This window comes from Anomaloglossus baeobatrachus, chromosome 12 (assembly GCF_048569485.1).
Source record: "Anomaloglossus baeobatrachus isolate aAnoBae1 chromosome 12, aAnoBae1.hap1, whole genome shotgun sequence".
Classification (NCBI taxonomy): domain Eukaryota; kingdom Metazoa; phylum Chordata; class Amphibia; order Anura; family Aromobatidae; genus Anomaloglossus; species Anomaloglossus baeobatrachus.
Window position 1 is genome coordinate 106,975,308 of NC_134364.1, and position 72,089 is coordinate 107,047,396.

General features: G+C 43.8%; 2 protein-coding genes across 2 annotated transcripts; both read left to right on the forward strand.

Annotated features, from left to right (window-relative positions):
- The first annotated feature begins 2,496 nt into the window (after positions 1 to 2,496).
- LOC142257649 (olfactory receptor 10C1-like) lies at positions 2,497 to 15,036 on the forward strand. Its single transcript, XM_075329785.1, has 3 exons — positions 2,497 to 2,646; positions 13,920 to 14,816; positions 14,971 to 15,036. Exons 1-3 carry the CDS (start codon positions 2,497 to 2,499, stop codon positions 15,034 to 15,036), a joined length of 1,113 nt encoding a protein of 370 aa, XP_075185900.1.
- Positions 15,037 to 31,173: 16,137 nt separating this feature from the next.
- LOC142257650 (olfactory receptor 10A4-like) lies at positions 31,174 to 32,118 on the forward strand. The gene has a single exon (XM_075329786.1). The coding sequence runs from the start codon at positions 31,174 to 31,176 to the stop codon at positions 32,116 to 32,118; it is 945 nt and encodes a 314-aa protein (XP_075185901.1).
- The last annotated feature ends 39,971 nt before the right edge of the window (positions 32,119 to 72,089 follow it).

The window sequence follows — 72,089 nt, forward strand, 5'->3', positions numbered from 1 at the left end:
GGAGAACTTGCACAATTGGTGGCTAACTAAATACTTTTTTCCCCACTGTATATATATATATATATATATATATATATATATATATATATGTGTGGTATGGGTATATAGAGAGATAGACAAATATTTCTCAATAAATTAGAATATCATGAAAAAGTTCATTTATTTAAGTTATTCAATATAAAAAGTGAAACATATATATTATGTGGTCATTACAAACAGAGTGATCTATTTGCAGTGTTTATTTCTTTTAATGTTGATGATTACGGCTGACAGCCAATGAAAACTGAAAGTCAATACCTCAGAAAATTAAAATAATTAACAGAAAACACCTGCAAAAGCTTCCTAAGTGTTTAGTAGGCTACACAATCATAAGGACGACTGCTGATTTGACAAATGTCCAGAAGGCAGTCACTGACACTCCACAAGAAGGGTAAGCGACAAAAGGTCTGTTATGAGTCAGCGCAGCCATAGCCGCAAGCGGCCAGCTGCGGTTCCAGTTGCGTCCAAGCGCCAGCTGCCGTTTTTGGCCATGCCTCGGGTCGTCCAGCTGGCTGCTTCCCCCTCCACGTTTAAGTGTGGAGATGCGGCTAGTACGCATGTGCGTGCCGATTTACCCCAGCCAGAGCCAAAGTCTAGTGTTTTGCCTAGTGAGCATGCTCAGCCTGACTGTGCCTTTCCTGTGGCTGAGTCCTCAGTTTAGGCTATGGAGCATGCTCCTACACTTAGTGTGAAAAGTCTCTTTGCACAGGTACTTGGACATCATGCCGTGTCTAAGTCCTGTGTTGTGCCTACTGAGCATGCTCAGGCAGATAGTCTGATTTCTGAGACTGTTGTTCAGGCTACTGAGCATTCTCAGGCATTTAGTGCATCAGAGGCTAGGTCCAGTAAGGACCTCATTGGGCATGTCTGTGAGGTGGCAGGCTCTGATTGGCCAACACACATCAGGTGTCCTGATGATGTGGCCACTCCGCACTGGCTCGCGGAGGCCCTCCCCTATGACATGGCACCTCACCATTGGTTGTCAGACGATGACTGGTGAGGTGTTTGGGGTGTGGCAGCCATGAAGTCATCAGTGGCATGGCGGTTCCGGATAGGCCGCTGGTGATGTCGCTGATGAAGTTGCACTCCACTATTGGACCCTGGAGGTGCCATTGTGGTCCACCCTAGGTTTGGGGCTGACCAAGGTTATAAAAGGGGCTGGAGACAACATGAAGGTGTGCAGGCTTCTCATATGCTTGTTGCAAGCACAGCTCATGTATAGAGCCCATTGCGACTACAGCCTATTAGATTGGAAGCAGTAAGGTAGGGATAGGCGTCTGGTGCCAGCAACATCAAGACACCCGTGGCTGGGCATGATAAGGTCAGGCGCTGCACTTCCCTCTTACTGTACAGTCCTGCTAGTGCAGACCAGTGGAGTTAACTTGACTGTGGCTGCTGCGCCACCTGTCTGATTGTGCCCCCTACACGTACGGACAACGTACCCCAGGACCTCTGTGGCATTAACAGAGTGATCCTGAGCTTGGTGTGTGGATCCTGTTCTCTTCATATCGGCTTCCCAGTCAACGCTACCGGTGTAACCACCTGGCCTAACGTGTCCTGTACACACGTGGACAGTTGAGAGCCCCGGTGGCCAGAAACGCTAATCGGGGGACCACTCTGTCTGATGTGTGGTACACACATGGCCGACAGGGCACTTTTGTGGCGGTCTTCCGGTCAACACTACCTTGTCACCACTCAGCCTGACGTGTTCCCTGCCCACGTGGTCAGTGTAGCGCTAAAGGTACACCGAAACGCTAACTGGGTTGCCGTCCAGTCTGACGTGTCCTTACAAACGTGACCAATTCCCAGGTCTCCAGTGTTATTTCAGAGCCACCTAGCTCTGTATTCGCCACCTAACCTTTGGGTTGCCAGCAGCTCCTTTTCCATCTGGGAGCACGATGGACCCCAACTGGCAATTGGGAATACACCACCTTAACCTAATCTGCCAGTCCCCCTGTAACAAGGTCATTTATAAAGAAGCTGGCTGTTCACAGAGTGCTGTATCCAAGCAAATGAATGGAAGGTTGAGTAGAAGGAAAAAATATGGTAGAAAAAGATGCACAAGCAACCGTCATAACTGTAGCCTTGATAGGATTTTTAAGAAAAAGCCATTCAAAATTTTGGGGGAAATTTGCAAAGAGTGGACTGCTGCTGGAGTCAGTGCTTCAAGAGCCACCACACAAAGACGTAACCAGGACATGGGCTACAACTGTTGCATTCCTTGTGTCAAGCCACTCATGACCACTAGACAACGCCAGAAGTGTCTTACCTGGGCCAAAGAGAAAAAGAACTGGACTGTTGCTCTATGGTCCAAGGTGTTGTTTTCTAATGAAAGTAAATTTTGCATTTCATTTGGTAATCAAGGTCCAAGAGTCTGGAGGAAGAGTGGAGAGACCACAATCCAAGCTGCTGAGGTCTGGTGTGAAGTTTCCACAATCAGTGATGGTTTGGGGAACCATGTCATCTGCTGGTGTAGGTGCACTGTGTTTTATCGAGATCAAAGTCCACACAGCCGTCTACCAGCTTCCTGCTTGCCTCTGCCGACAAGCTTTTGGAGATGGAAATTTCATTTCTAGCTGGACTTGGGACCTGTCCACTCTGCCAAAAGTAAAAATACCTGGTTTAATAGCCACAGTATTACTGTGCTTGATTGGCCAGCAAACTCACTTGACCTAAACCCCATAGAGAATCTATGGAATATTGTCAAGAGTAAGATGAGAGACGCCAAACCCAATAATGCAGACCAGCTGAAGACAGCTCGTCAGCTATCAAAACTACCTTGGCTTCCATAACACCTCAGCAGTGCCACAGGCTGATCGCCTCCATGCCACGCCGCATTAATGCAGTAATTCATATAAAAGGAGCACCAAACAAGAATTGAGGCATTTAGTGTACATGCTTTTCAGTATGCGCTAACATTTCAGAATAAAAAATATTTTTTTCAGTTGGTTTTATATAATATTCCAATTTTCTGAGATAATGACGTTTGGGTTTTCATTGGCTGTAAGGCATAATGTGATGGTGGGATATTGTGGGTCATATACAATTTGTGTGGGTTCATGTTTAGGCGTGGTTCACTATCCATTATTTGTACTGCTTATGTGTACATTCTATTGTCTGTAGATAATCACCCCCTACAGTGTTTCTGTCCCTAGGTCTGGGGGAGGGGTCCAGGGATTCAAATAAACTCTCTGTTTTACTTGGAGATTGGCAGTCTGTTGGAGAACTTCAAGAATGAAGCAGAAAGATTGATCCTCTGGTAGAAGCTGAGACCTCTCAGAGAGAGACCTGGACATTTATTGCTTACCGGACTATATTTGTGTTACTGGATTAATTTTACCCTCTGTTTTGTGGATTATCTTATGGACCGTTTTGATTTGCTTGGAATACATGCTCTTTGGATTGTACCGCCATTTCTCGCTCTGTTGATTGTGTGATATGGGAGAAGGACCCCATGACACATAATCATCAACATTAACAGAAATAAACACATGAAATAGATCCCTCTGTGTGTAATGACTCTATATAATATATAGGAATAGATCATTCTGTGTGTAATGACTCTATATAATATGTAGAAATAGATCCCTCTGCGTGTAATGACTCTATGTAATATATAGAAATAGATCCCTCTGTGTGTAATGACCCTATATAATATTTAGGAATAGATCATTCTGTGTGTAATGACTCTATATAATATGTAGAAATAGATCCCGCTCTGTGTAATGACTCTATGTAATATATAGAAATAGATCCCTCTGTGTGTAATGACCCTATATAATATTTAGGAATAGATCACTCTTTGTGTAATGGTAATGACTCTATATAATATATTGAAATAGATCCCTCTGTATGCAATGACTCTATATAATATATAGGAATAGATCCCTCTGTGTGTAATGACACTATATAATATATAGGAATAGATCCATGTGTATGCAATGACTCTATATAATATATAGGAATAGATCCCTCTGCGTGTAATGACTCTATATAATATATAGAAATAGATCCCTCTGTGTGTAATGACTCTATATAATATATAGGAATAGATCACTCTGTGTGTAATGACTCTATATGATATATAGGAATAAATCAGTATGTGTGTAATGACTATATATAATAGGAATTACTACTTACCGGTAATGATGTTTCCAGGAGCCAACATGACAGCACGGTAGGAGTTGCTCCTTTGACCTTTACAGGGACAGGAAATGCAAGAGTTTAAAAGCCCCTCCCCATCCCCCTCTCCTCAGTGATTTTTCAAGTACCACACCAGGATGGGAGATAACACCATTTCATTAATGCAGAACGTACAACACACGGTACATAATCAGATGGGAGGGAAATAAGCGTGCTGTCATGTTGGCTCCTGGAAACATCATTACCGGTAAGTAGTAATTCCTATTTTCCAGGACGCCACATGACAGCACGGTAGGAGAATGCCAAAGTAATCCCTATGAGGGGGGGACCACAGCCTGCAAAGCCCTTCTATTGAACAACATGTGCTGATCGTTGAGAAGGCCCAGTTTATAATGCTTACAAAACGTGTGGGGACCCGACCACGTTGCCGAACGACAAATCAGTTCCAAGGAACCCCCCGCCCTCTCCGCCCAAGAAGTGGACAAAGCCCTGGCGGAGTGGGCCCTAATGCGAGTTGGGAGGTCCCGATCCGCGGACTGGTAAGTAGCTGAAATAGTGGACCTAACCCACCGAGACAGAGTTGTCTTAGACACCGTCTTCCCTTGGTTCTTTCCCGCAAATTGCTCCAAGAGGGCAGAATCTACGCGCCAGCTCGGGTAGCCTCCAATATGCCAGAACTGCTCGTCAGACGTCCAAAGAGTGAAGGAGCTCTTCATGGTGGGAATGAGAATAAATGAGGCAGACAGCTTATACTACAGAGACCAGATATAGTGAGATACACCTGAAAATGGATTAAATGAACATTCTTAACACCGCAACTATAGAATAGAAGTAAAAAGTCCTTAACAGCGTATCCAGGAATGAATAAACCACAACCCGATAGAATGACCACCGGCTAGATCAAGAAGAAACTTGTCAGAGCGTAATAAACCAGGTCAGTACTGACATCAGCTCTCCTAGGTACAAACGACTACCCCTGGTCACAGACCAGCCCACCGTACCGCCAGAGGTCACATGCTGGCTCCAGAAGCCCAAGATGTCAATGCATAAACTACTGGACCTCGAGTAATGAGAAGGACCATCAGGAAAACTAAAGACATGAAGAGTTGGAGGCCGGAGGCACGTCTTCCGATATTAGCAAGCCAAGTACATCATCCGACCACTTGAAGGAAGCCTTGTTCCCAAGATGCAGATGCCAAAGACAGCGGGGTATGGAATCTGGATGTGAGGAAAGCGTCCCAGAATGTAGGTGGCCAAACCTCATAGATACACTGTATACAGTATATGTATTGGAAATTTAAAGAAGTGGTTTGCCCTATCCGCGGCTGCAATACAGGAGACTAGTGTTGCCCTGAGCTGGTGTAAAGAAAACCACTATCACCCGGGCAGACTACCCAACCAGAAATGCACTATACTCCATTAGCATGTAATTACCACCATATCGGACACTAGCGTAAACATAACACACAGTCTTCCATAGTGACCAGGGAACATCTTCCAGAGGAGTGAGGGCCTCTAATAATCACAGAGTGATAGTTCATGTGACAGTGGTGAGACCCTGGATTTAACTCTTGAGAGCAGTGAGCCTATGAGGGAGACTATGGAGCTCCCTGCCACAAGAAGCTGGAAAACCTCACAGGTTATTTACGAGATTCCGGATGTTGAACGATGGTCCAGAAAACCAGTCCAATTGCCATCAAAGGACCCGTCACAGTAAAACGGGGCTAATACCATGATCGGCTACATTCAGTTCTTTCCACCATAGGATGAACTCAATAAACATTTCTCATTAGTCATAAGTTATAAATGAGAGACCAGAGCTAAGCAACTAAACACCGCTGAATACTACTGATTAGAAAGGAAGGACCGTAGCTGAACTCAGATTCCAGTTCTGAGCCATAATAAGGAGAAATACTAGGCCAACTCAAATATGGCTGCCTATGATGGCTAAGCCAAGTGCAGTTCCAGAAGCGGCAGGCCCTTCTAACCAAAGCCGATGCTAAAGATCCAAGATGCGAAGTATGCAGCCCGAGGCGCAAGGGACGAGGCCACTGCAAGGCCAAAGGCGCAGAGGCGCAAGGCCAAAGGCGCAGAGGCATAAGGCCCAAGGTGCAGAAGCGCAAGGCCCAAGGCGCAGAGGCGCAAGGTCCAATGTGCAGAGGCACAGAAGCGCAAGGCGCACAGGCGCAAGGCCCAATGCCAGACTCGCAAGGCCAGAACATGAAGCGCAAGGCGCAAGTCCGGAAGCGCAAGGACAGAGGCGCAAGGCACAAGGCCAGAGGCGCAAGGCGAGAGGCGCAAGGCCGGAGGCCAGAGGCGCAAGGCCCGAGGCGCAAGGCACAATGCCAGAGGCACAAGGCGCAATGCCAGACACGCAAGGCCGGAACATGAAGCGCAAGGCGCAAGCCTCGAAGCGCAAGGCGCAATGCCAGAGGCGCAAGGCCAGAGGCGCAAGGCCAGAGGCACAAGGCGCAATGCCAGAGGTGCAAGGCCAGAGGCACAAGGCGCAATGCCAGAGGCACAAGGCGCAATGCCAGAGGTGCAAGGCCAGAGGCACAAGGCGCAATGCCAGTGGTGCAAGGCCAGAGGCACAAGGTGCAATGCCATAGGCGCAAGGCCAGAGGCACAAGGCGCAATGCCATAGGCGCAAGGCCAGAGGTACAAGGCGCAATGCCAGACGCACAAGGCCAGAAGCATGAAGCGTAATGCGCAAGCCCGGAGGCACAAGCCCGGAGGCACAAGGCACAATCCCAGAGGCACAAGCCCCAAGTCCAGAGGCACAAGCCCAAAGCCCAGAGGCACAAGCCCAAAGTCCAGAGGCACAAGGCACAAGCCCAGAGGCACAAGCCTAGAGGCACAAGGCACAAGCCCAGAGGCACAAGCCCAGATGCACAAGCTTAGAGACACAAGGCACAAGCCCAGAGGCACAAGCTTAGAGACACAAGGCACAAGCCAGACACACAAGGCACAAACCCAGAGGCACAAGCCTAGAGACACAAGGAACAAGCCCAGAGGCACAAGCCTAGACACAAGGCACAAGCCCAGAGGCACAAGCCTAGAGACACAAGGCACAAGCCCAGAGGCACAAGTCTAGACACAAGGCACAAGCCCAAAGGCACAAGCCTAGAGACACAAGACACAAGCCCCGAGGCACAAGCCTAGAGACACAAGGCACAAGCCCAGAGGCACAAGCCTAGAGACACAAGGCACAAGCCCAGAAGCACAAGCCCAGACACACAAGGCACAAGCCCAGAAGCACAAGCCTAGAGGCACAAGGCACAAGGCCAGAAGCACAAGCCTAGAGACACAAGGCACAAGGCCAGAGGCACAAGCCTAGAGGCACAAGCCACAAGCCCAGAGGCACAAGACTAGAGGCACAAGGCACAAGTACAGAGGCACAAGCCACAAGCCCAGAGGCACAAGCCTAGAGGCCCAAGCACAAGCCCAGAGGCCAAGAGCCATTGAAGCCAAGCCATGAAGGGCAAGGCTGAGAAACAGTAAGACCAGAGACGTCAAGCAGTGAGGCCTTGACAGACCCAAGGTGCCAAGCCAACGTGTGGTCAGAGCTGTGTGGCGTGTGGGCTGAGGTCAAAAGCCGTGAGGCGCGACGCCGGAGCCCCCAGTTGTGAGGTACGAGCCAGGAGGCTCGAGGCCGGAGCCTGGAGTCATGAGGCGCAAGGCTGGAGCCAGGAGGCCGGAGCCAGGAGGCCAGCGCAGTGAAGCGTGAGCCAGAGTCATCACGAGGCCAGAACTCTGAGGCGCGAGGCCAGAGATGTGAGGCCCCATCAGAGTTACCCCTAAGAGTGTAATTCACCTGTGAACTTCAGGATACACCTACTTCATGAGTGGTATCCTAAATGCCAATTTAGTCACACCTGAACCAATTAACTCATCTGGAAGTTCAGCTGGAGGGCAAGTTCCAAATGCGAGATAATGTGTTATATCCACAATTTTCCCTCCTATAGAAGGAGTAAATCAGACAGAATCCGGTCTGATGAGATAATAGTGGAATCAAATGTGTTATGAAACCACAACGGGAGGATCCCCATAAGGTTCCATCAACAGGTAAATTCTGAACTTAAACATGAGGTCTGCTGAACCCAGCAAAACATGAGGCAGCAACCTCACCATGCAGCATAATCTACTTAGAAAGTTCCAAGGCTAAATTTCTAATTTTAGTGCAGGACTCTGACAGATGTGAATGACAGACTGCGCATTTTTTTATTCTGGCCGACTTCCTCTGAACTTTTTTAGGGATAGTGCCGGTGCGTGCCATGGAAGAATCCTAAAAGGAAGGGGAGACAGAATCAGGCTCTACCCACACCACTACAGGCCAGATTCCTGACGCACCTGCACTTACGTGACCCTGGGACTCGTCAGGGGGGCTAGCATCTGACCTGTCACCTTCATCCATTGTAATAAGCAGTGAGTAGGTCGTTATACAGAAACACACAGAATGCACATTTCCCCGTTCCCAAGGTTTGATACCTGTTTGGGCGACGACAGGGCCCGTTCCCGCCTCAAGTGTTCCGTCCCGGATCACACGCCGCCTTCCAGGGCACCGCCATATTCCGACCAGGAAATGCGGAAGTCTTTGCACTGCACATGCGTCAGCGTGCGTGTCAGGCTGGAACGCATGGCGCGCGCACACCCGGAAGTGCCACATGGCCGCGGCAGACAGCGGGATGCCGAGAGCCCTCACCCGAGGGAAGCGGCTTTTGCCGGGAACTCCTGCTCCACCGGCCGGCTGAGGGACCTCTCCTTTAGAGGTGTCGGCCAGGGGCTGCTTGACAGGCCGGAACGAGAGAGCAAGACCCCCCCGATCCGCCTGGACCCCGTACTCCCGACGGTAAGACTTGCATCCGTCCTGTACAGGGACAGGAAAAACACTGAGGAGAGGGGGATGGGGAGGGGCTTTTAAACTCTTGCATTTCCTGTCCCTGTAAAGATCAAAGGAGCAACTCCTACCGTGCTGTCATGTGGCGTCCTGGAAATATATATATATATATATATATATATATATATATATATATATGTACGAGGGGCGATTCAAAAGTAATGATAATCTGTTATTTCTATTGCACACAGAAATTAAAATAAAACGTTTTCTTCTCTCTTAGGTACCCACTAGTCCAGGAAAAAAAAATCACTTAAATAGGCCACGATTCCCGGGAGCTACATTCATTTGAATATGAACTGCCGAGGACTGAACATCAAAATGGAAAAAAACGAGCTCAGAGCTGTCATCAAATACCTCTGCTTGAAAAATATTACTACCAAAGACATACACAGCGACTTGGTGGAAACATTGGGAACTCTTCTCCTCCATATTCCACAGTTGCACGCTGGGCCAAGGAATTTAAGCTGGGAAGAACATCGACGGAAGATGAACATCGTGAAGGACGCCCATCCACGTCCCTCAATGAAGAAAACGTGAAAAAAGTTGAAGAAGTTGTATTGGCAGATCGAAGAGTGACTATCAGGCATGTAGCTGAGGTCACAGGGATCTCATATGGCGGTATTCAAAGAATCCTTGCAAAAGAATTGCATATGAGAAAGGTCTCCATGCGTTGGGTGCCAAAAATGTTAACCGACGAGCAAAAGAAGAAACAAGTTGACATTTCAATAGCAAATCTCGAAAAGTTCCAAGCAGACAAGGAGAATTTTTTTGTCACGTTTTTTGACCATGGACGAGACCTGGATCCACCACTTTGATCCCGAAACTAAACAACAATCGATGACATGCTAACGAGCCGACGAACCGATGCCGAAGAAATTCAAAGTGTCAAGCTCAGCAGGGAAGATTATGGCGTCTGTTTTTTAGGATGCTGAAGGAATTATTATGGTGGACTATTTAGAGAAGGGAGCCACTATTACGGGCTCCTACTACGCAGAACAAATAAGAAGATTGCGGGAGGCTATCATGGAGAAAAGGCGCGGCAAACTGCGGGCTGGAGTGCTGTTTCACCAAGATAACGTGCCGGCTCACAAAGCTGCAGTTGCCATGGCAACCATTCAAGAAGCGGGCTTTGAACTGGTGGAACACCCCCCCCTATTCAACAGATCTAGCCCCCAGTGACTTCTTTCTCTTTCCTCGCCTCAAGTAACACCTCCGGGGCAAGAAATTTGACGACAATAGCGACGTGATAACCGCTGTTGGGGATTTTTTTGAGGATCAAGATCAAGAATTGTTTTTGAAGGGAATTCTAAGTTTAGAAAAGAGATGGACTAAATGTATAGACTTGTTAGGAGACTATGTGGAAAAATATATATTTTTTTTAATATATTCATTGTGTTTATTATTGATTATCATTACTTTTGGATCACCCCTTATATATATATATATATACATATATATATATATATATATATATATATATATATATATATATATATATCACTCTGTTTGTAATGACTATATATAATCTGTAAGAATAGATCACTCTGTGTATTATAACTCTATATAATATATGCGTTTCACTTTTTGCTTTGAATAACTGAAGTAAATTTATTTTTTGAGTATAAACAAATTTATTGAGAAGTTCTTGTATAAACCGTGTGCAGAATTATAGCGCTGTGAAATTAATAGCGCTATATAAATTAATAAAATTATTATTATTAGGCAAATGAGTATTTTTATCACATGATACTTTTTATCCATGTTGTCCTACTCCAAGCTGTATAGGCTGAGAGTCAACTACCAATTAAGTAAATCAGGTGATGTGCATCTCTGTAATGAGGAGGGGCGCGGTGTAATGACATCAACACCCTATATAAGGTGTGCTTAATTATTAGACAACTTCCTTTCCTTTGGCAAAATGGTTCAGAAGAGAGATTTGACGGGCTCTGAAAAGTCCAAAATTGTGAGCTGTCTTGCAGAGGGATGCAGCAGTCTTGAAATTACCAAACTTTTGAAGCGTGATCACCAAACAATCAAGCATTTCATGGAAAATAGCCAACAGGGTCGCAAGAAGCGTGTTGGGCAAAAAAGGCACAAAATAACTGCCCATGAATTGAGGAAAATCATGCATGAAGCTGCCAAGATGCCAATTGCCACCAGTTTGGCCATATTTCAGAGCTACTGGAGTATCAAAAAGCTCAAGGTGTGCCATACTCAGGGACATGGCCAAGGTAAGGAAGGCTGAAAAACGACCACCTTTGAACAAGAAACATAAGCTAAAACGTCAAGACTGGGCCAAGAAATATGTTAAGACTGATTTTTCAAAGGTTTTATGAACTGATGAAATGAGAGTGACTCTTGATGGGCCAGATGGATGGGCCAGAGGCTGATCAGTAAAGGGCAGAGAGCTCCACTCCAACTCAGACGCCAGCAAGGTGGAGGTGGGGTACTGGTATGGGCTGGTATCATCAAAGATGAACTTGTGGGACATTTTCGGGTTGAAGATGGAGTGAAGCTCAACTCCCAGACCTACTGCCAGTTTCTGGAAGACAACTTCTTCAAGCAGTGGTACCGGAAGAAGTCAGTATCGTTCAAGAAAAACATGATTTTCATGCAGGACAATGCTCCATCACATGTATCCAATTACTCCATAGTGTGGCTGGCCAGTAAAGGTCTAAAAGATGAAAAAATAATGACATGGCCCCCTTGTTCACCTAATCTAAACCCCATAGAGAACCTGTGGTCACTCATAAAATGAAAGATATACAGGGAGGGAAAACAGTACACCTCTCGGAACAGTGTCTGGAGGCTCTGGTGGCTGCTGCATGCAATGTTGATCGTAAATAGATCAAGCAATGACAAAATCTATGGATGGTCGGCTGCTGAGTGTCATCAGAAAGAAAGGTGGCTATATTGGTCACTAATTTTTTGGGGTTTGTTTTTGCATGTCAGAAATGTTTATTTCTAAATTTTGTGCAGTTATATTGGTTTACCTGGTGAAAATAAACAAGTGAGATGGAAATATATTTGGTTTTTATTAAGTTGCCTAATAATTCTGCACAGTAATAGTTACCTGCACAAACAGATATCCTCCTAAGATAGCCAAATCTAAAAAATAACCCACTCAAACCTCCAAAAATATTAAGCTTTGATATTTATGAGTCTTTTGAGTTGATTGAGAACATAGTTGTTAATCAATAATAAATAAAATTCTCTAAAATACAACCTGCCTAATAATTCTGCACAAATGTATAAAAATCCATATAAAAATGTATAGGTTTCTTTCTTTATTATTCTCAATGGAAGATATATTGAAACTTAAAGCAGTATATTTCGAGCCATCAAACATTTTTTTTTTATTTACTTGGTTTGAAAAATTTTTACTTTTATTACACAGTCATAGATTGATGTATTACATACGTTTATGATACACATTATTTAGATATAGCACATACATACGTTAACATATACACCTGATGCGTACATCAGACATATGAATGTGAACATTATTTTTGAACATTTAGAGATTAGAAACCAAAAACGTTTTATATCATTGTTCAGAAAAATACAAACACTTGTGTTCTGATATAATTTTCTCAGCTGTTAATAGTCCTCTATTGTCAAAGGACGTGTTATTCCCATTTGTGGTCTCTTCTAATAGAAGAAAAGATATAAAAGAGGAATGTGTTCTACAGTAGTATGTGTGGCATAAAATAGCTAGGTAGCCTTTGTACCCGGTGTAAAACATCTGTGACATGCAATTCTGCAAAGCTTTTATCTGCCAATTAATCTAAATATTACACAAAAAGTATAACTGAGCTCAAACAAAGAGTGGACCAGTCGAAGCGTAATCTAACACGAAACGGCTGTCCTCCCTTGTGAGGAGCCTGCACCTAGTTCCTCTCCTGCCTTTTACCCTGCATGTGTTTGAATAAAGAGGATTTTCGGCACAGTGGACGAGTGCGGTCTTTTTCTTCCTGGATTATTTGGGCTCAAACAAAGACCCCACTGTACCCCAAAAGGTAGTACAGGACAAGCTGAGCATTACTATAACTTACAGCTTTGGAAAAAGTGTTGATATTATTTAGCTGTTTTCTCTATTCCATCCCTAGTTGTTCTCACCACTCTTCATCAAGAACAATTTTTGTAACTTCATCTGGAAATTTTCACGATTCCACGTTGTTTTCAGACTGTAAATAATACTTACTTTCCTCATAAACAAACTCGGCATCATCAAATGGATACATGACTTTCTCCAATCAACTTATGCAGAGGTTCCTTTGGTCCAAAAATATCATCACTCACAGCTCCAGTGATCCGTCTTCAAAGTATTATTGCAGCCTTATTTTAAGAATTAAAAGAAGCCAAATATGCTGCATAGATCATGATGACAAATTTAGATTTCCAAATTTTGTTATACCTTCAAAATATAAATTAATCCATCAGCTGTTCAGGTTTCGCCTCATCAGGCTTCCTCAGGAGGTCCTGACAAGAAGTGGCAAGAATAACTGGGAGTGAAAACCTAAATTACTGCTTCTGGAAATACACTATATATTTATATACTCTATATATAGATAGATAGATCTATCTATCTATCTATCTATCTATCTATCTATCTATCTATCTATCTATCTATTGAGTAGTATACATTCCAACACTAGTTCTGAGCTTATAGGTTACAGTATTATTCATATAAATAAGCCTAGTTAGTTACCACCATAGTCAGGCATATTGCCAGTCTCAAGGTTATTTTTTTTCCTTAACAATATGATATTTTCTGTATTAGCCTATTGTACTACATGAAATATGCTAATTATTTTACTGTCATTCATTACAGGTAGTCTCGAAATCCAAAATGCAGCATGTTAACAGAACCATTGTGAATGAGTTCTATCTTTTGGGTTTCATCCACTTGCACTCATTTCAGAATTTACTCTTTTGTGCCGTTCTTCTTGCCTATACCATTTGTGTTCTTGGAAACTTTACTATTATTATGTTAGTTAGAACGCAGCCTTCTCTTCATTCTCCAATGTACTTTTTCATCGGCATTTTTACGGTTTTAGAAATAGTATTTGCTTCAGTAACAATTCCAAAACTGTTGGCTATCCTAATTCAGACTAAGAAGACCATTTCACTTTTTGGTTGCTTTGTCCAGATGTATACTTTCAATGCCCTGGGAGAAACAGAGTGCTTCCTACTAGCGTTAATGGTCTTTGACCGATATCTAGCCATTACTAATCCATTACGGTACTCAGCCATAATGTATAATCAGTTCTGCTTTAGGTTGTCTGTCCTGCCATGGTTTCTTGGTTTTATGACTTCTTTTATTCCTAGTATTTTTACTTTTTTATTAGACTTTTGTGGACCAAATGAAGTTGACCACTTTTTTTGTGATCTGGCACCATTGCAAAATTTATCTTGTTCAGACCCATTTCTTAGTAATGTGACTACTAGTTTAGCAGCTGTTATGGCAACTGTTTTGCCCTTTTTTACCATAATGGGTTTCTACATTCACATTATATATACAGTGCTAAAAATTGAAAGTATTCAGGGTAAAACAAAAGCCTTTTCAACTTGTTCATCTCATCTCATTGTAGCATCTCTGTTTTATGGTTCAGCCATCATTGTGTATGTCAGGCCTAAAGGCAGTCACTACGATAAGTTCCTTGCGCTCATATACACTGTTATCATACCAGTTCTGAACCCATTTATTTATACATTTAGGAATAGAGAGGTAAAAAATTCTTTAAGAAAAATTATCACACAGTTTATTACGTTTCCAAATTGAAAAGTCATGTTGCAAACGTTTACATTTTCACCATGATTGCAAGAGGTCTGATTCATCAATTGTATTTTTAAGTGACTTCTTTTTTCCTCCTCTTTAATAGAGGAGACCAAAATTTAACTTTTTGGCCACCAAGGTAAACCTCATCATGCCGTGGGGATGTTTTTAGACAAAATGGACAGGGAAAATGGTCCTAGTTGAGAGGAAGATGGATTTTGCGAAATACAAGGAATATTCTTGGGCAAAACCTTTTTCAGTCTGTCAATGATTTGAGAACACTGTGAAAAATTGTATAAAGTGTTACTTCTGTTTCGGTAATAACACACTTAGACATCATCATGAAGAAGATTCTTCTGTTTCAACTAAAGGTACCGTCACACTAAGCAACATCGTTAGCAACATTGCTGCTGATGCACAACTTGCTAGCGATGTTGCTTAGTGTGACATCCAGCAACAACCTGGCCCCTGATGTGAGGTCATTGGTTGTTGCTGAATGTCCTGGGCCATTTTTTAGTTGTTGCTCTCCTGCTGTGAAGCACACATCGCTGTGTGTGACAGCGACAGAGCAACAACTAAATGTGCAGGCAGAAGGAGCCGGCATCTGCAGACGCTGGTAACCAATGTAAACATCGGGTAACCAAGAAGCCCTTAACTTGGTTACCCAATATTTACCTTCATTACCAGCCTCCGCCGCTCTCAGCTGTCAGTGCTGGCTCCTGCTCTGTACACATGTGGCTGCAGTACACATTGGGTAATTAACCCCATGTGTACTGTAGCCAGGAGAGCAGGGAGCAAGCGCTAAGCAGCGTCTGCTGCTCCCTGCTCTCTTTACATGTAGCTGCAGTACACATCGGGTAATTAACCCTATGTGTACTGTGGCTAGGTGTGCGCTGGTAACCAAGGTAAATATCGGGTTGGTTACCCGATATTTATCTTAGTTACCAAGCGCAGCATGCTTCCACGTGTAGCGACGCTACAGCGATCCCTGCCAGGTCAGGTTGCTGGTAGGATCGCTGGAGTGTCGCTTAGTGTGACATCTCACCAGCGACCTCCTAGCAACTTACAAGCGATCCCTATCAGGTTGTATCGTTGTTGGGATCACTAGTAAGTTGTTTAGTGTGACTGGACCTTTAAGGCCCCGTCACACTAAGCAACATCGCTAGCAACATCGCTGCTAACGAACAACTTTTGTGACGTTGCTAGCGATGTTGCTGTGTGTGACATCCAGCAACAACCTGGCCCCTGCTGTGAGGTCGTTGGTTGTTGCTGAATGTCCTGGGCCATTTTTTAGTTGTTGCTCTCCCGCTGTGAAGCACAGATCGCTGTGTGTGACAGCGAGACAGCAACAACTAAATGTGCAGGCAGCAGGAGCCGGCTTCTGCGGAGGCTGGTAACCAATGTAAACATTGGGTAACCAAGAAGCCCTGTCCTTGGTTACCCGATATTTACCTTTGTTACCAGCCTCCCCCGCTCTCACTGTCAGTGCCGGCTCCTGCTTTGTGCACATTTAGCTGCAGGACACATCGGGTTAATTAACCCGATGTGTGCTGTAGCTAGGAAAGCAAGGAGCCAGTGCTAAGCATTGTGCGCTGCTCCCTGCTCTGTGCACATTTAGCTGCAGCACACATCGGGTAATTAACCCGATGTGTGCTGTACTAGGAGAGCAGGGAGCCAGCGCTCAGTGTGCGCTGCTCCCTGCTCTCTGCACGTGTAGCTGCGTGAGCTGGTAACCAAGGTAAATATCGGGTTGGTTACCCGATATTTACCTTAGTTACCAAGCGCAGCATCTTCCACGCGGCGCTGGGGGCTGGTCACTGGTTGCTGGTGAGCTCACCAGCAACTTGTGTAGCCACGCTCCAGCGATCCCTGCCAGGTCAGGTTGCTGGTGGGATCGCTGGAGCGTTGCAGTGTGACATCTCACCAGCAACTTCCTAGCAACTTACCAGCGATCCCTATCAGGTTGTATCGTTGTTGGGATCGCTGGTAAGTTGCTTAGTGTGACTGGACCTTTAGATGCAAGAAGTTCAGCTTTATCTTTTGACAATAAAAGGTCTCTGATAAGATAATTTAATTCATGTTGAGTAAAGCATTCTGGCTGCTCCATCAGGTACATAGTCATCTTGACTTGAGGTCTCCATTCTTCGCCAGTTGCTTCAGCTCCATAGCCTTCATATGCTACTTAATTTTCATCCAATCCAGACAATGGTGATACAAGAACTGGCAAGGTACCATCATGTGGAACTGGTCTAATTGCAGATTCAAGTTCAGGGTAATTAATCTTATGTTTGTTTTTCGTAGAAAAGCCCTTCAGTTTGACAAAACAAAAGTAGCAGAAACTTTATGTGATAGAGCAAAACTAAGCATATTTTTGGAATCAGCACATCAAAGTCAATAAAACAGACATATTACCTTTGCTGATGATTTTTTGTGCTGACTAGTGTATCTTTTAGGCCACAAACCTCTATCCTGTGAAATATCTGTAAAATGGTCTTAGTAAAGGCTAGTGCCTACTAATGAAAGCAAAATGGGGGTAAGAGCAGGACAATTGTCCTGCAAACAAATGTGTATAGGGAATAAAAAAAGGTGTGGGGTCCCTGCTGTTTTTGATAACCAGCTATCTCTTTTATCTTGGCTTGTTATCAAAAATATATACACTACAGTTCAAAAGTTTGGGGTCACCCAGACAATTTTGTCTTTTCCATGAAAAATCATACTTTTATTTATCACATGAGTTGAATAATGAATAGAAAATATTATCCAGACAGTGACGAGGTTAGAAATAATGATTTTTACTTGAAATAATAATGTTCTCTTCACACTTTGCTTTCGGCACAGAATGCTCCTTTGCAGCAATTCCAGCTTTGCAGACCTTTGGCATTCTAGCTGTTAATTTGCGGAGATAATCTGGAGATATTTCGCCCCATGCTTCCCGAAGCCCCTCCCACAAGTTGGATTGTCTTGATGGGCACTTTTTGCACCATACGGTCAAGCTGCTCCCACAACAGCTCAATAGGGTTGAGGTCTGGTGACTGGGCCCCTCCATTACAGATATAATACCAGCTGCAAGCTTCTTCCCTAAATAGTTCATGCATAATTTGGAGGTGTGCTTTGGGTCATTGTCCTGTTGTAGGATGAAATTGGCTGCAATGAAGCGCTGTCCACAGGGTATGGCATGGCGTGGCAAAATGGAGTGATATAATTCCTTATTCAAAATCCTTTCTACCTTGTACAAATTTCCCACTTTACCAGCACCAAAGCAACCCCAGACCATCGCATTACCTCCAAAATGCTTGACAGATGGCGTCAGGCACTCTTCCAGCATCTTTTCAGTAATTCTATGTCTCACAAATGTTCTTCTCTGTGATCCAAACACCTCAAACTTCGATTCGTCTGTCCATAACACTTTTTTCCAATCTTCCTTTGTCCAATGTCTGTTCTTTTGCCCACAATAATCTCTTCCTTTTATTAGCCAGTCTCACATATGGCTTTTTCTTTGCCACTCTGCCCTGAAGGCCAGCATCCTGGAGTCGCCTCTTCACTGTAGATATTGACACTGGCGTTTTGCGGGTACTATTTAATGAAGCTGCCAGTTGAGGACCTGTGAGGCATCGATTTCTCAAACTAGAGACTCTAATGTACTTGTCTTGCTGATCAGTTGTGCAGCGGGGCCTCCCATTTCTCTTTATTCTCTGGTTAGAGCCTGTTTGTCCTTTCCTCGTAAGGGAGTAGTACACACCGTTGTAGGAAATCTTCACTTTTTTGGCAATTTCTCGTATGGAATATCCTTCATTTCTAAGAACAAGAATACTGCTGAAAAGGGGGGGAAACAAAGGCGCAAATAGGGTTTTACCCGGTATTAACCGTGTAAGAATGTAGAAAGATACAGTCACCTGGAGCAGTTGTGCCAGTCACAACCCCTTGTAAAGCATATGAGTGTCCGCGTGGTTCCAGCAGCAGCCCCGTGAAGACTTAGTGAAAAAAAATATATATATATATATATATATATATATATACATATATATGAGAATCGGGTTTTAGCCGCGCTAAGAAACCACTGTTGCCAGGATGTAGTTTATATTAAAAATCTCTTTCTTTATTACAGCATCCAACGCGTTTCAGAGACATAAACCGTCTCCTTCTTCAGGGAAAAAGAGAATACATGTATAGTACACAGGCCGGTTACTTATAGAGGAGTTCAATATGCCATGCTACCAGCTATGAACTTATGAACGTATTGAACTCCTCTATAAGTAACCGGCCTGTGTACTATACATGTATTCTCTTTTTCCCTGAAGAAGGAGACGGTTTATGTCTCTGAAACGCGTTGGATGCTGTAATAAAGAAAGAGATTTTTAATATAAACTACATCCTGGCAACAGTGGTTTCTTAGCGCGGCTAAAACCCGATTCTCATATATATGTATATATACATATATATATATATTTTTTCACTAAGAACAAGAATAGACTGTCGAGTTTCACATGAAAGTTCTCTTTTTTTGGCCTTTTTGAGAGTTTAATGGAACCAACCAATGTAATGCTCCAGATTCCCAACTAGTTCAAATGAAGGTCAGTTTTATAGTTTCTCTAATCAGCAAAACTGTTTCCAGCTGTGCTAACATACTTACACAACGGTTTTCAAGGGATTTCCAAACATCCATTAGCCTTCTAACACAGCAAACACAATGTACCATTAGACACTGGAGTGGTGGTTGTTGGAAATTGGTCTCTATACACCTATGTAGATATTGCATTAAAAACCAGACATTTGCAGCTAGAATAGTCATTTATCCCATTAACAATGTATAGAGGGGATTTCTGTTTAATTTAATGTTCGCTTCATTGAAAAAAAATGTGCTTTTCTTTTAAAAATAAGGAAATATCTAAGTGACCCTAAACTTTTGAAACGTAGTATACATTTATCAAAAATTATTTATTTAAATAATTTAAAAAAAATGGCATGAGGTCTCTTCTCTTTTTGCTGACCAGCCATGGTGAAGCAGACAGCTGGGGGCAGGTATTATTTATCAGGGTGGGAAATCCCATGTTTATTTTGCCCTTTCCAGTTTTAAAACAGCTGTGCACTGCTACCCCAGTAGTGGCACATCAATGAGAGGAGCCAATTCTGGTGCTTTGCCTGGCTCTTCCTGATTTCCCTGTTGCGGCATATGAATAGCGCCTGAACTACGAACCCTGGACACAGATTTTGTTTAAAAAAGTTCGAGTTTGAGCCGCAGACACCAAGTGTCTCGTATGAAACCCAAACTTAACTGTTTGGGATCGCTCTTACCATGTAAAAGGATGGTGAAAAATGTAAAATAAAATCAATCAAAAAAACTAGATGCCTTGATTCACACTAATAGTGTTGTGTATATTAACCCCTTCACAACTGCAGGAGATAACGGCACATCCTATTTCAAATTGACTTAAATATCAGGGACTTACCATTACATCCCAAAAATCATGGAGGCACAGAGGGCTGCACACCCGCAATTTCAGCCAGCGACTCTGCTTACCTGACAGCCAATCCTCTGCCCCTGCAGCCAGGGACAGTGCTTTCACCATCCCTGGCTGCTTAGCCTTCTAATTGCCATGATCAATACTCTTTTAAACACTCAGGGGATTGGGAGAGGGATCGTGCTCCCCCTCCTCTCTGATCGGGACCCCGCGATGTAATTGAGAGGGCCTGATCATTCACATGGTGACCAGAAGTCATCATGACAACATCCGGGTCACCTGACTACTGAAAGCCTACGGAGAGCCAATGTGATCATACCTGCAGCATGATCACACAGACTCTCTCAGTGCAGCACTGACAGCTGCGATGTCCTGCAGTGATTGAGCACTTCAGAACATTGCAGCTGCAATGAGAGCCCTTTGTGGTGCTGTCCCATGAAGAGACTAAAGGACCCATTAATACGCTACGATATATTAACGATATGTCGTCGAGGTCACGTCGTTAGTGACGCACATCCGGCATCGTTTGACATATCGTAGCGTGTGACAGCTACGAGCGACTGTGATCGTGCAAAAATACTCACTTTATCATTGCTCGATGACATGTCGCTCATTTTCAAAAAATCGAACATCCTTCTGCGCGCCGGTTGTTCATTGTTCCCGAGGCAGCACACATCGCTTTGTGTGACACCCCGGGATCGATGAACTGCAGCTTACCTGCGTCCCGCCGGCAATGCGGAAGGAAGAAGGTGGGCGGGATGTTACATCCCGCTCATCTCCCCCCCTCCGCTTCTATTGGTCGGCCGCTTATAAAATAAACAAAAAAGTACACATATTTGATAATGCCACATGCATAACAACCCGATCTATAAAACTTTCTCTCTAGTTAACCCCTTAAGTTAATAAAGTAAAAATAAATGAATAAAAAACCTAGCAAAAACTGTCTTTTCAACATTCAAATGACAAAAAATGTTGTATAAAACGCAATCAAACAGTTAAATATACATAAAAATGCTCCAGCTGAAAATATCATCTTGTCCTGCAAAAAACAAGACCCCATACAGCTCTGTCAGCCCAAAAAAATTATAGCTCTCAGAATGCAGCAATTAAAAAAACAGTACTAATGTTTTATTACAGTTTTTTTTGTATAAAATTGTTTTTATGGTGTAAAAACAGCAAAACAAAATAAAAACTATACAAGGGGCTGCTGATAAGTCTTTGGCTTTGTGATTTTTTTTGTTTCTATGTTAATGAATGTTACATCACATATGAGCCTTATGTGTCTAATATATAATCAAAATTTTGTGTTTATTGCTTATAGCAACAGTGAGAAACGCACGTGAGAAATCAAAATGGCGGAGTCTAATGTGATATTCACAGCAAGTAAGAGCAGGGGAGTGATAAAATTCTTGTTTCTGCAAGGAAAGTCCATGAAGGATATTTATAGTGATATGTCGCAGACATTGGGGGATCAATGCCCTTCATAGTCCACAGTTAAGAACTGGGTTGCCAAATTTAAAACGGGCCACTTCAGCCCCAATGATGAGGAACGTCCCGACGACCGAGAGTGGTTGTTGTTCCAGAGATCGTCGATGCTGTGCACAACCTCATACTGGAGAATTGATGAATTGAGCAAAAGCAATAGCAGATATCATGGGAATTTCACTTAAATGTGTTTGTGTCATTATCATGAACATTTGGACATGAGGAAGCGATCCGCAAAGTGGGTCCCCAAATGTTTGACAACAGATCAGAGAAGCATAAAAGTTAAAACTTCCCGGTCCATTTGTCAGCGTTTCTGGACCGCTAACAAATTTCTGCATCTACTGGTCATTATTAATCAGACTTGGATTTATTTGCATGACCCTGAAAATACGGAGCAGACAAAAGAATGGAGGCACAGGTGTCTCCTCGTCCAAAGACGTTCAGGGTGAAAAAAATCAGCCACTGAGGTCCATCAAAGTAAGGTATTACTTTGAACTTTTGGACCAATTGAAGACAGCTCTGAAGGGCAAACGGCGCGGCAAGCTGTCCAAAGGAATCTTGTTCCTGCAAGACAATGCCTCCGCTCACACTGCTCAAGCAACCACAGTAAAACTGGAAGAGCTGGGCTTCCAGCTGGTTGACAACCCCCTTATGCATCAGATCTAGCTCCCTCCAGCTATCATCTCTTTTCAAAGCTGAAGAAACACCTCAAGGGTACCAAATTTCACACCATTTCTGATGTCATGTCTACTATGGATGACTGGTTTGAGGCACAACCGAACTCCTTCTTTTTGCTAGTCCTACAGAACTTGGAATACTAATGTAAGAAGTGTGTTGTCATCAGTGGAGAGTATGTGGAATAAATGTAATGTTTCATCATATATCTTGTTTCTTTCTTGGTAAAGCCAAAGACATATCAGCAGAACCTCGTATAAATATGGTATCGCTGTAATTGTACCGATCTGAAGAATAAAGCTATCTTATCACTTTTTTGTCATGGTGAATGGTGTAAAATTAACATGACAAAACTATTCCTGAGTTGCTGTTTCTTCTTGATTCTGCCTCACAAAAAGTGGAATAGAAAACAATCAAAAATTATGTGGGCAAAAATTGTACCAATAAAAACTCCATTTCATCTTGCTAAAAACAAGCCCTCACATGACTCTTTCAGAAGAAAATTAAAAAGAACTAGAGCTTTCAAATTCCTGTGATGCAAAAAATCTATATTTTGTAAAAAGCATTTTTTTAGTGTCATAGTCGCCAAACTTAAAAAACTATATAAACCTACGTTCGCTGTAATAGTACTAACCAGAAGAATAAAGCCGCCTAATCACCTATACGGCATACAAATAATAAATAAATAAAGCTAATTCTTCAACTGCCTTTGATTTGTTTATTCTGTTTCTAACAAATTGCAGCACAGCACAGCTCATATTTATCCTGCGCTCTACGCTGAGTGCTTGCACCAGGACTACATATATGGGTGCGTGCTTATGATCAGGAATAGCAGCATATTGGATGCAACATCTATTTTCTGTGTCCATACCGCTGTATTATGCGGTACAAGTACAGTGGATGAAATCCCATTCCTACTGTGCTTCTTTTCTTCTCAGTGTAAACTGACCTGCAGCGCGGCTTCCCTACATGCACCATGTCAATTTATGCTGTGGAGACATGAATGTTCTCAGCTGGGAAAACAGAGTCTTCTACCTCATTAGTGAATAAATCGATAGTGGGTTTTATCTGAATCAAGTATTCGGAGATGTAGATGGAAACTTCAATGTAAGTGATCAGGATAGAGCACAGGATAAATGTGAACTGATCCAACATGTTCTGTACCAAAATTGTCATCAAAAAGCATAAAAGTCAACCCACAAAAACGCAAATCCCCACTCAGGTCCATCATCGGATAATGGAAATATAGCACAAGAGCTCTCGAAAAACCTTATGCTTCCTTCCTCAAAAAAGAAAATCCAGCAAAATCTGTGCTCCCAATCCCAATGTCCCCTCTCTTCTGAGCCTTACAATATGACTAAACTACAGTTAACGTCCACATTTTTGGTATTTTAGTGAGGAGAGCCCACTTAAATTTGCAGGGTGCAGATTTACAGAAGCACGAGCTGGGCAAAATGTACGGGCACTACAATAAACTGGGCACAAGAGCTTATTTGCAATTTTTAATTTTGCAACATTCACTGTGTTTGACACCATGGGTGCTTTCCAGAGACTAAATCATCACTACACCCGTAGAGGAATTCCAAGAGGGGTGTAATTTCCAAAATTTGGTCACTTGAGGGGGATTTCCTCTGTTCTGGCACTTGGAGGCTCTGCAAATGGAGTCCACAAACCATTCTAGGAAAATCTGTGCACCAAATATCAAATGACGCTCCTTGCCCTCCAAGCCCTGTGGTGCGGCCAAACTGCACTGTACAGTCACATGTGGAATATTGCCACATTCAGGGGAAATTGTGTAACACATTATGGAGACTTTTTGTTACTTATTCCCTTTGTGAAAATTGCAAATCTTCGATGAAAACAACATTTTAGTAGTAAAAATGTAATTATTTTTCGTTCACCACCCATAATAGCATAACATTTTGTGACATACCTGTAGTGTCAATATACTCACTGCACCCCTGGATAAATTCACTGAAGGGTGCAGTTTGCAAAAAGGTGTCATTATGGGGCGGTTTCTGATGTTCTGGCACCTCAGAGGTCCTGCCAATGTGACATGGCACATCCACACCTTTCCAACTAAATCCGCACTCCAAAATGGCGCTTCTTTCCATTCTTCATTTTGTACTGTTCCTCAAAAGTAGTTTTTGACCACATATGGGGTACTAGCCCACTCTGGAGATATTGCAGAACAAATTGTATGGTTCATTATCTCCTGTTACCTTAGTAAATTTGAAAAATTTGACATTAACGCAACATTTTTGTGGTAAAAAATGTATACTTTCGTTTTCACAGCTCAACATTATAAAATTCTGTAAAGCACTTGGGGGTTCCATGTGCTCACCAACCATCTCGATAAATTCCAAGAGGGATCTAGTTTCCAAAATGGAGTCACTCGTGTGGGAGCTCCACTGTTTTGGCACCTCAGGGGGGGTCTCCAAGGCGAAATGGCGTTTGCTAATGATTCCAACTAAGTTTGCTTTCAAAAATTTAAATGGGGCTCCTTCCTTTCTGATCCCTACCGTAAGCCCAAACTATTGATTTCAACCAAATATGTGATATCGGCGTACTCAGGAGAAATTGCACAATACATTTTATCATGCATTTTTTCCTGATACTCTTGTGAAAAAAAAGCTACCTGGTTAAAGCAACAATTTTGTGTTATTTCTTTTTTATCTTCACGGCTCAACATTTTAAACTTTTGTGAAGCCCCTTGGGGTTTAAGGGGCTCACCAAACATCTAGATAAATTCCTTGAGGTGTCTAGTTTCCAAAATGGGTTCACTTGAAGGGGACTTCCATTGTTTAGGTACCGTAGGGGGTCTCTAAATGCGACATGGCATCTGCTAATGATTGCAGATAATTTAGCTTAAAAAAATTCAAATGGCGCCTTTCCTTTCGAACCCAGCCATGCGTCAAAACAATTTTACCAGATATGAGGTATCAGCGTACTCAGGAGAAATTTGTGTTTATTTGTGTTTTATTATGTTATTAATAAAATTGAGTTGTAGTCATCGTTTGGCAGTTGAGATTTCAAAGTCTTATTGTCAGGCTGCCAGCAGGGGGAGCTGTAGTCCTGCTGGGAAAGACACTACATGGAGCTGAATGAGCAAGGAGGGGAACTCCCAGTGTGTGCTGATGCAGTGTCTGTCAGCATTAGCCGGACAGCTGAAGCTGTGGGGAATGCGGAGGATGGTCAGACGGGTCCGGATCTTAAGCAGTACGTGCAGCAGGAAGACCGGATGAACTAGCAGAGGTGGAGTCAAGATCAGGCCGAGGTCAATATGAGAGGAAACAACCGAGTGGGGAGGTAGGAGAGGGGGGAACAACCAGGGCTATTGTGGGAAGGAAGGAGGTGGGACAGAGGAATGGCAGAACGACTAAGGGACAGAACACAGACAAAGGCTTAGGGCACAGAGAGGGAAAGGATCAGGACTCACATGCAAAGCAGTGCTAAGCTTATAGCCGGAGCTGGTTCACCGGAGATGACAGTATTTAAAGCATCCCAGCTCCGGAAGTGAGGCCCAGGAGAAGGCTCCACCCCCTAGCCATGTGGACGTTTTGAGGAAACTGTGACACTTATATAGTAGGTTGCACATTATAAAAGATGTATAGCTGACACTTTAAGGTTTTACAGTTATGGGATAGGAGGCCAGAGCACACAGCTCATTATTATAGACTAGACAGACCTGAATCGGAGTGTGGTGTAAAGAAAATAGGAATATTACAACATAGCTTGAAGTGACGGGGAGGTGCAGGACCTGCAGAGTTAGAGCTCGCTCACACAAGTTTATACATTGTAATTATAATACAAGTAGTATAATCACACATTTTATTTTGGGAAGCATAGATATTTTAAAAAATTTCCTTTTATTTTTGCAACTGTTAAATCATTTTTTTTTAAATTTATTGTTTTTTCTAAGCTGCATTTCCCAATTAGCAGAACTTGTCTTCTGAGAATAATCTTTTTCTACATGCAAATCCTTTGTGGTTTTGCCCTGTGAGAAATTAGCCCAGTTTATAAAAGCATGATATTTGTCAAATAATCATTCATTATAATTTATTTAGTGCTATAACTAAAATGATTCTACATTTTTGTTGTTACCTTTATAATAGTGACGCTGTTATCAGACTTAGAAAGTAAGTGACTTTCTATTGTAAATTAATCGTACCATGCAAATGGGGGAGTTTGCGAAATGAGGAATAAGGGTGGTGGGATTGTAAAAATAAATCTAAGCACAGGCTTCAGAAATAATCATGTGGCTTTGGTTTTACATTAATAGAAGCCAAAACAAGTAAAAGAACTGAAATCATTCTTTATTAGTCACCATATTATTGATTTCCTTTCTACTAAAAGAATTGCACCAACAGCACCGTTTTTCTTTCGTATAGTGATGTAAGGAGGAACGGGGATTCTGCCTGAGATCGTAGAGTCTCTCTTCTAACAACACTCTCATATGAATGATGTCTGAAGTCTAGTACAAGGACAGACTAACCCCCTTCACGACCTGTGACGTACCGTTACATCATAGGTCTTGTGTGTACCTTTATACGGGCTCGAGCGCTGAGCCTGCATGTTTCCCCTCTCATGTTGGCTTATCTGTTCACAACCCAGACCCAAAACACAATTGTGGAATTGCATTTTTTTTTGCAATTTCACCACACTTGTAATTTTTTTCCCATTTTCCAGTACAATATTTGGCAGAATGAATGGTGTCATTCAAAAGTACAACTCGTCCTGCAAAAAAACAAGCCCAAGAATGACTATATTGACAGAAACAAAAAAAATTATGGCTCTTGGAAGAAAAAAAGGAAAAAATGAAAACAGAGAATGGAAAATCGCCCGGTGGTGAAGGAATTAAGAGCTTGTATTTTTGCAAGATACATGAAAAATTCTTCAGACTTTGTTGCCTAAATTTCCAGTATTTCTGGATGGCTTATACGGTTGTGTTGACTGAGCCAAGGGCAAACATACCATTGATGGTGTGACGCCCTGGCAAAGCCAGGTTGTCACAGAAAGAGTTAATCCTCCTTGGTAATCTGATCTCACACCGGTGCAGCAGGACAAACCACAGCCCCCAGTGTAAGAGAAAAGCAGAGCAGAGGGGAGGGGCTGGAGCAGAGTGTTTGGAGAGGAGACAGAAGAGGAGTCTGGAGTTGTAGCTCCCAGGCTGATAGCAAAGTGTGCTCCGAGAGGGCCGGGACAGGCTGTAGTGAGGAAGGGGCCAGAGGTAGCCGGAGCAGGGCGGTGGCCCCTCGGTACCTAGGGTGACCCGGATCACTGCATGGGAGTGGATTCCCCGTTCCCGGCTGAGGAGAAAGAGGAAGAGAGTGGAGAGAAAGGCACCTGGCTGCAGGGAAAGAACAGGAGCTGCTGCACCGTGTGTGGGACACTAACACCCCCGTACCGAAGGCTGCGGACACCGGCAATTCCTAGTTTACCAGTGACTCTGTGTGAAATACTTGTGAGTACACCCGTGTCCTCGGGCACCGCACCGCAGCACTGCACCCTGCTCCCTGCTTACCCCGTCACTGGGCCCCGGGACAACCAACCCCCCTACCCACGGAGGGGAGAAATAACAACCAAGCTTCTCCCTGTCACTGCTCCCGGGATCCCCATAAAGAGCAGCGGTGGTGTCCACAATCACCACAACCGTGGGTGGCGTCACGGACAATCTCCCTTAACAAACCCCCTTTCACTGTGGAGCCTGGGATCACAGACCGGGTCACGCTACCGTGATACCCACAGAAGTGACCCTGTGGCCCGGATCTGAGTACCCCTGGTCCCCGGGCGACACATTTGGCGTCACGAACAGGATCGAACCCATCCAGTTACCTGGAGGAAGTGCGCCTTGCCCCGTCCGTCAGCGGCGTCCCGCTGAGGAAAAATCCCGAAGTCCGCCATTTTAGCCGCCATTTTAGGCGCCAAAAACAACAGCTTGGCGCCTTCTTCTCCGAGCGGCGGGTGCGAAAAAGAGGCTCCGCCCCCTGAGAACGCGGGCGGAAGTGAAGCTCTGGAGGACCGGAAGCAAAAGGGAAACTTTAAAAGTTGCTAGAAGGACTGCTCCCGAGTACCAAGGGGGAGCAGGAAGAAGGAACCGCAGTTTATGTGACTAGGACTGTAAAGGCAGGGACGCCAGGACTTTGCCTAATTCCGTTCCTGGACAAGCAGTAGCCACAACCCGATGACATCTTACCCGGCTCTGGCAGTCCGCCCAGCCGCCACGGTGATGATGTCGGCTCCGGCAGTCCGCCCGGCCGCAACGGAGGTGGCACCCGATTGGATGTCTGCCCCAGATGTGGCGCCAGCCGCTCCCAGGTACCCCGTCACAGCTGTGGAGCAGCCGGAGTGCACCTGCAGAGAGGAGGAGCAGGCCAGTGAGAGATGGAGCCCTCGGCAGTTAGCGATGCCGGTTGTAGCCTGCGCCGGGGGCATCCAAGTGGGCCTGGCTTCTGAGCAGGAGGCAGAGCACGGAACCCGTGCCCCGTACTGGGAGTGGCGGCAGCGGCAGTGGTAGTGGAGCATGGACGGCTACCCACAAGTTAAAAAGTTGACTGTTTTATGGACTGTCACCCCTGTTGAACGCCCTCAAGTTCAGGAGGAGGCCATCTGCTCCACAGGTGTGGGGTGGCAGAACAGTTTAGAGTGTAAGAAAATGGACCTCCCGATGTGGGAAGATGTATGATTGTAATGTGTTGATTTTTCCAGTTTTAATAAATGTTGGTGGCCAGACGGCCCGAGGATGGGCCGTGTTTTACCAAGGGGGTGTGTGACGCCCTGGCAAAGCCAGGTTGTCACAGAAAGAGTTAAACCTCCTTGGTAATCTGATCTCACACCGGTGCAGCAGGACAAACCACAGCCCCCAGTGTAAGAGAAAAGCAGAGCAGAGGGGAGGGGCTGGAGAAGAGTGTTTGGAGAAAAGACAGAAGAGGAGCCTGGAGTTGTAGCTCCCAGGCTGATAGCAAAGCATGCTCCGAGAGGGCCTGGACAGGCTGTAGTGAGGAAGGGGCCAGAGGTAGCCGGAGCAGGGCGGTGGCCCCTCGGTACCTAGGGTGACCCGGATCACTGCAGGGGAGTGGATTCCCCGTTCCCGGCTGAGGAGAAAGAGGAAGAGAGTGGAGAGAAAGGCACCTGGCTGCAGAGAAAGAACAGGAGCTGCTGCACCGTGTGTGGGACACTAACACCCCCGTACCGAAGGCTGCGGACACCGGCAATTCCTAGTTTACCAGTGACTCTGTGTGAAATACTTGTGAGTACACCCGTGCCCTCGGGCACCGCACCGCAGCACTGCGCCCTGCTTACCCCATCACCGGGCCCCGGGACAACCAACCCCCCTACCCACAGAGGGGAGAAATAACAACCAAGCTGCTCCCTGTCACCGCTCCCAGGATCCCCATAAAGAGCAGCGGTGGAGTCCACAATCACCACAACCGTGGGTGGCGTCACGGACAATCACCCTTAACAAACCCCCTTTCACTGTGGAGCCTGGGATCACAGACCGGGTCACGCTACCGTGATACCCACAGAAGTGACCCTGTGGCCCGGATCTGAGTACCCCTGGTCCCCAGGCGACACAATGGTGCACCACACAGAAGCCTAAAGGCAACTTTACACACTGCGACATTTGTCATTTGTGCATCACGGGCACGTCGCTAGAACAATATCGCTAGGACGTGTCACACGTACTTACCTTCCTAGCAACGTCGCTGTGGACGGCGAACAACCTCTTTTTTAAGAGGGCATAACAGGGCATAACAGCGACGTCAATCAAAAGAAGCGGAGGGGCAGAGAGCAGCCACATTCACATCACTCCCACCTCGTTGCCGGAGGATGCAGCAATGCTGTTGTTCATCGTTTCTGGGGTGCCACACATAGCGATGTGTGCTGCCTTAGGAACGTCGAACAACCTGCGTCCCAAAAGAGCAACGATATTTGGAAAATGAATGATGTGTCAACGATCAACGATTTGGTGAGTATTTGTGATCGTTAGTGGTCGCTCGTAGGTGTCACACGCAACAACGTCGCTAAAGAGGCCGGATGTGCGTCACAAATTCCTTGACCCCAACGATATCTTGTTAGCGATGTCATTGTGTGTAAAGCGGCCTTAAGAGGAAAAGGGGCCACTTCAACCTCCAAAGCACTGGATTGCAAAGGGCCAACATATTGTTCTTACACCAGGTCTCTTGTGTCTGCGTCCGCTACTGGACTGAGTATATGCTATCTATTTTAGTACAGGAGGTGGAAACACTTCACAGTATGCACAATGTCCAGATTCTCCTGTTTCTCAGGTGGGCCGTCATAACTGAGGTACCATACCACCTTGCTTCTCATCCACATCTCTCAATAGAAAAGTGAGAGAAGTAGGAGAAGTTGATAGTCGGCACATGACCACAAGTATGCAAATCCCATATCTGCAATCTCAAAGACTGGATGCTTAAACTGGACATAGAGGGGAATCCTGACAGTGTGCATATTTCACACTATCAAACATATAGCTGAAATGTATCTAAGCCCTGGAAAACTGTAATACATTTCCATTTAGAGAAGTAAATATACCAAGCCCTACTTTTATACCTGAAAACAAAACATGGGTGAAATATTGATTAATATTTGACTATTAGCTAAAATCAAATAATAAGAAATGACCATTGTTGTTTTTTTTTTCATTAAAATTTTTCATTGCAGGCAAAATGCATGATGTTAATAAAACCACAGTTACGGAATTTGTTCTCTTGGGCTTTACTGGCTTTGATACATTTGAGAAAATCCTTTTTTATGTTGCTATCTTGGCATATGTTGTGTGTATATTCGGTAACATTGCTATTATCGCATTAGTGCGACTTGAACCTTCTCTGCATACTCCTATGTACTTTTTTCTCACTGTGTTTGCTGTTCTAAAAATATTATTTGTTTCGGTAACTATTCCAAAACTCTTAGCCCTCATTTTTCAGACTACAGAGACCATATCTATGGTTGGTTGTTTTGGACAGATGTATGCCTTAAATGCTTTAGGCGAAACCGAGTGCTTTCTACTTGCGCTCATGGTCTTTGATCGATACTTGGCTATCATCCACCCCTTACATTATTCAACTATAATGACCCATGCTTTTTGTTGTGAATTAGCGGCTCTTCCCTGGATGGCTGGATTCATTATTTCTGTTATGCCTACACTTTCCACCATTCTTCTCGAATACTGTGGTCCCAATCAGATCAACCAGTTCTTCTGCGACTTGGCTCCGTTGCAAAACTTGGCTTGTTCAGACTCATTTTTTAGCAACTTGGCCACCCAGTTAGCAGCTGTTCTTTCCGTTGTGTTTCCATTTCTCACCATTGTAGCATTTTACACTCACATTATAAATACCATATTAAATATTAGGAGTGCGGAAGGCAAACACAAAGCATTTTCCACGTGCTCTTCCCACCTTATTGTTGCTTGTCTATTTTATTGCACAGTTATCGCCGTCTACATCAGACCAAAAGGGAGTCAGGAAGATAAATTTCTGGCACTCATGTACACTGTGGTGACTCCACCATTAAACCCGTTTATTTATACTTTAAGAAATAGAAAGGTGAAAAATTCTTTAAGAAAACTATTGAGGCGACTTCTGAAAGGAAATTTGATGTTGTCTTCTTAAGCAAATTTCATTTTGCCAAGATTTTGAGTGAAATTTAATATATAAAGCTGAGTGCATGTATGTATGTGTATGTCCGCTAAAGGAATCCGCACCATTGCATATACAATCACAAAGTTTTGCACAGACACTCCATTTGACTCAGGGAATGTCATAGACTATGTTTTGAAGGGCAATTTTAACCCTGTGCTTTACAGTTAGTTGCCAAAAAACCTGCCTCCATTAAAGTCAATGGAGCTGGGAGCCACAATGCAGCTAGAACTTCAGAAGAATGTTGGCATGTCACAATGCAGCCAGGGAGAGAGACAAAGATAGACAAAAAGACAGAGAGGGAAAGAGACATTGAGGGAAAGTGACAGAGAGGGAAAGAGACAGGGAAAGAGACAGACAGGGAAAGAGACAGACAGGGAAAGAGACAGAGACAAACAAAGAAAGAGACAGACAGGGAAAGAGACAGACATACAGACAGGGAAAGACACAGACAGACAAGGAAAGTCACAGACAGACATTAACAGGCAGAGACAGACAGACAAAGAGAAAGACAGATAGAGATAGACACAGACCAAGAAACAGACAGGGAAAGAGATAGAGAGACAGACAGGGAAAGAGACAAACAGATACAGACAGGGAAAGATATAGAGAGACAGACTGAGACAGACGGGGAAAGAGACAGACAGAGACAGAAAGACAGACAAAGAGATAGAGAGAGATAGACAGAGAGGGAAACAGGCAGACAGGGAAAGAGACAGAGAGACAGTTACTACCCCAGGCAACGCCAATTACTAAAGCTAGTAAAATATATAATTCTAAAAGTGTTGATACAGATTTGGACATGGTTGCGTCATATAATAATACCATTAAAATTAATATAACACAGTATTATACCATAATTAATGTAACAATATATTATTTTGTTTCCTTAAGAATGATGGGAAATATATTAACAGACAATGATTTTTTGGGGGATAGGGGGATTCACAAATGTAGTAATAGTGTAACCTCTTCACCAACCGGCGATTTTCCATTTTTTAATTTATTTTTTTCCTCCCTTTTTTCCAAAAGCTATAACTTTTTTATTGTTCCATAAATATAGCCGTATAAGGGCTTATTTTTTTGGGGCAAGTTTTACTTTTGAATGAAACCATTAATTTTACAATATAGTGCACCAAAACTAGAAAACTAATTCCAATAGCGGTAAAATTGCAAAAGAAGTCCAATTCCACAATTGTTTTCTGGGTTTTCTATGTACTAAGTTAACTATATGGTAAAACTGACCTCTCCGTATGACTCTCCAGATCAGTATAAGTATGTAGATACTAATCATGTATAGTTTTTTAAATTTAATTGATGAAACAAAATCAGAAATTTGTTAAAAAAAAAGATGCTTTTTGGCACCAGTTTCCGAGACCCGTAAAGTTTTAATTTTTTGGTGATCTGAGGCTCTTATTGCATTTTATTACAATATTGCAATGACAAAAAAATGACATTCTGGGGTTTTGAATTTTTTTTTGCTTACCGATTTTACAAATTTATTTGATATTTTGTTAGATGGGAAATTTCTTAAAGCAGAAATAAGCATTTGTATTTTTTTTAATTTTTTAATTGTTTTATTTTCAATGGGGCAAAAGGTAGTGAATGTAACTTTTTTCATATTTTTTAAAAACATTATTTTCTGACTTTCTATTGTATTTACTAGTCCCCTAGGAATTGAATATGTGATCATGTGTTTACTTGTACTGCACAGAGCGGTGCAATAGCATCAGAACTGTTCTGCTTAGCTGAAATCATGATCTCCTATGCATGCCACCATCATGACAGACACATGGGTCATCAGGAGACCCCCAGCTGTCATAACAACCCATCAGCACCCCCATGATCACGTTACAGGGCCACTGATGGAAGAGGGAATGACGCACTCCACTGCATGGTAAAGCTCACTGTTAGGCTGGCTTCACACTTGCGAGTGACTCGGCGAGTCTTGCATCGGCATCACCCGACATGCACGCTCTCTCTTGACAGGAGCAGGTTGGCTGCATGTATTTCTATGCAGCTGAGATGCTCCTGTCCAATCAGTGTGCGGCCATACCGGGTGATACCGATGCGAAACTCTCCGAGTCACTCGTAAGTGTGATTCCAGCTTTAGAGGTTGATAGCTGGATTTAATTAGGATTTAAATGGCTCTCCATCAACCCATGGCTGTTAGAGGCAAATGTCAGCTGATCAGATCAGCCAACATGTGGAGGGAAAGATGTGGGTTCAGCATGGGAGCCCATATTAAAGACAGGGAGACTAGTACTTCCAAGGTCACGAATGAGTTAAAGAGGACCTTTTGACTAGTTTTTCATGTTGAACTGGACATGTGACACAATAATGGCTGCAGAATAGAATAAAATGTTTGTGTTTTTTATTTCGCCTCTCAGTTACAGAGATATTACAGTCATGGCCAAAAGTTTTGAGAATGACGCCAAAATGATATTTTCACATGATCTGTTGCCCTCTGGTTTTTAATTGCAGCAAGTCAATATTTGCAGTGTTGACCCTTCCTCAGGACCTCTGCAATTCTCCCTGGCATGCTCTCAATCAACTTCTGGATCAAATCCTGACTGATAGCTGTCCATTCTTGCATAAGCAATGCTTGCATTTTGCCAGAATTTGTTGGTTTTTGTTTGTCCACCCGTCTCTTGATGATTGCCCACAAGTTCTCAATGGGATTAAGATCTGGGGAGTTTCCAGGCCATGGACCCAAAATCTCTATGTTTTGTTCCATGAGCCATTTAGTGATCACCTTTGCTTTATGGCAAGGTGCTCTATCATGCTGGAAAAGGCATTACTGGGCGCCAATCTGCTCTTGGAAAGTTGGGAGAAGTTGCTCTTGGAGGACATTCTGGTACCATTCTTTATTCATGGCTGTGGTTTTAGGCAAGACTGTGAGTGAGCCGATTCCCTTGGCTGAGAAACAACCCCACACATGAATGGTTTCCTGATGCTTAACAGTTGGCATGAGACAAGACTGGTGGTAGCGCTCAACCTTTCTTCTCATAATAAGCTGTTTTCCAGATGTCCCAAACAATCGAAAAGGGGATTCATCTGAGAAAATGACTTTACCCCAGTCCTCAGCAGTCCACTCCCTGTACCTTTTGCAGAATATCAGTCGGTCCCTGGTGTTTTTTCTGGAGAGAAGTGGCTTCTTTGCTGCCCTCCTTGAAACCAGGCCTTGCTCAAGCAGTCTCTGCCTCACAGTGCGTGCAGAAGCACTCACACCAGCCTGCTGCCATTGCTGAGCTAGCTCGGCACTGCTGGTAGTCCGATCCCACAGCTGAAACAGTTTTAAGATACGGTCCTGGCGTTCGCTGGTCCTTCTTGGGTGCCCTGGAGCCTTTTTGGCAACAATGGAAGCTCTCTCCTTGAAGTTCTTGATGATGCGACAGATTGTTGACTGAGGTGCAATCTTTGTAGTTACGATACTCTTCCCTGTTAGGCCATTTTTGTGTAGAGCAATGATGGCTGCACGTGTTTCTTTAGAGATAACCATGGTTAACTGAAGAGAAACAATGATACCAAGCACCAGCCTCCTTTTAAAGTGTCCAGTGGTGTCATTCTTACTTAATCATGACTGATTGATCGCCAGCCCTGTCCCCATCAACACCCACACCTGTGTTAATGGCTCAATCACTAAAACAATGTTAGCTGCTCCTTTTAAGGCAGGAATGCAATGATGTTGAAATGTGTTTTGGGGGTTAAAGTTCATTTTCTTAGCCAATATTGATTTTGCAAGTAATTGCTGTTAAGCTGATCACTCTTTATGACATTCTGGAGTATATGCAAATTGCCATTAGAAAACCTTAAGCAGTAGATTTTGTAAAAATTAATATTTGCAGCATTCTCAAAACTTTTGGCCATGACTGTAGTCATCAAAGTATTGGCACCTAAAGAATTAACTTTTTGAAATTCCAAGTGGTTTTCATAAATTACTTTTAACTCAGAATATGTACTTCTCCATGTAGGATGCTAACCAATCAGAAGCAACATAACAGAGCAACAATGCACCCCCATCAATGCATAGGTTTATCATTGAGGGAGATGTAAGGGTTTCACATGTTATATACAGTATATCGACTAGGTCACTTTTCCATTTGAGGCTTTGTACATGGGTTTTATTATGTATACCATTTTAGTGACATTTGGGAATGCATCTTGGTATTTGTGGGGGGAGTCAGGACACACACACAGTTATGAGGGTGGGTTTCTTGGATATTTTTACGGAATAATTGATATAGATGTATATGGTTGTTTTTAATTTATTAATAAAATCATGGAAAATACGTATACAAACATCCATTGCAAGCTATGAATAATGAGTATTAGAGAAACATTATTTTTCCCCCTCAATAACTTAATATCTTTATTTTTACATTTTTTTTGTTTATTGCATATTTCTTTATACTTTTCTCATTTATTCGTATTAATAATAGCATTTTTTTTGCATATGTTCAATCAACTCTCCATCACATAATGACCAATTTATGTCACGCACACTACTAATCATCTCTGGATCTTTAAATATGGTATCTGATTGAACACTTTCGCATATGTACTTTGTTGATATTTTTTGTGCATCTGCTTATTCCGACACATGCTTATATTTACACTTTAAGTACCAGACATGTATGTATGCATGTACAGGGTTACAGACACATCAAGCTGTATTAATATGGGTACTGACGGGATGCATTTTTTCAAACAGTCAAACACGTATAAAGCACCCTCGGAGCAGTTAGAAAAGTCTGTACCTTTGTTCATCATGTCAGTCAAATGTCTTGAAATGGCAGATTTTTTGTTTTTATAAACTTCCTGTAATAATTATCAAACCCAGAAAAATGTTGCCACGCTGCGCAGTCCCATTTTAATGTAGCCTGTATCCTAGTGGGTTCCATCCTAAAACCAGAGCAGAAGTAATATAACCCAATAACAGAAGCTCCTGAACATCAACTACATAATCTTCTAATCTTGCATACAACTTATGATCTCTGAGAATTTGTAAAACCTGTTTAACAGTCATGATCCACGACCGGGATTCTCTGCTCCAAAGTTTCCCAGACCCGGCCTGGTCATTTCAGGGGTTAACTCCCATCAGCCTCGTTCTGATTTCATAAAGCACTATATCTGGTCTCTGCAATGGCATCCTGGTGCCGGTTATAGTTTTGCTCTGCAGCCTGTGACTAGCTCTGGTGAGAATTTCTGTTTGATCTGACTCCTTGTTACCGTGCCCTGACTTGTACCCTTCCCCATTCGTCCGTCTATCCTAGCCCCTTTTTGGTGTTTTTTTTATATAGTTCTTTGTGGTTTTTCTAACTAATTCAGTGTAGGGACTCGCAAGTGTGAGAATCCTTGACGAACGGATTGCGAGCTTACATATTTTGGGCCAAAATATAAACTAATATCTCACTATTTGAGGTATGGCACATTTTATCCATTTTTGCAGGATGTGTGTGGACCTTTTGAATTCAGGTGGTTAAATGGTGAGCCTGTCATGTGTTATGTACTCATAGTGCTAACTGACCCGCCTGGACCTGGTGTTGTGTGTCATTTATAGGCCATTATTCAGACACTGTGCGTCTCGTGTATCCGTGCGAGATGCACATATATAGTGCTGTTTAGCCCGCCTGACCTGGGTTTTTGGCTTCATTTATAGGTCACAGTTCAGACACTGTGCATTTCACTCATTATATGATGGGCTCCCAGTGCAAGCCTTATTAGTGTGCATGTCTTATGCTAAGCAGCTGCCCCTCCCCTCTAGTGTGGAGGTTGAGTGGCTGTGACATCAGCATCTTGCACCTCGGCTGCAGCCATCTTTATGAGGAAGGCTCACCACATTCTGTGTGTGCACATATCATTTGTCTTGGCTCCTTTTTGGTGTTTTTTTGATATAGTTCTTTGTGGTTTTTCTAACTAGCCCCTGACTTCCCAATTCTGTCTGTTGTTTGTGTTTCTCTCTGCATACCTGATCTCACGGCATCTGACTCGGTTCTGTTTTCTAACTTGATTTTGATCCTTCCTTTGCAGTGACTCGACTTTCCTGGCTGGACCCTGACTGTTTGACTACTCTTTTGCCCCCTGGTGGTTCGCCTGTTAACTGCCTGCTGAAGTTACTCTGCTGTACTTCAGCCTCCTCTCTGTTACTCTGTTACTTTGTTTCTCCTTCACTACTCAACTGCCACCTAGTAGGGAATACGCTGTACAACGTTGCACCAACTTTTTGTACAGCGTGACATAACATGTTTTTAATGTGACCCAAAATGCTGTGAAAATATAAGAATATAATCAAAATAAATGATAACAAATTTCCCCAAAAGGTGAGCAAATATATCATTAATAAAATGCTGGAAAAACGCAGGTCAAATGACATTAACAGATTCTCAAAGTTACCCTCTTGCATGTTGAATGCCGTCTTCCACTCATCCCCCTGTCGAACCCAAATCAGATTATAGGCCTTCCTGAGATCGAGTTTGGAGAACCATTTAGCACCAGAAATTTGATTGAATGGGTCCAGAATGAGTGATGTTGGATAAGGGTCACAAATCATAATCTGGTTAAGCTCACGGAAATGCAGGCACAGATGCAGACCACCATCCTTTTTTTGACAAAGAAGCCCTCAGTCCCAAGGGATGAAGTTGGCCTAATGTGACCACTAGCCAAACTCTCCATTATGAATTCCTTGAGCCCTTGTCTCTTGGGACCTGGACAAATTGTAAAGTCTGCCTTTGGGAAACTTGACCCCAGGCGTCAACTTTATGGTGCAGTCATAAGGTTTGTGCAGCAGCAGCAGCTCTTGACAACCCCTTTCAGAGAATACATCACCAAATTTAAAGGGAACCAAACATCAGCATTTTCCTATATAAGGTGCAGCCAGTGCAGTACTGGCACTATCAGGCAAAGGCTGTACATACCTTTAGGGTGCAGCTCGGGTGTTTAGGCTGTGAAATCCAAGTTTATAAAGTTTGAAAATGCATGTACTTTTTGATCGACGTGTGCACCTCGCTGCTAATGTCCGGGCGGGTTATGCACGTGTATCCCCCCCCCCGCCACCTGTTCCTCCCTCTCTCTGGTTGTAGTCAAATTTCTCTCTTCAGAAACATGGCACTGGAGTTGGCACCTGCGCATAGCGCTTATCTCCAGCGCCATGTTTCTGAAGCCCGCATTACACAGCTTGGTATCTGAGAGGGCGGCGCATGCGCCCTCGCTTCTTCAGATCCCGTTGTGACCGCAGGAGCGCGCATGGTCAAAACAGGACTGGAGATCAGCTGACCGGAGGACGTGATTACCTGCAGCTACTACTGGCACGGTGTCCTGGGGCGGCACGATATAGTAGCTGCAGGTAATCGCGTCCTCTGGTCAGCTGATCTCCAGTCCTGTTGTGACCACGCGCGCTCCCGCGGTCACAACGGGATCAGAAGAAGCAAGGGCGCATGCGCCGCCTTCTCAGATACCAAGCTGTGTAATGCAGGCTTCAGAAACATGGCACCGGAGATAAGCGCTATGTGCAGGTGCCAACTCCGGAGCCATGTTTCTGAAGAGAGAAATTTGAATACAACCAGAGAGAGAGAGGAACAGATGGTGAAGGGGGGGGGCGGGGATACACGTGCATAACCCGCCGGGACATTAGGAGAGTGGTGCACACGTCAATCAAAAAGTGCATGCATTTTCAAACTTTATAAAGTTGGATTTCACTGCCTAAACACCCGAGCTGCCCACTAATGGTATGTACGCAATGTGCCTGATACTGCACTGGCTGCACTGGCTGCACCTTATACATGAAAATCCTGATGTTTGGTTCCCTTTAAAGAAACACACAAGAATACCAATGGTATCAATGAAATACAGGTTTCCTAGACAGTGTTCATTACTGTAAGAACTCTATTTAACCCCTTTGCAACCCATGACATACTGGGTACGTCATGGATCGTGTCACTTTGATCGCCACGGCCTGCCGTGGGCAGGTCGCGGCGATCCGCGTACATATCAGCTGATTTCAACAACTGAAATGTCTGCCTTCTAGTCAAGAGTGGAATTGCATTCCACCCGCGACTATTAACCCCTTACATCTCGCTGCCAAAATCTGGCAGTGAAATGTATATGCGTGCAGCCATTACTTTGACTTACCCCGCCCCCTTTGGAAGTCACGTGACATGATCACGTGACTTACGATAGTTGCCATGGTAGCACAGGGTCATGTGATGACGCCTGTAGCTAACATGAGTTGTGACGCCCCTGGACTATCAGGTCGTCACAGGGTATTGTGCAATCTGCCCCTCTGTGCAATATCCACCTCTTCCTTGGTTACGGGTCCCCAACTATATGGTGTTGGCAACATCAGTCAATTAAAGTTTTAGGTACACTCTCCACCACACCCACCAGACACACCAGTGGATGGCCTGAGTGGAATAGGGTTGCCAACTTGGGGGGTTGGTTAAGGGGGGGTCAGGAGTGTCAGGAGGAGTTCAGTTGAAGTTTGGAGTTGGAGAGAGGAGGACAGGAGCCGGGCTCCTTGGAAGCAACTAGGTTGCAGAAGGTGATCTGGGCCTAGTAGGTGCTGGACCCCCGGTCACAGGGGATCATGACAAGGGGCACAGAACTGTCAAGGAAGACAGCCGGCGGCCTTGTACCATCACCGGGCTGGGACCAGGGCACGTCGGGGTACGTTGACCCTAGGTCAGGGAGTAGCTTCAGGCAACCTGACAATTTACCTGACGAGAACGGAGCCTTCAAGATCCACTCTCCACCCGCTCCAAAATCAGGGTACTAGCGCAACGAGGGGGATAGGATTTTCCACCAAAATGGTCCAGAAAATCCCAAGCGTGAACCCTAAGAGCAAGCTCCCACAGTTAGCCACACTGGGTAGCAGGACCCGGCTAGTTTTATGCTGCCGGGACCAAAAGAAGAGAGAACTTATTGTCAGGCTTAAGATCACAGATCAACAGGCAACACCAGCGGGGACGGGACCCAAACTACTGTAGCTCCCTTCAGCAGCAGTGTCCAGAACTTTGGTTTATCCAGTTTTTGGTGTCCGCTTTTTGGACTGAGTGAGTACGAAAGTGACCCCCTTCACTCCCCACGGCACTCCCCGAACACCGTCACCGAGTCCCGGGTTATCTCCCCTACCTGTGGAGGATTCTAACATCTGGCTGCCCAACTCCAACGCCCCGGGTACTCCCAACTGCAGCTGTGGTACTCCACATTACCACGCATCACGGGTGGCGTCACGAACTCTAAATACAATCCCCTGTAAATACCCCCCTTCATTTGAGTGGCTGCACGACCCCCGGGTCCGGACCTCTCGAGCCACCGCGGATCCGGATCCGAGCAGCCCGGCTGCTGAAACGGGAGCGGCACAGAGTCACTTTCTCTCAGTGTCGGCCTATTGCCAGCATTGAGAGTAAAGCACCAAATCTGCAGATCTCAGCTCTGTAGCTGTGATATGAAGATATGGAACAGCGATCAGATTGCTGATCGTTATAGTCCCATAAGGGACCTAGTAAAATAAAAAATGTTACAAAAAAGTTTTAAAAATAAAAAAAAATAAAAAAAAAATTAAATTTCAAATCATCCCCGTTTCACCCCATTGAAAATTAAAAGGTTAAAAAAAAATATATATACATATTGGTATGCCCGATCTATCAAAATATAAAATAAATTAATCTGATTGGTAAACTGCGTAGCGGCAAAAAATTCCAAACAACAAAATTACGTTTTTTGGTCGCACCAATTTTCTGCAAAATGCAATAACAGGCGATCAAAACGTAGCATCTGCGCAAAAATGATACCGTTAAAAATATCAGCTCGAGACACAAGAAATAAGCCATCACTAAGCCATAGATCCTGAAAAATGATAACGCTACGGATTTCAGAAATGGCGCAAAACATGCGCCACTTTTTTTGGACAAAATTGTGATTTATTTTTTTAACCCCTTAGATACAAGTAAACATATTCATGTTTGGTGTCTACAAACTTGCACATACCTCAGGCATTACAGCGATACATCAGTTTTATCATATAGTAAACACTGTGAATAAAATATCCCAAAAACTATTATGCGATCACACTTTTTTTTGCCATTTTTCCACACATGGAAATTTTTTTTCTGTTTTCCAGTAAACTATATGGTAAAACTTATGGGTTCAACTTGTCTCGCAAAAAACAAGCTCTTATATGGCAAGATTGACAGGAAAATACAAAAATTACGGCTCTCGGAAGAAAGAGAGGGAAAAAGTGGAAATACGGAAAACGCCCAGGGGCTTAAGGGGTTAATGTCCTGTCCTGGGTTTTCCAGTCAACAACCAGGATATGTAATGTAAAGCAAGGGAAGCCTAACACAATTTGTGTAGGAAGGTCTTTGAGAACATAGCATGAAATGTGCTGAGAATGGAGTACCCCAACACCAAGTTCTTGAACCTGTACACACTCCATAAACATCCTTGGAAGAGAGGTGGCGAGTCAATGGCAAAATCCAGACCAGGCTAGATAACATGTTCACCTTTAACTCTGAGTAGTGAGCAAACTGTTTGACGATTATGTTTGCTCTAGTGTGACTATGTCAAAAAAACCTTAATGGGAACATCCTACCTTCTAATTATAACCCTGGCAGGTAATAAAGAATGATACACCATGGTGGAGGAAATACTTAGATCCCGGTTGGAATCACTGAACCCCCAGATTCTTAAGGTTTTTATGACTGCCGATTTCCCTTCAACACTGAGGAAGAGATGCTAATAAAGTGCCACTTTTTACCACAATAAAAACAAACTTCTCATTTATGAGTAGGGGAATCTCTCCTCTGCTGTGATCTCCCTTCAAGCTGCATGGGCTCAGAGGACGCCCGAGAGGCAAAGTAGGTACCATACCAATTTGCAGAGAGTCTTGGTATTTGGAGATCTCAGATGGAACCGACAATCAATACGGATTACAAGGGACATGGCACACTCAAGAGAGGGGGGAGTCTCATACATCACCAATGCCTTCTGCAACCTCTCAGACACACCCTGAAAAAGCTGTTTTTTTGACAGTAGGTTCATTCCACTGAGTGTCCGTGGACCAGTGCCAAAATTTAGAGCAATAATCCTCTTTGGGCCGTTTCCACTGGTGTAGTGAACAGATTTTACACTCAGCTAAAGATACCTTATCAGGGTCATCATACTGTAGATAAGAGAAAAATCCATCCACCAACACAAACAGAGGTGATTCAGGAAGCAAAGAAAAACTGCAAGCTTGTGCATCTGCAGTCAGAAACAAGACCACAATCTGCTGCATCTCACTACCAGAAGAGTGGACACACAGCCAAAAATACCATGTACATGTTTCATTGAAGGCAACAAACCTGCTGTACTGCCCAGAAAACCTTTCCGGAAGGGGTAGTTTGGGTTTAGCAACCAGTGCTGATTACGCCAAAATGGCTTGTTGCTCTAATGTTCCCTTTAACTCTGTCACCAGGAGAGGCAAGGAATGCAATTGTCTAGAAACTGCAGAAACTAGGTCCATGTTGAAATATACATTGGGCCAATTATAATGTCATGAAGTAAAAGGAGATTACTGGGGACTGGGGCTACTAGACTGGCTCTCAGGCAAGGGTGCCCTTTAGGTCCCTTATCCCAGAGGTATTTCTGATGGTGAAGAGGTCTGGACCACCAACCTAGACCTGCTCCTGGACAGTCCTGCTCCCCCATCCGAGGGAAGGGCCAGGATAGGAGTGGTTAAACATACATAAATAAACAAACAGGGACACCAAAACTCTAAATCACAGCAGTCACACGAAGAGATAATAGACAATACATGATCGTGAACAAATAACGAGCAAGGAGGAAATAAACAGATGGCAAGAGAATTCCTACAACACACGTAACAGCACTCAGTAGTTCACAAGCAAAAAGAACACAGCAGCACATGGAATGGTACCGCTTAAAGCTATAATCAGCCCAAAAGTAATTTTCCACCATCTTAAAATGGTGGTGAGATGCTATGATAGGTTTCTCATAACATATGATCCTACAGGTAACCAGCAGGATAGAACAGATTAATCCATGCCAGCCCAATCACTAATGAATAGAGATGAGCGAACCGGTCGCGGTTCGGCTCGAGTTCGGTTCGCCGAACGGGGGTCCCGTTCGAGTTCGGTTCGTCGAACGTTCGACGAACCAAACTCGAACCTATAGGCTATAATGGGAGGCAATCACAAACACATAAAAATGCATTATAAATGTACACAAACAGTTAATAAACATTGCCATAACACTTACCGGTCCCCGCGATCCCTTCTGCACTCTGTCTCCTGCCGCTATTCCATCCGATGATCGCTGAATCCTCCCGGTGACCGGCACTGCAGCAGTGAAGCAGGACCTATCGTGACGTCAAAATAGCCATGTGACCAGTCACGTGGCTATTATCTCATTGGCTACAGACTGGTCACATGACTATGACGCGTCATGTAGGACCTGCGAGTGCATCTCTCCGGTACACGGTGCACATATGTGTATCGCCGTGTACCGGCGACATGCTCTAGCACACGGTCGACTCCCCATTCCGTTAGGGACCGGCTGACACAGCCGGTCATTAACGGAGGTTGCCATAGTAACGCAGTTAGCGGTGACGTCACCGCTAACCGCGGCTCCGAGAGCACCGTTACTATGGTAACGCGTCTATCAGCGTTACCGCTAGCAGCACTGATCACTCACGGAGTGAAGGCTGCACGCTGCTTCCCGATTGTAGTGAGGATTGTAGTGAGGATGGAGGTTCCTCAGCCCCAAGTGATGAGCTGGGTAAACTCATCCTCACTACAATCGTCACTACTACTACACTAGTGAGGATTGTAGTGAGGATGAGGTTCCTCAGCCCCGAATGATGAGCTGGGTAAACTCATCCTCACTACAATCGTCACTACTACTACACTAGTGAGGATTGTAGTGAGGATGGAGGTTCCCCAGCCCCAAGTGATGAGCTGGGTAAACTCATCCTCACTACAATTGTCACTACTACTACACTAGTGAGGATTGTAGTGAGGATGAGGTTCCTCAGCCCCAAGTGATGAGCTGGGTAAACTCATCCTCACTACAATCGTCACTACTACTACACTAGTGAGGATTGTAGTGAGGATGGAGGTTCCTCAACCCCGAATGATGAGCTGGGTAAACTCATCCTCACTACAATCGTCACTACTACTACACTAGTGAGGATTGTAGTGAGGATGAGGTTCCTCAGCCCCAAGTGATGAGCTGGGTAAACTCATCCTCACTACAATCGTCACTACTACTACACTAGTGAGGATTGTAGTGAGGATGAGGTTCCTCAGCCCCGAATGATGAGCTGGGTAAACTCATCCTCACTACAATCGTCACTACTACTACACTAGTGAGGATTGTAGTGAGGATGAGGTTCCTCAGCCCCAAGTGATGAGCTGGGTAAACTCATCCTCACTACAATCGTCACTACTACTACACTAGTGAGGATTGTAGTGAGGATGAGGTTCCTCAGCCCCGAATGATGAGCTGGGTAAACTCATCCTCACTACAATCGTCACTACTACTACACTAGTGAGGATTGTAGTGAGGATGGAGGTTCCCCAGCCCCAAGTGATGAGCTGGGTAAACTCATCCTCACTACAATCGTCACTACTACTACACTAGAAAGAAAGAAGACAGAAGAGCAGGATCGTGGAGGGCTGACAGGGGGTAATAAAGATGGAGTCTCTAATGTGTCTGTGTATTTATTTCTATTAAAGTATTTTTTCTCTGTGTGGTGTTTTTTTTTAACCCTTTATTGGAGATTCCTAATGGCCGGGTCAAACGTGCCTGACATTAAGAATCTCTGGCTTAATACTGGCTAGTAAAACAAAGCCAGTATTAACTCATGATTACCCAACAAGCCACCCGGCTCCAGGGCTGTTGGAAGAGTTGGATACAGCGCCAGATGATGGCGCTTCTATGAGAGCGCCATTATCTGGGACGGCTGCGGACTGAAATTCGCAGCAGAGGCGCCCAGAAACCTCGGGCTAACCTGTGCTGCGGATTCCAATCCCCAGCTGCCTAGTTGTACCCGGCTGGACACACAAATGGGGCGAAGCCCACGTCATTTGTTTTTTAATTATTTCATGAAATAAGTGAAATAATTAAAAAAAATGGGCTTCCCTATATTTTTGGTTCCCAGCCGGGTACAAATAGGCAACTGGGGGTTGGAGGCAGCCCGTGGCTGCCTGCTGTACCTGGCTAGCATACAAAAATATGGCGAAGCCCACATCATTTTTTTGGTGGGCAAAAAAATTCTGCATACAGTCCTGGATGGAGTATGCTGAGCCTTGTAGTTCTGCAGCTGCTGTCTGCTCTTCTTCATACAGACAGACAGCAGCTGCAGAACTACAAGGCTCAGCATACTCCATCCAGGACTGTATGCAGAAGTTTTTTGCCCCCTGAAAAAATTATGTGGGCTTCGCCATATTTTTGTATGCTAGCCAGGTACAGCAGGCAGGTACGGCTGCCCCCAACCCCCAGTTGCCTATTTGTACCCGGCTGGGAACCAAAAATAAAGGAAAGCCCTTTTTTTATTATTTCATGAATTTCATGAAATAATTAGAAAACAAATGACGTAGGCTTCGCCCCATTTTTGTGTCCAGCCAGGTACAACTAGGCAGCTGGGGATTGGAATCCGCAGCACAGGTTGGCCTGAGCTTTCTGGGCCCCACTGCTGCGAATTGCAGTCTGCAGCCGCCTCAGAAAATGGCATTTTCATAGAAGCGCCATCTTCTGGCGCTGTATCCAACTCTTCCAGCACCTGCCTGCTATACCTGGCTAGCATACAAAAATATGGCGAAGCTCACGTCCTTTTTTTGTAGTTTTTTGGCAAAAAAAATAAAAAATGCTTCCCTGGATTTTCCATTGCCAGTGAAGGTAACACCAAGCAGTGGGGGTTAGCAGCCAGTAGCTGCTTGGATTACCCTTAGCTAGCAATACAAAAAATGCAGCGGGGGGCCATATATATTTTTTTTAATTATTTATTTAAATAACTAAAAACAAAATGGGCTTCCCTGTATTTTGATTGCTGGACATCACAGTGCTGTAAAAATAAATCTTTAAAAAAATGACGTAGCGGTCTGCGGTATTTTTGATTCTCAGCAGATAAAGCAGACAGCTATGGGTTGCCACCCCAGTCTGCCTGCCGTTACCTTGGTTGGCAATCAAAATACAGGGAAGCCCATTAATTTTTTCTATTTAAAAAATAGTTAAAAAAAAAATGACGTTGGGTCCCCCCATTTTTGATAGCCAGCTAGGGTAAAGCAGACGGCTGTAGCCTGAAAACCACAGCTGGCAGCTTTACCGTGGTTGGGGATCCAATGTGGAGGTCCCCTCAGGCTCTTTTTTATAATTATTTTATAAATATTAATAATTACACATTAAAAGTAGGGTCCCCCCCAAATTGGATCACCAGCCAAGGTAAAGCGGACAGCTGTGGTCTGGTATTCTCAGGGTGGGAAGGTCCATAGTTATTGGGCCTTCACAGCCTAAAAATAGCAGGCCGCAGGCACCCCAGACGTGGCGCATCCACTAGATGCGCCAATCCTGGCGCTTCACCCCAGCTCATCCTGTGCCCTGGTGCAGTGGCAAACGGGGTATTAAATCAGGTTGATACTAGCTGTAAAGTCACCTGAGATCAAGCCCAGCAGTTTGTGATGTCATGGCGTCTATTAGATACCCAACATCATAAACTGTCAGTACTAACAAAAAAAAAAAAATCGACAAAATAAATTTATTTGAAAAAACAGTCCCCAAAACATTTCCTATTTCACCAATTTATTGTAAGAAAAAAAATAAAGGGGTCCCACGACGACACTGGACCGTCTAGAATATGGGGGGGAGACACTCAGGGAACGTATCCCCCATTTTCTAGGAGTGCGGACCCTTCATGTGAGGAGTGTGGGTGCAATGAATCTGCACTCACTCTCCCCGGGTCCACAGCAGCAGAGTCCATGTCGTAATGGTTGCTACCAAAGCTGCAATGCCCTGCTCATGAGGTAAGGGCATGCCTAATCAGGAGAACTACTGTAGAGGAAGCTCTGCTCACTAGTATATAGGTGCTCAGAGGTAATAATAGATAAAATTAGTGAGTAGCCTCGGCACTCTAAATCTCCCAGACTAAGTCAGTAAGTCACAACAGATAGTAATGCAAAATCACTCTTTATTGGTCCGTATTAAGAAAAAAAAAATTTTCATAAGCATATATGTTTTTGTCCAAAACAAGTTACAAATGACGTTTCGGCCTGAGCCTTCGTCAGATTGGACTTATCTGCATGTAATCATGAAAAATGACAATAATCAGTATCACATAAGAGTGAGAGAACAATAACATAAACTCGAACAATGTAGAGGTACAATTGGGATGCAGCAAAAAAATTGCAACACAGCAAGAAATGAAACACATGATACAAATGTCATAATACAGTACAAGGACAATATAGTAATGACAAATATGGGGTCAGAGTAGGCTTAGACAGCTCTGGTACGAAAGAGATGTCAATCATAAAGTAACATGTGCAGTAGGTGTAGAGCTACACTATGCATGGCAGAGCTAATGGGTAGACCGACCATAGAAAAAGAACGGAGAAAAAGTGGAGAAAAAGTGGAGAAAAAATGGATAAAAAGTGGAGAAAAAGTGAAGAAAAAGTGGAGAAAAAGTGGAGAAAAAGTGGAGAAAAAGTGGAGAAAAAGTGGAGAAAAAAATGGAGAAAAAGTGGAGAAAAAGTGGAGAAAAAGTGGAGAAGTGAAGAAGTGGAGAAGTGGAGAAAAAGTGGAGAAAAAGTGGAGAAAAAGTGGAGCACCCTTTGGTGCCTTTCATGTGGCACTAAGGGGTGCTTAGCTTTGTAGTTAGCCAAAAAAATGAAAAAAAAATGACGTAGGGTTCCCCCTAGTTTTGTAGCCAGCTAGGGTAAAGCAGACGGCTGCAGCCTGCAGGCCACAGCTGGCAACCTCACCTTGGCTGGTAATCCAAAACTGAGGGCACCCCACACTGTTATTTTAAATTAAATAAATAATTAAAAAAAAAACACGTAGGGGTCCCCCAAAATTGGATTACCAGCCAAGGTAAAGCAGACAGCTGAGGCCTGATATTCTCAGACTAGGGAGGTCCATGGTTATTGGACTCTCCCCAGCCTAAAAATAGCAGGCCGCAGCCGCCCCAGAAGTGGCGCATCCATTAGATGCGCCAATCCTGGTGCTTCGCCCCAGCTCATCCCGCGCCCTGGTGCGGTGGCAAACGGGGTAATATATGGGGTTAATACCAGATGTGTAATGTCACCTGGCATTAAGCCCTGGGGTTGGTGAGGTCAGGCGTCTATCAGATACCCGACATCACCAACCCAGTCAGTAATAAAAAAAAATAGACGACAAACACATTTTTATTTGAAAAAACACTCCCCAAAACATTCCCTCTTTCACCAATTTATTAGAATGAAAAACAAATCCAGGTCTGGTGTAATCCAAGGGGTTGCCATGACGATCCACACTGTCCCAGTCAATGAAGAGCAGGATGTTCCCCATTGGCTGGGAGAGCAGTGCAGTGACCTGAGCTAACATCAATGGGTCAGCCCAGGTCACTGCAGGGCATGACAAGTGCTGCTGTCAGCGAGGTACATTACCTGCGCTGATCTCCAGCACACTGACAGCCCCTGTCACTGAGTTCAATGACCGCCGCCTTCACAGCCAAGAATCGCGAGAGGCCCGTGACGTCACCGCTAGTCAGTCTCGGGTCGGAAGCGAGAGAAGGTGATGTGACAAGCGGCGGCCATGGAGGACAGTGACAGCGCTGAGGTCGGGATGGCGGGACTTCATCACCGCAGGCAGGGCCGGCTCCAGGTTTTTGTGGGCCCCGGGCGGAAGAGTCCCAGTGGGCCCCATAAACACGCAGACACACACACATGCACAGATACATACACGTACATATACATATTTAAAGACAAACTCACAAAAATACATATAAACAGACAAATCTATACAGTCATATACACTGACATACATAGATACACATCATACATGCATACATACAGAGACACACACTGCTATGCTGCATACATACATACAGACACACACATACTGCTCTGCATGCATACATACATATAGACAGACACACACACACTGCTCTGCTGCATACATACATATAGACAGACACACACATACTGCTCTGCTGCATACATACATACAGACACACACACACACTGCTCTTCTGCATACATACATACAGACAGACACGCATATTGTTCTGCTGCATACATACATACATACATACAGACACACACATACTGCTCTGCATGCATACATACATATAGACAGACACACACACACTGCTCTGCTACATACATACATATAGACAGACACACACATACTGCTCTGCTGCATACATACATACAGACACACACACACACACTGCTCTGCTGCATACATACATACATACAGACACGCATACTGCTCTGCTGCATACATACATGCATACATACATACAGACAGACACGCATACTGCTCTTCTGCATACATACATACATACATACAGACACGCATACTGCTCTGCTGCATACATACATGCATACATACAGACACGCATACTGCTCTGCTGCATACATACATGCATACATACAGACAGACACACATACTGCTCTGCTGCATATATACATACATACATACAGACACGCATACTGCTCTGCTGCATATATACATACATACATACAGACACGCATACTGCTCTGCTGCATATATACATACATACATACAGACACGTATACTGCTCTGCTGCATACATACATGCATACATACAGACACGCATACTGCTCTGCTGCATATATACATACATACAGACACGCATACTGCTCTGCTGCATACATACATGCATACATACAGACAGACACGCATATTGCTCTGCTGCATATATATACATACAGACACACATACTACTCTGCTACATATATACATACATACAGACACGTATACTGCTCTGCTACATACATACAGACAGACACGCATATTGCTCTGCTGCATATATATATACATACATACACGCATACTGCTCTGCTGCATATATACATACATACACGCATACTGCTCTGCTGCATATATACATACATACATACATACAGACACGCATACTGCTCTGCTGCATATATACATACATACAAACAGACACGTATACTGCTCTGCTGCATACATACATGCATACATACAGACACGCATACTGCTCTGCTGCATACATACATACATACATACAGACAGACACGCATATTGCTCTGCTGCATACATACATACATACAGACACGCATACTGCTCTGCTTCATATATACATACATACACGCATACTGCTCTGCTGCATATATACATACATACATACAGACACGCATACTGCTCTGCTGCATATATACATACATACATACAGACACGCATACTGCTCTGCTGCATATATATACATACATACATACACGTATACTGCTCTGCTGCATACATACATGCATACATACAGACAGACACGCATATTGCTCTGCTGCATATATATATATACATACAGACACGCATACTACTCTGCTACATATATACATACATACAGACACGTATACTGCTCTGCTGCATACATACATGCATACATACAGACAGACACGCATATTGCTCTGCTGCATATATATATATACATACATACAGACACGCATACTACTCTGCTACATATATACATACATACAGACACGCATACTGCTCTGCTGCATATATACATACATACAGACAGACACGCATACTGCTCTGCTGCATATATACATACTTACATACAGACATGCATATTGCTCTGCTGCATATATACATACATACAGACACGCATACTGCTCTGCTGCATATATACATACATACATACAGACACGCATACTGCTCTGCTGCATATATACATACATACAGACACGCATACTGCTCTGCTGCATACATACATGCATACATACAGACACGCATACTACTCTGCTACATATATACATACATACAGACACGCATACTGCTCTGCTGCATATATACATACATACATACAGACACGCATATTGCTCTGCTGCATATATACATACATACAGACACGCATACTGCTCTGCTGCATATATACATACATACAGACACACATACTGCTCTGCTGCATATATACATACATACAGACACGCATACTGCTCTGCTGCATACATACATGCATACATACAGACACGCATACTACTCTGCTACATATATACATACATACAGACACGCATACTGCTCTGCTGCATACATACATGCATACATACAGACACGCATACTACTCTGCTACATATATACATACATACAGACACGCATACTGCTCTGCTGCATATATACATACATACATACAGACACGCATATTGCTCTGCTGCATATATACATACATACAGACACGCATACTGCTCTGCTGCATATATACATACATACAGACACGCATACTGCTCTGCTGCATATATACATACATACAGACACGCATACTGCTCTGCTGCATACATACATGCATACATACAGACACGCATACTACTCTGCTACATATATACATACATACAGACACGCATACTGCTCTGCTGCATATATACATACATAGAAACACGCATACTGCTCTGCTGCATATATACATACATACATACAGACACGCATACTGCTCTGCTGCATATATACATACATATAGACACGCATACTGCTCTGCTGCATGCATACATACAAACACACACCTTGCTCTGCGGGGCCCACACACGCGGCTCCGGGGGCCTCACACACGGCTCTGCGGGGCCCACACACGCACGGGGGGACAGGGAGGGGCGGGGAGGGAGTGATGTCCCACATACTGATCAGGTCACGGTGCAGATGGGGCCCACACAGCGCCGGAGGGAAGCACTGTGCTGGGGGTCGCTGGCTGCTGGTACTGTGACTCCTTCATCTGTGCGACCGAGCAGGACGCCGGGCGGTAGCTCCGCCCACAGATGATGCTCAATGCAGGAGAACACAGTGAGCCTTAAAGGGCCGGCAGCCACAGTTTCCAGTGCCAAGGACTGCTGCCCCCGGGCCGACCGCAGGTAAGCCGAGCGGTACCATGTGTGTGTGTGTGTGTGTGTGTGTGTGTGTGTGTGTGTACATGCTGCGGGCAGGAGGGGGCGGAGTGAGCTGAGCGGGGAAGTGTGGGCTTCCTGCACGTAACTAGGATAAACATCGGGTTACTAACCAAAGCGCTTTGGTTGGATACCCGATGTTTATCTTGGTTACCAGCTTCTGGCAGGCTGCCAGCGATGGCTCCTGCACACTGTAGCTGTAAAAAGCCCTGCTTTTTGCTGCTAGAACCGTTCTCGAACGTATCTAGAACTATCGAGCTTTTGCAAAAAGCTCGAGTTCTAGTTAGATCTCGAACAGCCCCCAAAATCACTCGAGCCTAGAACTGGAGAACCTCGAACCTCGAACCGCGCTCAACTCTACTAATGAATGCACAACTTGTCAACGCCCAATCCTGCCTGTGCAACTCAGAATTGCCAAAGAAACCATAGTGTGGAGTGTCAGAATTTGGTGTGAACAGCACCAGATACCGCCATAACACTTGGTGAGTTTTGAGCCAAACGCCGTGTGACAGGAGGTGGATCTAGGTGCCGTGTTGTCTCAGGAAATTAACTGGGAAGAGCATCCCATTGTTTTTATGAGCCAAAAGCTTGGAGCACACATTTATCACCGGCAAAGGTTAGACAAAAACTGCCTTCCTATATCCCCTCAGGCTGGACTTCACAGGCTCCCTGAAGCAGCAATCATGCCCTACACCTGTCTGAGCGACGGATGCAGAATTAGAGTCACTACCAATATTATCCACCAGAGGGAGTTCAGAAACACTTTTGGGAACAGCACCATCTCTGATGATATTCCCAACACCTCCCTGGTTGTTTATTGTATGTAATAGACTTTGCTAAAGCATCTCCTAGTATCAACAGAGCTTTAAAGACTACACTGCTAAATAGCATAATCTTGTAAAGTTTTCAATAGATTTTCCTTATAGGCTTCATTTGATATTTTCACTGTGTGTTTATGGACTTTGACTTCTTTCTCTGCACTTAGTTTATTATTGTATGTTACAGTACAAATTTTATAGCCTATAAACTGGATTCAATTTTGCCTTTGTTCCACACAAAAAGATTCTCGAGTTATCCATTATAATTATTACACCCTATTTTTATTTGAGGGCACACCTATATGCCCCTTATTTATTGGCGTTTGGCCAACAACACTGTTTTTTTTTGTACACAGGTTTTGTTTATTTTTTAGGTTTATCCTCATTATTCATCATGTGTGTTTATATGCATTTTCTTTTTGAACATATCTTGTAGGATTTACCAGTGTGATCTATTTTAGCTTTTTTGGCATGTATTGTACCCATATTATTGGTATTCTGATAGTGATTGCTGGATCCTTTTTGCCCAGACATGTACGTTTTTAGCTACGTTTCAAGTTAGGGTCCTGATATACTGTATACTGGAGAAAAAAATTAGCATGTTAGCATAAGGTCATTGTGTCGTACTATTTGATTATATCCTAACATGATTAAACTCGCAGTATTTTAAGCTTATTTCAAAAATTTATTTTTTTCAAAAGCACATAATAAAAATGTAAATGAGATAAATATAAAAGAACACGGATCAAAATTAGGCTATGTGTCCACGTTGCTTTTTACCTGCTTTTTACCTGCTTTTTTGCTGCTTTTTCAACTGCAGCGTTTAATGCCGAAATGGATGTGTTCTGCTTTTCAAGCAAAGTCTATGGGAATTAGGGTTTCCTGTGCCCACTATGCAGTTCAAACTGCAGCCTTTTTCTGGCAGAAATTTGGTCAAAAACTCAGCTTTGCAGTGCAAAACCCAAATGGCAAAAGCAATTGACATGTCAATTGTTTTTGCCATTTGCGTTTTGAACTGCAAAGCAGAGTTTTTGACCAAATTTCTGCCAGAAAAAGGCTGCAGTTTGAACTGCATAGTGGGCACAGGAAACCCAAATTCCCATAGACTTTGCTTGAAAAGCAGAACACATCCATTTTGGCATTAAACGCTGCAGTTGAAAAAGCAGCAAAAAAGCAGGTAAAAAGCAACGTGGACACATAGCCTTAGAGAACACTTTCAGATACCTGCAGGTTATTGGTGTTAATCTGGCACCTGGTGCTTAGTTCCTTAATTTTCTGTAAAACCCTATGTAACTGTCAGCCTAACTTTCCAGTTTGCACTGACTTTGCAAAAGTGGTGTGCTGTTCCAAAGTGATTGAAACCTTCCAGCAGCAGGTTGTCCAGATGAAGGCCAAAGGGGTGACCGTATAAGCCATAGCAAGAGACGTTGGTCATTCCAAGTCTGTGATTTTGAGAATATCGCATCTTTACAACATCACAAACTTATTTAAGTCTTTTAAGTCCCCCAAGAAGCCTGGTCACCCTGGAAAGACAAATGCAAAAGAGGACAGGATAATGCAGAGACTCTCCATTGGTAATTGTTTCAATACTGCAGCTGTAATTGCCGCCAGTTCAGCACTGAACGTAAGGATCTGTCTCGTCATAAAATGTCATGATTTTTAAGAGCATTTGGACTAAATCCCACTCTGCAGTGACCAAACCTCTCATTACCAGAAAGAATCACAAGGCTACACTCACCTTTGGTGAGGAGCATGTTGTGTGGACAGATGAGAAGTGGTTCACAGTTCATTAAAGTGATGAGAGTAAGTTTAATTTGGGTCTGATGGGAAACATTATGTTCATTGACAAACTGGGGAAAGATTGAACTCAAAGTGTGTTAAGAAGTCAGTGAAAGGCGGTGGAGGAAGTGTCATGGTTGGGGAATGTTTTCTGCAGCAGGAGTTGGACCTCTCATACAGCTACATGGCAGAGTGAATACAAGCGTGGATCAGAACCTTCTTCAACAACACGTGTGTTATGAACCGGCGCCGCCATAGTCGCAAGCAGCCTGCTGCAGTTCCTGTTGCACCCAGGCGCCGGCTGCCGTTCTTGGTCGTGCCTCGGGTCGTCCAGTTGGCTGCTCCTTCCACCACGTCTAAGTGTGGAGAGGCGGCTAGTGCGCATGCGTGCACCGATCTACCCCAGCCAGAGTCTAAGCCCGGTGTTTTCCTAGTGAGCATGCTCAGCCTGATTGTGTTATGTCTGAGACTAAGTCCTCAGTTCAGGCTACTGAGCATACTCCCACAATTAATCCTAACAGCCTCTTTGCACAGGTACTTGGACTTCGTGCTGTGTCTAAGTTCTGGGATGTGCCTACTGAGCATGCTTAAACTGATAGTCTGCTTTCTGAGCCTGTTGTTCAGGCTACTGAGCATGCTCAGGCACTTGATGCATCAGAGGCTAGGTCCGGTAAGGACCTCACTGAGCATGTCCGTGAGGAGGCAGGCCCTGATAGGGCAGAGGGTGTCAGGTGTCCTGATGACGTGATAACTCTGGACTGGCTCGCAGAGGCCCGCCCCTATGATCTGGCACCTCACCATTGGTCATCAGACGATGACTGGTGAAGTGTTTGGGGCGTGGCTGCCATGAGGTCATCAATGACGTGGAGGTTCCAGATAGGTCGCATGTGACGTCACTGATGACATGGCACTCTGCTATTGGACCTTGGTGGTTCCACCCTGGGTTTGGGGCGGACCCAGGTTATAAAAGGGGCTGGAGACAACATGGAGGTGCGCAGTCTTCATTTAGAGTTCTTGGTGGTATAAGCTTTGTTGGAAGCGGTAGGTAGGGCTAGGCGAACGGTGCCTGTCACGCCAAGATTCGTGGCTCAGCACATGAGGGTCAGGCGCCGTGCTTCCTTGCTACCGTTCCTGTTGTGCTAGAGCAGTCCAGTGGTGTTAACTGGGCTGCGGCTGCTGCGTCACCTGTTCAGTTGTGCCTCCTACGAACATGGACAGAATACCTGTTGCGTCACCTGTCCGAGAGTGCCCTCTACGCACATGGACAGTGTACCTGCTGTGCCACCTGTCCGGTTGTGCCCTCTACGCGCACCCCAGAACCCCTGTGAAGTTAACAGGGTGTTCCTGGATTGGGTGTGTGAACCCTATTATCCTCCTCGGCTTCCCAGTCAAATGCTACTGGTGTGACTACCTGGTCTGATGTGTCCTTTACACACGTGGCCAGTCGAGTGGTAGCCAGAAACGCTAATCGGAGGACCGCTCGGCCTGACGTGTCTTACAGACGTGGCCGACAGGGCACTGTCGCAGCGGTCTTCTCGGTCAACGCTAACTGGTTATCATCCGGCCTGACGTGTTGTTACACACGTGGTCAGAGTAGCGTCCGCTCCACCGAACTGGGTTGTCGTCCAGCCTGAGGTGTCCCTACACACGTGACCGGTTCCTTGAGTTATCTCAGAGCCATCCAGCTCTCTAGTCTCCGCCTAACCCACAGGGTGCCAGCAGCTCCATTACCATCTGGAGTACGGTGGGCCCCGACTGGCGATTGGGATATATACTACTGGTCCTAATCTGCCGGTCCCCCGTAACAACGTGGTTCCTTACTTGCATTCATCTTTTCATTTCAATTTTCATTTTTTTCAATTTCATTTCATTTCATTTCAATTTTCATGCAGGACAATCCCCCCTGTCCTACAGAAAAACGGATAAAGCAGCTCCTTGAAACAGAAAACACTGAAACTAAATCCTGATCTAAACTCAATAGAAAATGTCCTACTGATTGGTGACTGTTGTTACCTGAAGAAAATTTACTTATAATATTTCTCTGTGCTACAGTCATTGCTATTCTCTAATTATGATCATCACATTTTGGCCACAAAGGTTTTATGGATCTTTTGTAAAACACTATTCTAGTGGCATGATGTATGCCTTACAAAAAACCCTCAAATGTTGCTCAATGGAGATTACATTATTTCTGAAAAAAGCGAGTGATCATACATTGTTCTCCAGTTTTGCTCTCCAGTATATAAGAGATCACCTTGTCATGGTATTGGGCCCACATACATTTGCCAATACATAAGCTAAGTTGGAGGTATGTTCTACAATGTTTTGCATTTATCACTTTACAGAATATATAACATGCATTCAGGAGGGTCTATAAAAGTCTGTATAGAAGCGAGAAAGCAGTCGTGTTGTAGTGAATCTGGTTTGTAAGAGTATGTCACAGCACAGCAAGAGAAATTGAGAAAGAAATGCATAAAACACTGAATAATTTTTGCAGATAGTTTTTTTACTGCTGTTCACTGACTGTTTGCAAATAGACAAACATGTTGAGGTCAATTTGATATTAATAAGCCTGTCTTGTGTTGAAAAGCTTTAAAGGTGTTAAAAATTGTCCTAGGAGAATGTATAGTGTTACACATCTTTTCATTACAATTGGAGGTTTTGCATTATTGTGATTTGCGTCAAATCAACTCTCTGCAAATTGAAATTTTTGAGAATTTTTTTCTTAGTTGGCAAAAACAAATTTGAAAACATTATCTCATCTCAACTGCCCTTCTTTGCACAAAATGAATAACATAGCTGTGGGCTAATCACCTTTTCACTGGTTCATAGAGGGCCATTAAAAAGTAAAAAAAAAAAATAATATCTTACCCCTCCGGAAACCTTTGCTACTTGCTCTCCTGAGTATGGTCTTCAAAGCCTCTTCTTACCACCACTGAGCCCTAAGTTCACGGGCATCCTCACACTAGATCAGTACTTTGGCAAGCACTGATGTTCTAGCACATGCAGGTAAAGTGGCAGCATATGTCTTAACATCATGATGTGCTCCGCAACCTTAGAACACGTACTCTTTGCCAAGACTTCTAGCCACGACTAGACCCAGAATGTCTCTGTGCATCCTCATTGTAATGTCAAGGGAATGTCATGACATAATAATATACACCTTATGGTGTGCACTCTATGCATGACCTTGGGCCTAGGCACTGCCAAAAGCCAAGCATAAAGGTTTCAGGATGCAACAGTGGTAAGAAGAGGTGCTGAGGACCATTTTGCTAAGGGTGGACAGTGAGCAACATAGTTTACTAGGTGGACACCACAGCCCCCCGAGGAAGATATCAAAACGTGCGCGTTGGGGCATGTTCTTCTTAGGGGAACTTTGCACACTACGACATCGCTGTCGACAACGTAGTGTGCAAAGCATTTATGATATGATTAACAAGCGCAAAAACGTCGTAATCGTATCATCGGTGTAGCGTCGGTTATTTCCATGAATTGGGAAAGACCGATGTTACGATGTTGTTCCTCGTTCCTGAGGCAGCACACATCGCTGTGTGTGAAGCCACAGGAGCGAGGACCATCTCCTATCTGCGTCCAGGCCGGCTATGTGGAAGGGAGGAGGTGGGCGGTATGTTTACTTCCCGCTCATCTCCGCCCCTCCGCTTCTATTGGCCGCCTGCATCCGACGGCCGACGTCGCTGTGATGCCACACGGCGCGTCCCCTTAAGAAGGAGGCGGTTCGCCGGCCAGAGCGACGTCGCAGGGCAGGTGAGTGCATGTGAAGCTGCTGTAGCGATAATGTTTGCTACGGCAGCTATCACCATGATATCGCAGCTGCGACGGGGGCGGGGACTATCGCGCTCGGCATCGCAGCATCGGCTTGCGATGTCGTAGTGTGCAAAGTGCCCCTTAGGCTTATTAAACCATCATGGGTGAGTGATCACTGACTGTTATTTTGAATCATGGCTTTCTGAATATCTGGAGCATTATGTCAATATATATGTATGTTTCATTTGAAACCCTGCTCTGGTTTTTGACTATATTTCAATGAAAGGAATTCCTAAAGAGGATTATTTAATATATTGGACCAAATCCATGATTTATACATAGAACTGCTGTGATTTTTACTATCATATACGATACGATACAATACGATACACTTTATTGATCCCGTGGGAAATTATGGTATCACAGCAGCACAAATTAAATCATAACATGAATTACATAATGGACAAGACAGTAGAGTTGACAGAAGAACATTATACATTAGATCAGGTCAGCGGGTAAACTGAAAGTAGAAGAAATAAAGTAGACATTCACCTTAATGATTTAACACTAATGTTATTGTTGTACATTCCCATAGCAGTTGGCACAAATGATTTCCTATATTTTTCCTTCTTACACCTCAGAAGGATTAGCCGGTTACTGAAGGTGCTCTTCTGTCTCCTGAATAGCTCATATAATGGATGTGCATTATTATTCATTATCGCCATACACTTTTTCAGAGTTCTTCTCTCCACTACCTCCTCAAAAGAGTCCAGATTGCAGCCAACAGCAGAGCTTGCCTTCTTGATAAGCTTACTCAGCTTATTAGCATCGGAGACCCACACACTACCACCCCAGCATATGAGTGCAAAAAAGATGGCACTTGCCACTACAGATTGGTAGAACATTTCTAGCATTTGCTGCACACATTAAAAGACCTCAGTTTCCTTAGGAAATACAATCTGCTCATCCCCTTCTTGTAGACCCTCTCTGAGTGGCATCTCTAGTCCAGTTTGCTATCCAGGTGGACCCCCAAATATTTGTAACTTTCCACCTGCTCCACCTCCTGACCAGCAATAGTGATCGGTAAACATTCCATCTTTCTCCTGCTATAGTTGGCCACCAACTCCTTAGTTTTCTTAACATTTAGTTGTAGATAGTTACCATGGCACCAATCCACAAAATTCGACACCACCCTTCTATATTCCTCATCCCCCTGGTCCCCCCTAATACAACCAACAAGCACGGAGTCATCTGAGAATTTTTGAAGGTGACAAAAATCAGATTTATACTGAAAGTCTGATGTATACAATGTGAATAGGAAGGGCGCTAGCACCGTTCCCTGAGGGAGACCTACACTGCTCAATAATCTGCTAGACACAACTGCTCTCATCTGTACAAACTGTGGCCGATCTGATAGGTAGTCAGTTATCCAATTTCTCATCCCCTCCTCCACCTTCATATCAGTCATCTTTTTGTGTAGTAAAAGTGGCTTCAGGGTGTTAAATGCACTCGAGAAATCGAAGAACATCGCTCGCACAGTGGTTCCGTCATTCTCCAAAAATGAGTGTACAGTATGTAACAGAGAAAGAATAGCATCGTCCACCCCCAATCTATGCCGGTAAGCAAACTGTAGGGGATCAATGGAAGTCCTCACCCTCGGACTCAAGTGAGCAAGCACTAATCTTTCCAAGGCCTTCATAGCATGAGATGTTAAGGCTACATGACGATAGTCATTGAGGGTTGCAGTGCTAGTTATTGCCTCATATGTAACATATACCATTATTTATGTGTCTGTAGATCATTCTAAAAAGAACTTTTTTCCATATGTGGTTTTACTGGCTCTATGTGAATTATCTTCAGGGTCTTTTTATGAAAATCTGGTATTTTTGACTGGAATATGCTGTTGTGATTTTTTACCCCTTGCTCTAATATTTTCTAATAAATTTTCTATACCTTTTGCAAGGAAGTGGTATTGGATTCATTATTTATGGTCATAATACGACCAGGACTGGTTCCCCTTTTGGATCTCTTGTTATATAGGTGAATAGGGTCAGCATTGATTTTTTTTTCTTATGTCTTACATTAACTATGATCTTGGGATTCTTCTAGACCCCGGAGCATTTTAGGAACTTTCAACTCACAGAGAATAAATTGCTGCAAATCAAATTTCCTAGTAAAGTTTGCATGGTTTAGCAAATGTGAATCTCACCAGAGTCACTCCTCTTTACCAACAATGATGACCCAGGTTCATGAAAATGTTCTTAAGTCCCACCTTTTTGGCAACCAATATGGGAGGATTTGACGACAAGTAAATCTGGTGTATTCTTTTTTGAACGCCTATGTAATTATATCATACATAAGCATTATTGATAGTTTAATAGTCACATAAATCTGCTTTAGATCATCTTTACAACAGATATGGAAGTAGGTACAAAGCGATGAACTAACATGGATCTTCTAAAACCCAAAAAAGTGCTTTATTGACTTGTTTGCAGGTTTTCCATGTGAACCTTTAAAAATAATTATTTTTGGCTGTTGTCAATATTTATTACAATATTGAGCTTTATTATTGTAATTGGCCCTTAATCATAGCCGGATTGATAACAAACAATGTATGTCTTCAAATTTTCTAAATTAGTACATGGTATTGCGTTAAATTAAATATTTGAATATACACTTGAAATGTAAAGTAATCCCATGCTGAAACCTCCAACAGCTGGGTTTTCCCTTGAGTAAAGTACAATACATCCAGAAAAGATATAAATGTAATTTATGAATCACACAGGAACATATGATTATTCTGTATGAATGCACAATCAATGTCGTATAGTGAATCAGGAATATATGGCAATCCAAATTACCAAGATAGTCAACCTTCAAAAAGGAAGACCATTCTGCATGGATTCTTCTTCTCCCATCCTATTCCTCATGTGATTTTGTTTAATTTTTTTTTTCCTGTATTTTTTTTAACACTATATGTGACCTGTTTATCTAGTATGAAATACGTAAGTATGCAGGGGAACGAAAAGCATTGGTTAGTGCAAAATATTGTCAAAATTGGAAAAGATTTTGCTTAAGATTTATTCTTATTGCCGAAACCTACACCATAAATTAAAATAGCTTTCATGCTCAACCCAGTCTAATATGCACAGGTACAATCCTAATTATCCTGCTTTGTAAATTATCATTTTTTTATACAAAGGGGTTCTTTATCAACATTCTGCCAGTACTGAAAGCACGGAATGTTCTTCCACTCGCTGTCCAATATGCATTGAGTCTGCCATTTTGTACTTAAAGGAAACCTGTCACCGGACGTTTAGAATACTTACCTTACGATCGGTGCAGAGGAGATTGGTAGGATGGGCATCAACATTCTCCGGGTCCCGTGCCTCCTCTTTCGGCCATCTTTGTCCTCCTTCTGATGCTACGTCATCTACACTAGCCAACAGTGAGGTCCTGCACAGGAGCACTTTGATCTGCCGTTAGGTAAGTATTATGAACTTCCGGTGACAGGTTCCCTTTAATTGATTGCTCTGAACTGAAAATTTCTGTGAAAATACCTGTGAAAAAAATGCGGAAACCTCATTGTTATTCCTTTATGCAGTTTGATAGAAAAGAAGAAGCAAAAAGTAACAGACACTTCTCACCATTGTTCTTTGCCATTAAAGGTGGATTACTCTTACCAACCGGCATTGGACAGAAACATGCACGGAATTTAGACATCCATTGATCTTAATTTATGAGTAGTTTTTCATGGGTAAAATATATTTTTTTTTAGTGTTCAGTGAATCTCCCCAAATTTGATTCAGGCAGATCCACTGAAATATGGGGAAGGAGAGATGGGGTCATTCATTTCCATTGCACAAATTAAGTTCAAACAAAAAAACAAATCTTGTAGTCACCTCTCCTTGATAATTTATTTTCTATTTTCTATTTGCTCAATTTTTTATAAACTATAAATATATTTCTTGTTGGTAGTGTTTGTCTTATCAGCTGGGTGAGGATTGGAAGGTGTATACAAGGGGCGATCTCTGTATTTGTGATCTAACCCCTTTTATATATCAGTTTGTTTACCCTTTTTGGACATCCTTTTGAGTCTATTGGTAGTGTCCATTTTTCCCTTATCACAATTGTCTCCTATACTTAGGGACAGGGAAAGGGATAGTCAACGTGTAACAGGGGAAGCCCGAAAACTTAAGGCGCCATATCCTCCGTTGTTAAGTAGGGACGCACTTTTCATCAACGGCTTGTTAGGGCCCCCCTCCAAACTTCTCTATTTTCAATTGTATTTATCCTGACTCATCATGATTTATTTTGTGTCTGATTGGGTTTATTTTTTAACCTTAATTAATAAAGTATCATATTTTAATTGGGGATTTGAGGTCACATGTTAGTCCTAATTAGTATTCTGCCCAGCTACATTATTTTTCTTTGTTGTTACTTTTGCTCATTTACTAGCACCCCCACATCTTACCCTGGGGCCTTATACATGTGATTGACGTGTATTGCGCCCCATGTGATGGTTTTTGTTTTGAAGAATCAAAGTATTAGCCAGAGTGAAGCCATATCATAGGAGAAAGATGTTAAAAGATTTAATAAGTAAGATATGAGATAAAAGATAGAAGAGCTGATTAGGCTGGTTTCACATTTGCGGTATTTTGCGGCACAGCCGTATCCGGCACAAATGCAGTGCAGTTCTATACAGTTCACAGGCATCGCGGCAAACTCCGCTCACATTCGGTCATGTGACCGGAGCATGAGACAGCATGTGACAGGAGCTTCCTGCGATGTCTGTGAACTGTATAGAACTGTACTGCATTTGTGCCGGATCCGGTAGTGCCGCAAAATACCGCAAATGTGAAACCAGCCTAAGAGGACATATATGGGATTCTCTGATTGTTTTTTCTAAATCTGGTCACTTTCATGGTCTCTTGTCTCTGCAGTTGATTAGGCCCCACAAAGGCATTAATGTTAATACCATTCACCACACACATGACTTCAGCAACAGAAGAAGAGAAGATCCCTAGGCACCGGCAAGGAGATGAAAGCGGAATTCAAATTCTGACAAAATCAATCACCGTAACGTATTTGATATTACAACTCTACTCAATCGTCTTTAATTTTATGTGAATAAGGTATTGAACAATTTGTTGGTCACTCCATTGGACTTACAATGTACCTATGTTTGCTTTTTAGGCTTCTTTCATGATAGAGTTTGGTTCCACGTCTTTATTCTTAGGCTATGTGTCCACGCTGCGGAAAATGCGCGGATTTTGCCGCGGATTTCTCGCGGAAAAGCCGCGGATTTCCCGAAAATCTGCAGCTCAGGCACTTCCCAGCTATTTCTATGGCATTTTGGAAATGCTGTGCCCATGCTGCGGATTTTTCCGTAGCGGATTTCGAGCGGATTTTGATCCGGAAAAATCTGCAACATGTCAATTTTCTTGCGGATTTTCATCCGGATTTTGGCTTTAAAATTGGTAAAAAAAAAATCCGCACCAAAATCCGCGGCAATTCCGCGGTAAGTCCGCGGCAAATCCGCACCTTTGAAAAGGTGCGGATTTTGCGGGAAAGCCGCGGATTTTGATGCAGAAAAATCCGCAGCTACATTCTCCTGTGGACACATAGCCTAAATGTATAGTCATATCATACCCAATTTCTACTAAACCAAATTTTAAGCAGCCTTGGAAATTAGAAACTTATAGCCTATCACCAGATTGTTGTTATCTCATCTAAGAGCTGCTTAATATAGAGGCAGAAACTCTCATTCCAACACTATGTCACTTACTAGGCTTCTTATTACATTGTGATAAATCCACTGTTTTATATGCTGCAGCTCTGCTAGTCTTCTCATTGAAAAGCAATGAACTACCCCACCCACAACATTGATTGACAAACATCTATGTACACTACACATAGACAATAAGATGCAGAAAAGCCAAGAATAATGCTATACATAGCCAATGGACAAAAGTAGTGGTGTTTTTATAATTTTTAATTACAATCAACCTTTTTATGTATTTTTTTATTTGAAAACTATTGAACTAGAAAACAATATGTTTGAGACTAATCAGCAAGGGAAAACATAGACAATATAAATACCCTTATCTATAAATTAACAGATCACTCAGCATCCAAATTGACCTACTTGTACTGATTTTTCTAGAAAATTCTATTACCATAGGAGTTTTTTTTACTCAAATTTGATATACTTTATTATACTCAAGGTCTCTCTAAACCCCAGAGCTTACTAAATGTATATAATAATTGTACCTCTCACCTCTTCGACTCCTCCACTCCTCACCATCACTTATCTGGTAATTGCCACATCCCCTGATCACAGACGCTCACTCCGAAATCCCCCAAAATTCACATGTCCATGAAAAGAAATCATGACATCACAACGTGTGCTATGACCTTGTTCCTATATGTGGGGGTTTTAGCAATAGAGGTGACAATGAGAAGATGCGGCGAGAACCTTATGGGTGATAATGAGGAGCAAAATGGCAGGAGTAGTAAGGATTATTTTATTTTAGTAATATTATGATGACCCTTTGGAGTTGAGAAATATTGTGGCAAGCGGCTGTTATATCGCTGAATCTACACCGAAGCGAATTACAAAAATCCAGATTTTGTTAAATGCGAGTTTTTGTAAAACCTAATTATAATTCACTTCCAATGGAATTTATTCTCTTGTCTTAGTTACATAGTTATAGGTCCATCTAGCTGATTTTTTTTTCTCCTAAATCTTGTTAATATTTGTCTCTCCACACATCTTTTATGTTATTTCAGCAATATTACCTTTTATCGTGCTCTAGCAGCACTTCCTCATTGCTGGATCCAGCTCTGATGGGGTTAATCTCCTCTCTCCTGACTTCCTGGGTTCAGTTCCAAAAACTGCCATAATCCTTTGCAGTGGCCTGTATCTCACACCCACTCATAACTCCACTGCAAACACACACATCGCTCTGCTCATCCTCCCACCCCCACCACTTTGTGATAACATACTCACTCAACATGACTCCTCCTCCTCCTCTCCTCTTGCTCCTGGTGCCGGCCCCGCACACAGCTGCAGGATGGTAAGTAAATCCTCCTCTCCTCCTCATTCTGGGCTGTGACGTGCGGTAATCACAGCCCAGTTACTCAGGATCAGAGGCGGCTGCAGCTGCTGATATAATGTCAACTTTCAGAGCCCGGAAGTTGACATGCCATCAGCATATGCCAGTGGACACAGTACCCGGGCATCATGTGACTGGCACTGAGCAAGCAGGATAGTGCCACTCAGTGCCAGAACTGAAAATAGAAGGCAAGTAATAAGACAACTGAAATAGTAAGTTACACTGATAGAGAAAATTAAAAAATGGGTAAACCACCCCTTTAAGTCATTTATAACTGACAATGTTATGTGTACTGAGGAAATTATCCAGTAATTTTGATCCCATTTCTTTAAGTTTTGGTTGCAGTTAGTGAAGAGCAAATGTACCAAATTTTAAATTCAGCTGATGTATTGAATTTGGTTAGAAAACTCTATTTGGATCAAATTTATTTAATGCAGATATAGTGTTCCTTATTAGAGTTGAGCGCGGTTCGCGGTTCGAGGTTCTCCAGTTCTAGGCTCGAGTGATTTTGGGGGCTGTTCTAGATCGAACTAGAACTCGAGCTTTTTGCAAAAGCTCGATAGTTCTAGAAACGTTCGAGAACAGTTCTAGCAGCAAAAAAACAGCTAAATCCTAGCTTGGTTTCTGCTGTAATAGTGTAAGTCACTCTGTGAATCACACTATTATGACATTTCAGTGTATAGTGTGCGTGAACAGCGCCTTCAGATCACTGCTGTTTCTATAATGGCCATTTTTTTTTTTTTTTTCTTGTCTTCCTTCCCTAAGCGCGCGCGTCTTGTGGGGCGGGCCAGCATGTCAGCCAATCCCAGACACACACACAGCTAAGTGGACTTTTAGCCAGAGAAGCAACGGCATGTGTGATAGGATGTCCATGTCACATGTCCCTGCATTATAAAACCGGACATTTTCTTCACGGACGCCATTATCTCTTCTGCGTCTTTGGTGTCAGACATCAGTGTCGCAGCTCCGTCTTGAGTCCTATCGCTGATACAGCTGTATGCGCTCTATACACAGCGCTGGACAGCTTAGGGAGAGCATTTTCTAGCAGTCCTTTTAAGGGCTCAAACCGGCAGGGTCAGAGTTAAGGTGACAGGTCCTGAAAACAGCGCCAGCGTCTGTGTAGCTAAGGTCAGGGATTTCCTCCCTGCATTTCCCTATTAGGAGGGAATAGAAAGGCAGGCTTCCATTCCTCTACCCAGAGACCCACAACCCTGGCACTGTACCCTCCTGTCCTCTGCACACTCCAACTCATAACTAAGCCATTATACTAGCAAACAGTCAGTGTACCTAGTGGCATCCTATACGTGGCTATTGGACTTTGCTATAGTCACACTAGTGCAAAGACATTTGCAGCACCTCTACCTGCATTGCACACTCCAACTCATTATAACTAAGCCATTATACTAGCAAACACTCAGTGTACCTAGTGGCATCATAAACGTGGCTATTGGACTTTTGTCTATTCACACTATTGTAAAGATATTTGCAGCACCTCTGCCTGCATTGCACACTCCACCTTTTTTTAACTCAGCCATTATACTAGCAAACAGTCAGTGTACCTAGTGGCATCCTAAACGTGGCTATTGGACTTTTGTCTATTCACACTATTGTAAAGATATTTGCAGCACGTCTGCCTGCATTGCACACTCCACCTTTTTTTAACTCAGCCATTATACTAGCAAACACTCAGTGTACCTAGTTGCATCCTAAACGTGGCTATTGGACTTTTGTCTACTCAAACTAGTGGAAAGATATTTGCAGCATGTCTGCCTGCATTGCACACTCCAACTCATTATAACTAAGCCATTATACTAGCAAACAGTCAGTGTACCTAGTGGCATCCTAAACGTGGCTATTGGACTTCTGTATAGTCCCACTAGTGCAAATCTATGTGCAGCACCTCTGCATGACACCCTCCTGCTCTGTTTTTAATGAGCTATAATGATAGCAAAAAATACTGCCATGCCATTTTGTGGCATCATAGAACTGGCTGTTGTATTCCATTAGTGCCCCACTGGTGACAAGCTATTTATAGCACCTCTGCATGACACCCTCATGCACATTTTGCTACGCTAATGTTATAGCAAACTCAGGGAATTCATTGCTGCATTTGATAATTCGGAGGGATAGAAAGTCAGGCTTCCTTTAGCTTTTCCTTCTGTTCATAGACAGCATCTCCAAGAGCAATTTCTCCTCCACGTCTAAGTGTGGAGAGGCAGCTAGTGCGCATGCGTGTGCCGATGTACCCCAGCTGCAGCATAATTACAGTGTTTCACCTAGTGAGTATGCTCAGCCTGACTGTGTTATTCCTGACGCTAAGTCTTCATTTTGGGATACAGCGCATGCTCCCACACTAAGTGTGAAAAGCCTCTTTGCACAGGTGCTTGCATTCCGTGCCGGGTCTAAGTCCTGTTTTGTGCCTAGACACCATGCTAAAGCTGATAGTCTTTTTTCAGAGACTGTATTTCATGCTACTGAGCATGCTCAGGAACTTACTGCATCAGAGACTAGGTACGGTAATGAACTCTTGGGCCCTGCCCCTGATGTGGGGGTCCCATATAGACCACAGGGCATCAGCTGTCCTCCCAAATGGCTTGCAGAGGCCCACCCCTATGACTTGTCACCGCATTATTGATGGTCAGACGATGACTGGTGAGGTGTTTGGGTCATGGCAGCCTTGAGGTCATCATTGAAGTTGCGGTTCCAAATAGGACGCTACTTATGCCACTCATGACGTGTCACTTTACTTTTGTCTCCAGGAGGTGCATTGTGGTTCACCCTGGTTTGGGGCGGACCCAGGTTATAAAAGGGGCTGGAGCCAACAAGGAGGTGCGCAGTCTTCTATTATGCTACGAAAGAGCACACCTCCATGTGTTGAACCCATTGCGGCTTTAGGCCAGAGGTAGGCAGGGATAGGGCGTCGATGCAGGTCACCACCACAGTTGGTAACGCAGAACGGTTAAGACCAGCTCCTGTCCTACCAGTCCTGCTTGTGCAGCCCAGTGGCATTAACAGGCCTGCTGCTGCTGATGCGCCTGCTGTCCACAGGTGTGGCCCCTACGCACACGGTCAGCGTACTCAATGGCCCCTGTGTTGTTAACAGGGAGTTCCTGGGCTGGGTGGGCATGTGGACCCTGTGACGCTAACAGGGCTCCCAGTCTCCAGATCCGAATGGCGTCTAACTCGGTTCAGGATACTATTAGTTTCATAGCCACACAGCTCTGTATCCTCCACCAAACCTTCCAGTTGCCAAACTCTCCTTTTCCAACTGGGAGCACGGTGGACACTGACTGCTGAAGGTGATATATACCTTTCTCTTTCTTTTCTTATTAATTTACGTTATATAGCGGTAACATAGTATATACCACTTTATCCAAATCTGCCAGTCCCACTGTAACAGATGGTGTTTCTTCAGCAAATGTTACTGTTGCTTAACCACCAAATCCATGGACCAAAACTTATTTCCCCTTTCCAACACACCTGTTCCCCTTTCCACCAGCATCTGTCCTTTTTCAACTCATTTTGGTATATGAACAAAAGTGCAACTCTGCAGGGACACCGTACTCAACGCCATCTCAGCACAGCAGCCATCCCTCGGTCCCTCAGATGTGGACAAGTAAAAGACCATTTCCTCCTATCCATGACAAAGCGTTGAGATTCACTCTGTGCAGCACTGGTGTTTAGTGGAAAAGCAGATCTAAGATTGCGTACTACATTCTGCAGATACTCCTGTATACGTGCGTCCATTTCTATGGCACAAATTATTTTGCCAAATTTTGTCTTGTACCGGGGATGTAACAGTGTGGCAACCCAGTATTCTGGATTACTTTGAATTCGTACAATCCGAGGGTCATGTTGTAGGTAGTGCAGCAAGAAGCCGCTGATGTGTCTTGTGCATCCAGGAGGACCAAGTCCTTGGTGTGTTGGTGGCAGAGAGGTGAGAATCGTGCCTCCTTTCTCTGCCCTCTCACCACAACCTCGCACAACCGAAATGTGAGCAAGCTCTCACTCATCTGCTGAGTCTTCCATGCCCATCGCAAGTTCGTCCTCCATTTCTTCATTGGCTCCTGCACCTTCCTCAACACTTTTTGCTGATACTATGCACCCTTGTTAATCACTCTCCCTCACCATGACTGCCGCCTAGGTGCCGCTGACCATCTGGACCTCGTAGATCTTGTTATCCCTTCCGCACATGACTCCTCCTGTACTTCCTCCCCTTCCTCTTGTCCCAACACCTGACTCCGAATAATAATTACAGTGCGCTCCATCATCTAGATGACCAGAATTGTCACGCTGAGAATGACATTGCCAGTGCTAAACATCTTCGTCGACATTTGTAAACTGTGTAGCAGGGTGCATAGGTCCTTGATCTGACACCACTCCAGCAGCGTGATCTGCACCACCTCTGGATCAAGTTAGGCCAGGCTATATGTCATAACGTATTGCAGCAGGGTTCTGCGGTGCTGCCACAAATGCTGCAACATGTGCAGATTCAAATTCCTGCGTGTGGGCACATCGCATTTCAGGCGTTTAACCAGCAGACCTAAAGACTTCTGTTGCGACGAAAGTTGTTGAGCTGCTGTGTGCACACGATGGAAGTGAGCACATAGCGAGCGTGCCCGCTGCACAAGGCCATGTAGGCCGTGATGGTGTTTTAAAAATTGCTGGAGAATTAGGTTCAACACGTGAGCCATACAAGGCACGTGTGTCACATTGCCATGCTGATGGCCCGCAGCCAGGTTTGCATCATTGCCGCACACGGCTGTTAAGTTACCAACGGAGTCCGCTCCGTCAATTTGTACTCCGGTCGCCAGGTGACAACGTGTTCCTTTCATGAATAGTGCTGATGATGGGAGAGGAGTTGATGCCAGCGGCGCAGGTGGACGCAGGTTATACACACTGGGCTGCATTACCTTGACAGATGCAGAATCTCTGGCTGAATGTAGCTGGTGGGTATCTCACAGATGAAATACCATCATACAGCTACAACCAATGGGAAGACACCACACCCTTTTTTATGCCCATCCTGTCTTTTGACCACTGCCAGACATAGCTATGAACCTCTGGTTAATTTTACCCCCAGTTCTGTTTTATGATTTTGTGTGCTTGTTACCTGACTACTTTTCCTGCTTGCTGTTTATGTACCTTGTTGGCCGATCCGCATTTCACCTCTGCTTGTTTTCTGATTAAGTCCTGGCCGTCCCATTCTGTTCCTGTTCCTCAATTAATGTTTTGACCCTGCCTGACTACTATTCTCTGGAAATGCAGCCTTCCACAGGTATTAATCACCTTGGGCCCTGTGTAATTCCTAATCCCTGTATAGGGGTTAAAGTGTTTCAGGGTTCTAGGGG

Excerpts from the sequence above, each read along its gene's own strand:
- LOC142257649 (XM_075329785.1), top strand. The coding sequence starts at position 2,497 with ATGTCATCTGCTGGTGTAGGTGCACTGTGTTTTATCGAGATCAAAGTC. Across the intron at positions 2,647-13,919 it reads ACCTGTCCACTCTGCCAAAA|GTAGTCTCGAAATCCAAAAT; the intron begins GTAAAAATACCT and ends CATTCATTACAG. Across the intron at positions 14,817-14,970 it reads ATACATTTAGGAATAGAGAG|AGGAGACCAAAATTTAACTT; the intron begins GTAAAAAATTCT and ends CCTCTTTAATAG.
- LOC142257650 (XM_075329786.1), top strand. The coding sequence starts at position 31,174 with ATGCATGATGTTAATAAAACCACAGTTACGGAATTTGTTCTCTTGGGC.